This window comes from Bos indicus, chromosome 5 (assembly GCF_029378745.1).
Source record: "Bos indicus isolate NIAB-ARS_2022 breed Sahiwal x Tharparkar chromosome 5, NIAB-ARS_B.indTharparkar_mat_pri_1.0, whole genome shotgun sequence".
Taxonomy (NCBI): Eukaryota; Metazoa; Chordata; class Mammalia; order Artiodactyla; family Bovidae; genus Bos; species Bos indicus.
In genome coordinates this window covers 58,622,980-58,695,068 of record NC_091764.1, presented here as the reverse complement: position 1 = coordinate 58,695,068, position 72,089 = coordinate 58,622,980, and the positions used below count along the sequence as shown (strand labels likewise).

At 34.8% G+C, this 72,089-nt stretch overlaps 4 protein-coding genes and 2 pseudogenes across 4 annotated transcripts; 5 read left to right on the top strand and 1 right to left on the bottom strand.

Annotated features, from left to right (window-relative positions):
• The first annotated feature begins 6,394 nt into the window (after positions 1-6,394).
• On the top strand, positions 6,395-7,330 carry LOC109558751 (olfactory receptor 6C68-like). The gene has a single exon (XM_019960083.2). It carries the CDS (start codon positions 6,395-6,397, stop codon positions 7,328-7,330), a length of 936 nt encoding a protein of 311 aa, XP_019815642.2.
• A 14,115-nt stretch (positions 7,331-21,445) lies between these two features.
• Positions 21,446-22,381, top strand: LOC109558750 (olfactory receptor 6C2-like). Its single transcript, XM_019960082.2, has one exon. It carries the CDS (start codon positions 21,446-21,448, stop codon positions 22,379-22,381), a length of 936 nt encoding a protein of 311 aa, XP_019815641.2.
• Positions 22,382-33,270: 10,889 nt separating this feature from the next.
• On the top strand, positions 33,271-35,479 carry LOC109558437 (olfactory receptor 6C2-like; annotated as a pseudogene).
• A 5,160-nt stretch (positions 35,480-40,639) lies between these two features.
• LOC109558436 (olfactory receptor 6C68-like) lies at positions 40,640-47,815 on the top strand. Its single transcript, XM_070788760.1, has 3 exons — positions 40,640-40,648; positions 45,267-46,213; positions 47,731-47,815. Exons 1-3 carry the CDS (start codon positions 40,640-40,642, stop codon positions 47,813-47,815), a joined length of 1,041 nt encoding a protein of 346 aa, XP_070644861.1.
• A 3,997-nt stretch (positions 47,816-51,812) lies between these two features.
• On the bottom strand, positions 51,813-52,751 carry LOC109558749 (olfactory receptor 6C1-like). Its single transcript, XM_019960080.2, has one exon. It carries the CDS (start codon positions 52,749-52,751, stop codon positions 51,813-51,815), a length of 939 nt encoding a protein of 312 aa, XP_019815639.2.
• Positions 52,752-67,463: 14,712 nt separating this feature from the next.
• On the top strand, positions 67,464-68,463 carry LOC109558434 (olfactory receptor 6C2-like; annotated as a pseudogene).
• The last annotated feature ends 3,626 nt before the right edge of the window (positions 68,464-72,089 follow it).

Below are 72,089 nucleotides of genomic sequence, written 5' to 3'. Positions count from 1 at the left end.
CTTCAATCCCAAGGTTGCTTTGTTTCCATTTCCTTGAGGCTAATTCTTAGAATGTAGTGGCTTATGTCATGGCTACATGGCTGGTCATGATATAGTTACTTCTCCACCTGGTGGGGATTCAGTATTTGTAAGACAGCTCATGGGACGTGGCTCAGAATATTATCCGCAGCCCCAGAGAAGGAACTAAATGCCCTTCACAATGCTTAATGACTGAACTATTATTATTTGGTCTCCTTTACCTGTTTTCCTTTGTTTCTTCATTTTCTCACTTCTCTGATTAAACTTATTCACTGGCTAATGTTTTTCCACAGACAAAAAGCAGGTCGAGGACATGAGGGTGAAGGACCATACAGTCCTGCTCTGTTTCACAGTTGAAACTAATATAAAGATAAATATTGACTATATATATATATATATATATATATATATTATTATTATTATTTCTTTGGTTCTGTAGGGGATTCTAGGGAAACAACAAACTGTTTTGAAAATTATCATATAAAACAAAAAGAATCAAAAATGCTCTGGTAGTACATGTCTCAAGGCTTTTTGAAAGGAATATTCTAAAAACACAAGAAAGTGCATTACTCACAGAAGATACATCTTGCATTCAGTAAAATAAGAAAACTTGGAGCACTAAAGACATTACTTGCAAGTTCAGTTCAGTTCAGTTCAGTCGATCCATCTTGTCTGACTCTTTGCGACCTCATGAATCACAGCACGCCAGGCCTCTCTGTCCATCACCAACTCCCGGAGTTCACTCAAACTCATGTCCATCGGGTCGATGATGATGCCATCCAGCCATCTCATCCTCTGTCGTCCCCTTCTCCTTCTGCCCCCAATCCCGCCCAGCATCAGGGACTTTTCCAATCAGCCAACTCTTCTCATCAGGTGGCCAAAGTATTGGAGTTTCAGCTTTAGCATCAGTCCTTCCCATGAATATCCAGGACTGATCTCCTTTAGCATGGACTCATTGGATCTCCTTGCAGTCCAAGGGACTCTCAAGAGTCTTCAACACCACAGTTCAAAAGCATCAATTCTTCGGCCCTCAGCTTTCTTCACAGTCCAACTTTCATGTCCATACATGACTACTGGAAAAACCATAACCTTGACTAGAAGGGCCTTTGTTGGCAAAGTAATGTCTCTGCTTTTGAATATGCTATCTAGGTTGGTCATAACTTTCCTTCCAAGGAGTAAGCATCTTTTAATTTCATGGTGAAAATCACCATCTTTAGCGGCTTTGGAGCCCAATAAAATAAAGTCTGGCACTGTTTCCCCATCTATTTGCCATGAAGTGATGGGACCAGATGCCATGATCTTCCTTTTCTGAATGTTGAGCTTTAAGCCAACTTTTTCACTCTCCTTTTTCACTTTCATCAAGAGGCTTTTTGCTTCCTCTTCACTTTCTGCCATAAGGGTGGTGTCATGTGCATATCTGAGGTTACTGATATTTCTCCCGGCAATCTTGATTCCTGCTTGTGCTTCCTTCAGCCCAGCGTTTCTCACGATGTACTCTGCATATAAGTTAAATAAGCAGGTGATAATATACAGCCTTGACGTACAACTTTTCCTATTTGGAACCAGTCTGTTGTTCCATGTCAAGTTCTAACTGTTGCTTCCTGACCTGCATATAGGTTTCTCAAGAGGCAGGTCAGGTGGTCTGGTATTCCCATCTCTTTCAGAATTTTCCACAGTTTATTGTGATCCACACAATCAAAGGCTTTGGCATGGTCAATAAAGCAGAAATAGATGTTTTTTTCTGGAACTGTCTTGCTTTTTCCATGATCCCACGGATGTTGGCAATTTGATCTCTAGTTCCTCTGCCTTTTCTAAAACCAGCTTGAATATCTGGAAGTTCATGGTTCACATACTGCTGAAGCCTGGCTTGGAGAATTTTGAACATTACTTTACTAGCGTGTGAGTGAGTGCACTTGTGTGGTAGTTTGAGTATTCTTTGGCATTGCCTTTCTTTGGGATTGGAATGAAAACTGACCTTTTCCTGTCCCTTGGCCACTGCTGAGTTTTCCAAATTTGCTGGCATATTGAGTGCAGCACTTTCACAGCATCATCTTTCAGGATTTGAAATAGCTTCACTGGAATTCTATCACCTCCACTAGCTTTGTTCGTAGTGATGCTTTCTAAGGCCCACTTGACTTCACATTCCAGGATGTCTGGCTCTAGGTCAGTGATCACACCATCATGATTATCTGGGTTGTGAAGGTCTTTTTTGTATAGTTCTTTTGTGTCTTCTTGCCATCTCTTCTTAATATCTTCTGCTTCTGTTAGGTCCATACCATTTCTGTCCTTAGAAACTTATATAATCTATCAAATGGAAGACATATGAAAAATAACTCTCACCTAGATTGATCTTAACCCAGAATAATACAATCCTTAGTCTTCAGCCTTAGTATTTCTGGAGACAAATATTGAGCAAACATGGAAGTATCAACATACTAACAGGAAAAAGAATAAAATGGAAAATTAGCCAGTTGAACTTTGTAATATCCATCAGTTCTGATATTATAGATGAACTCACTGGTTGCATATAAACTGAGTGGCATACATTTAGTTTTTGTTCTAAATAGCCCATTTATACCAGTTGTAGCAACACAGTTATTATAACCGCCCCTCTTTTTTTCTCAAGTTACCTTTGTTTGACAATAAATATTATAGTAACACTATCTTTTTTTTAAAAATAGCAATACAAGTACTGTTCATGAAAAGATATTCAGGTAAACGTGCATCAATAATCAGAATGCAATGATTCAAGCCTGGGACTCTGGAGTTGCTCTGTGTGGCTACTTAATATTAGAAAATCTTGAAAATAAACTTTATCTCTCTCTGTCTCAGTTCTCCCACTTTTAACGTGGAGCTAATATACCCATGGATAAGGAAATGGCAACCCATTCCAGTATTCTTGCTTGGAGAATCCCATGGACAGTGGTGCCTGGTGGGTTACAGTCGATGGGGTTTCAAACAGTCGGACATGACTGAATGACTAACACCTTAATATATCTCCTACCACATAAGATGTTCTAACTATTATATAGCTAACATATGTAATAGACAATTGCATGGAGCATAGAAAGAAACATAAGTATATAGTATTATCAATTCAGTTCAATTCAGTTGCTCAGTCATGTCCAACTTTTTATGACCCCTTGGACTGCCGCACACTTACTCCTTGGAAGAAAAGTTGTGACCAAGCTAGGCAGCATATTAAAAATCAGAGCCATTATTTGCCAACAAATATCCATCTAGTCAAGGTTATGGTTTTTCCAGTAGTCATGTATGGATGTGAGAGTTGGCCTGTAAAGAAAGCTGAGTGCCATAGATTAATGCTTTTAAACTGTGGTGTTGGAGAAGACACTTGAGAGTCCCTTGGACTGCATGGAGATCCAACCAGTCTATCCTAAAGGAAATCAATCCTGAATATTCATTGGAAGGACTGATGTTGAAGCTGAAACTCCAATCTTTGGCTACCTGATGCAAAGAACTGACTCATTGTAAAAGCACCCTGATGCTAGGAAAGATTGAAGGCAGGAGGAGAAGGGAACAACAGAGGATGAGATGGTTGGATGGCATCACGACTCAATGAACATGAGTTTGAGTAAACTCCAGGAATTGGTGACGGACAGGGAAACCTGGTGTGTTGCAGTCCATGGGGTCGCAAAGAGTCAGACATGACTGAGCAACTAAACAGAACTGGACTTCTCCACGCCAGGCAACAGTGTCCATTACCAACTCCTGGACCTTACTCAAACTCATGTCCATCAAGATGGTGATAACATCCAACCATTTCATCCTCTGGGGTCCCCTTCTCCTTCTGCCTTCAATCTTTTCTAGCAACAGGATCATTTCCAGTGAGTCAGTTCTTTGTATCAGGTGGCCAAAGTATTGGAGTTTCAGCTTCAGCATCAGTCCTTCCAATAAATATTCAGGACTGATTTCCTTTAGGATTAACCGGTTGGATCTCCTTGCAGTCCAAGGAACTCTCAAGAGTCTTCTCCAACACCACAGTTCAAAAGCATCAGTTCTTTGGCACTCAGCTTTCTTTTTGGTCCAACACTCACATTCATACATAATACTGGAAAAACCTTAAATTTGATTATATGGACCTTTGTCGGCAATGTAATGTCTCTGATTTTTAATATGCTGTCTAGATTGGTCAAAAACTTTCTTACAAGGAGCAAGTGTCTTTTAATTTCATGACTGCGGTCACCGTCTGCATTAATTTTGAAGCCCAAGAAAATAAAGTCTATCACTGTTTCCATTGTTTCTCCATCTATTTGCCATGGAATGAGGGGACCAGAAACCATGATCTTTGTCTTTTGAATGTTGAGGTTTAAGCCAGCCTTATCACTCTCCTCTTTCACTTTCATCAAGAGGCTCTCTAGTTCCTCTTCTCTTTCTGCCATAAATGTGATGTCATCTGCATATCTAAGGTTATTGATACTTCTCTGGCAATCTTGTTTGTGGCTTGTGCTTCATCCAGCCTGGCATTTCGCATGATGTACACTGCATATAAGTTAAATAAGCAGTGCAACAATATACAGCCTTGACACACTCTTTCCCAATATGGAACCAGTCTGTCATTCCATGTCTGGTTCTAACTGTTGCTTCCTGACCTGCATACAGACTTCTCAGGAGGCAGGTAAGGTAGTCTAGTATTCCCATCTCTTGAAGAATTTTCTCCAGTTTGTCATGATCTAAACAGTCAAAGGCTTTGGCATAATCAATAAAGCAGAAATAGATGTTTTTTTCTGGAACTCTCTTGCTTTTTATATGACCTAACGGATGTTGGCAATTTGATATCTGGTTCCTCTGCCTTTTCTAAATACAGCTTGAACATCTGGAATCTCATGGTTCACGTACTGCTGAAGCCTGGCTTGGAAAATTTGGAGCTTTACTTTGTTAGCATGTGAGATGAGAGCAATTGTGCAGTAGTTTAAGCATTCTTTGACATTGCTTTTCTTTGGGATTGGAATGAAAACTGAACTTTTTCCAGTGCTGTGGCCACTGATCAGTTTCCCAAATTTGCTGTCATATTGAGTGCAGTGCTTTAACAGCATCATCATTTAGGATTTGAAATAGCTCAACTGGAATTCCATCACCTCCATTAGCTTTGTTCATAGTGATGCTTCATAAGGCATGTAGTATTATGATTATATTTAATTATATGAATATATGACTTAGATTGAAGTAAGTCCCAGGAAGATACATGATGGAGTGCTTTATAATGTCTATTGAGGTTCAAATCTAGACAGTAAATGTCTGAGAAAAAATGCAACATGAAAAAGTAAAGGCAAAAATGTGGACTTGAAAGAAATGAAAATGGAGTAAAGAGAGTTTCTTGGTGAGGATATTCATCAACTTTTGTATTGACTTTTTAACCATAATAGAGCATGTAAATGTGCTTCAATCTGAGTGTTAAATGAAAGCATCAAAGTACACCTTTTACATCCTTCAGCAGTTCATTCATTGCACTCAGCATTACCTCACAATGTGATGAACCGTGTAACAAAATAGGCAGATTGTACTACACAGTGTTATCCAATGAGAAGATTCAAGATACAGGTAGTTTATCTTACACTTTAAACTTAAGATTACAAATGCAAATGCTTTAGAATAAAGATATGTTTTGCCATTATAATGAATTCTCAATCTTTAGAAAGCAAAATTTATGTTTTAGATAAAACTGAAAGTTTAAAATCCCAGGTGGCACAGTGGTAAAGAACCTGCCTGCCAAGGCAGGAGACACAGAGATGGAGGTTCAATCCCTGGGCCAGGAATATCTCCTTGAGGAGGAAATGAAAAGGCATTCCAGTATTCTTGCCTGGAAAATTCCATGGACAGAGAATCCTGGTGGGCTACAGTCCATAGGGTCACAAAGAATCAGACACGACTAAGTGAGCACACAAAATTTTATTTTAGGATTTTAACATTTCCCAAATTATAAAGCAAAGGAATGAAATTGAAGTTAATATTTTTTTAATTTATCTCATGAGTTAAAGGAAACATTTCACCATATAAAAATATCTATAATATACAAAATGAAAAATTAATGTAATTAATATACCACCCAGGCTAAAAGTTAAATGCTTAATTAATTATAAATTAATTTGGGAGTTTACTAAAAGAAAAGTTAGGCTGTAAATCAGCAATTAAAACATATTTAAAAGCTTCATTTGATCATTAGGTACAAGTAGATGGGGAAATTCAGCTCACGTAAAACAAGAAATGTATTCCTTAGATCAACAAGTAAAGCCCATGGATGTTGGATGAGTCAAATAAGCAAGAGAGTTCTCATCATTGGTTGTTTTCATCATTGAATTCCGCAGTTCAAATCTCTCTGACATTTACAGGTAGGTTTGGCAAAATCCAGGAGTCAATAATGAGAAATCACACCACAGTGACATTATTCATCCTTCTGGGACTGACAGATGATCCTCAGTTGCAGATTTTACTCTTTATTTTTCTATTTATCACCTACATTTTGAGTATAACTGGAAATCTGACCATCATTACCCTAACCCTGATGGATCCCCACCTTAAAACACCCATGTATTTTTTTCTCCAAAATTTCTCTTTCTTAGAAATCTTGTTTACAACCACCTGTATTCCAAGATTCCTCTACAATCTATCAACTGGGGATAGAGTGATTACCTATAAGGCATGTTTCATACAACTATTTTTAACCGATCTCTTTGGGGTAACTGAATTTTTTCTCTTGGCGACCATGTCATATGATCGTTACGTGGCCATCTGCAAACCCTTGCATTATATGACAATCATGAGCAACAAACTGTGCAAAACAATGGTCATCTGCTGCTGGATGGCGGCACTTATGACTATCCTCCCACCACTCAGCTTAGATTTTCATCTGGAATTCTGTGATTCAAACATCATTGACCATTTTGCCTGTGATGTGTCACCTCTCCTGAAGATCTCATGCTCAGACACATGGTTAATTGAGCAGATGGTTATAGCCTGTTCCGTACTCATCCTCATCATCACTCTTCTTTGTGTAGTTCTCTCCTACATTTACATCATAAGGACAATTCTAAAATTCCCTTCTCTTCAACAAAGAAAAAAAGCTTTTTCTACATGTTCTTCCCACATGATTGTACTTTCCATCTCTTATGGCAGTTGCATCTTCATCTATATCAAACCATCTGCAAAAGAAGAGGTAAATATTAACAAAGGTGTATCACTGCTTATTTCTTCCATATCACCAATGTTGAATCCTTTTATATATACTCTGAGGAATAAGCAAGTTAAACAAGCCTTTGATGGCTCACTCAAAAAAATTGCATTTCTCTTAAGATAGTAAAAAGTATCTGTCAATAGGCCAGCTCAAAAAGTGCATATCTATCTCATTTTCACAAATTTAAGATAGAACTTCATATTTTTTTTAGCTTGTAGACCAATCAGGTTGACTTCAGAGCCACTTAATCATTAATTTTCCCTTCCATTCACATACTGAATAACTAATTATTGAACACTGCTCTATGAAGAACAAAATATATCACTTTTAATTCTTTAACCGACCTACCATGTTTAAGTCATTCCTTTTGCTTCTTTAAAATCATATTCCCAGGTATTTTATATTATTGGCATAGAGAAGTCTTTCCTGTTTTAGAATTATAATTGATATACTCTATTTATTTCCTTCAAATGCACAGTGACTCCATATTTTTATACATGATAAAATCATCACCACAATATGTCTAGTTATTGTCAGTCTGTTGAGCTTCCACATATTAACATATCAATAAGAGATGATTATTGGCAATGTTAAACCAATATTTTTAACATCTTAGATGAAATATAAAAGTTACTTGAAAGATAAATATTACAAACCTAACTCAAAAATAAATAGAGAATCTTTCTTTTATTACCTTTCTTTCTGTTTCAGAAATTAAATTAATATTTAGAAATCTTTTCACAAAGAAAACTCCAAAATCATGTTGACTCAAAATCATGTAGATGAATACTATCAAAAGACAAATAACACATTCTATGCAAATTGTTACAGAACACACAAAAGATAACACCTTTCAATCTTTATGACATCCATATAAACTTGATACAAATACCAGGCCAAGAAATTACAAGAATAAAATTGTAGATCAACACTCCTTATGATGACACATGCAAATATCTTTAACAATTTGTTATCAAACCTCAGTGATAATTGTTGTTGTTGTTGTTCAGTCACTCAGTTGTGTCCAGCTCTGTGACCCCACGGACTGTACCATGCTAGGCTTCCCTGTCCTTCACCATCTCCTGGAGTTGACTCAAACCCTTGTCCATTGAGTCATTGATGCCATTCAACCACCTCATCCTCCATAGCCCCCTTCTCTTCCTGCCTTCAATCCTTCCCAGCATCAGGGCCTTTTCAAATGAGTCAACTCTTTGCATCAGGTGGTCAAAGTGTTGGAGCTTCAGCTTCAGCATCAATACTTCCAGTGAATTCTCAGGGTTTATTTCCTTTAGGACTGACTGGTTTGACTTCCATGCAGTCCAAGGGACTCTCAAGAGTCTCCTCTAGAACCACAGTTCAAGAGCATCAATTCTTCAACTTTCTTTATGATGCAACTCTCATGTCACATAACTACTAGAAAAACCACAGCTTTGACTATCCAGATATTTGTTGACAAAGTGATGTCTCTGCTTTTTAGCACATTGTCTAGATTTGTCATACCTTTTCTTCCAAGAGCAAGCATCTTTGCATTTCATGGCTATAGATTTTAATTTCATGGCACAGTGATTTTGGAGCCCAAGAAAATGAATCTGTCACCGTTTCCACTGTTTCCCCATCTATATGCACGAAGTGATGGGACCAGATGCCATGCTCTTAGTTTTTTGAATGGTGAGTTTAAGCCAGCACTATAGTTACCAGATAAATTATAATTACCAGGTAAATGATAATTACCAAATAAAAATGACAAAAAAACTTAGTAGACACTTCATAAAGGAATCACATGAATAGTCAATCAGATCAGATCAGATCAGTTGCTCGGTCGTGTCCAACTCTTTGCAACCCCATGAATCGCAGCATGCCGGGCCTCCCTGTCCATCACCAACTCCCAGAGTTCACTAAGACTCACATCCATAGAGTCAGTGATGCCATCCAGCCATCTCATCCTCTGTCGTCCCCTTCTCCTCCTGCCCCCAATTCCTCCCAGCATCAGAGTCTTCCAGTGAGTCAACTCTTCACATGAGGTGGCCAAAGTACTGGAGTTTCAGCTTTAGCATCATTCCTTCCAAAGAAATCCCAGGGCTGATCTCCTTCAGAATGGACTGGTTGGATCTCCTTGCAGTCCAAGGGACTCTCAAGAGTCTTCTCCAACATCACAGTTCAAAAGCATCCATCCTTCGGCACTCAGCCTTCTTCACAGTCCAACTCTCACATCCATACATGACCACAGGAAAAACCATAGCCTTGACTAGACGAACTTTGTTGGCAAAGTAATGTCTCTGCTTTTCAACATGCTATCTAGGTTGGTCATAACTTTCCTTCCAAGGAGTAGGCGTCTTTTAATTTCATGGCTGCAGTCACCATCTACAGTGATTTTGGAGCCCAGAAAAATAAAGTCTGACACTGTTTCCACTGTTTCCCCATCTATTTCCCATGAAGTGATGGGACCAGATGCCATGATCTTCGTTTTCTGAATGTGGAGCTTTAAGCCAAGTTTTTCACGCTCCACTTTCACTTTCATCAAGAGGCTTTTTAGTTCCTCTTCACTTTCTGCCATAAGGGTGGTGTCATCTGCATATCTGAGGTTATTGAGATTTCTCCCGGCAATCTTGATTCCAGCTGTGTTTCTTCCAGTCCAGCATTTCTCATGATGTACTCTGCATATAAGTTAAATAAACAGGGTGACAATATAGAGCCTTGACGTACTCCTTTTCCTATTTGGAACCAGTCTGTTGTTCCATGTCCAGTTCTAACTGTTGCTTCCTGACCTGCATACAAATTTCTCAAGAGGCAGATCAGGTGGTCTGGTGTTCCCATCTCTTTCAGAATTTTCCATAGTTTATTGTGATCCACACAGTCAAAGGCTTTGGCATAGTCAATAAAGCAGAAATAGATGTTTTTCTGGAACTCTCTTGCTTTTTCAATGATCCAGCGGATGTTGTCAATTTGATCTCTTGTTCCTCTGCCTTTTCTAAAACCAGCTTGAACATCAGGAAGTTCACGGTGCACATATTGCTGAAGCCTATCTTGGAGAATTTTGAGCATTACTTTACTCGCGTGTAAGATGAGTGCAATTGTGCGGTAGTTTGAGCATTCTTTGGCATATAAGAATAGTCAATAGGAACTTGGAAAGAAGCTCAAAATCATTATCATTAGAATATTCAAATTGAAATGAATCAAATATTCACTCTAATGGCCACAATTGTCACAATATACACTGACAATGTAAGTCACAAGCACAGAGAGCAACTGGAACTATCATTCAGTGCTGGTGGGCATATGTGAAGTGAAACAACTGCTTGGGAAAACATTCTGGCAAGTTCTTAAAAAGTTAAACATAGTCACCGTATGTCTCAGCTATTACTCTCCTATTTACCTAAGAAAAATGGCAATTGACATCCCCCAAAATGATATACATGATTTTTTGTAGCCATTTAACTCATAAAGCTCAGAGTTGCAAATATGTCAAATACTTGTTTAAAAATAAACACAGAAACATATTTTAGTTTATTCATACAATTAAAAAAGGGGGGTTCAGGATGGGGAATGTGTGCACACTCGTGGTGGATTCATGTTGATGTATGGCAAAACCAGTACAGTATTGTAAAGTAATTAGCCTTCAATTAAAATAAATAAATTTATATTAAAAAAAAAAAACAAAAAATAAATAAATAAAAATAGTAAAAAAAAAAACAAAAAAAAACACTCAACTGTGCAAAGGTATAAACTGCTAAGACAAATAAGATAGAAAATTTCAGAAAGATTATGCTGAGTGAAAGTTATCAGACACAAAACAGTACATGCTGTGTTTCCTAAATTTAACACTCCAGAAAGGGAAAAACAAACCAGTAGGGGCAAAAAGCAGGTCAATTATTAAATGAGATCAAAGTGAGCTATATACTGATGAGGGAATGCTTTGGGGATTTGGGAGATATTATATATCTTGTGGTGTGGTAATTACTTGGATGGCTATATTTTTCAAAATTTCTCAAAATTTAGTTAAAATGGATGCATTTCATTGTATATAATTTATATCTAAATAAAACTGATTTGAAAAGCAAAGAAAATGAGCAAAATATCTAAAACATGTACCTCACATAAATAGATATTTTGGGACTTCCCTGGTGGTCAAGTGATTAAGACTCTGTGATTTCATTGCTGAGGGCCCAGGGTTCAATCCCTAGTCAGGGAACTAAGATCCTGCATGCCTCATGCATGGTCTGGCCAAATAAATATATATTTGGGAAGTAAGTATATGAAAATAACATGACTACAAACACACATGTAGGTATCCACAAAGAGTCCAAATGAGATGGTGAAAAACTGGAATTCTTATACACTCTCCACAGGAATGTAATTGGTACATGCACTTTGTAAAATACACTGCATCATCAGCAATTAAAATCTTAGGTATATTATCACAAATAACATATTTATACATTAAAAAAAAAACTGTATACAAGAGACTCTTATCAGTGCTATGGGAAACAGGAAGACCTGGTGATGTGCCCTCATTGTAATGTGTTATATACCAAACTTTTAAAAAGTAAAACAGAATTTTCCAGAAAAAAATCAAAGTGAATTTATCACCAGTATATCAAACCTAAAATAAAAAATAATAAAATGTTCTTTATAGCTAAGAAACATAATGAGGCATATTCTTGAAGATGCCTTAAGTAACAAAGAATATATATTAATATAAGGAGGGAATTAGAAGGTTGAATATGCAGTGTCTGAAACAGTGAAAACAGCTTACAGGATTTAAATATATAGAGAATTTTTTTTAGAAAAACAAATATTTCTGAAAATTAACATTTTCTGGCATAACTGTTAAAAAGATTGAGGGTTTTTAGTAAATTTGTTTTAGCTTAGAATGAAGAATAAATAGATAAATAAATAAATAAAATTCCCTGCTTTATTATTACTTCAGAATCTTTAAAAGTAGGCAAGTTAGACTCGTATTTTTAAAATTCTGAAGGAATCCAATATAGAGGATACTGCATCAGGTTTTCAGTTCAGTTCAGTCACTCAGTCATGTCCGACTCTTTGCAACCCCATGGACTGCAGCACGCCAGGGCTCCCTATCCATTACCAACTCCTGGAGTTTACCCAAACTCATCATGTCCATTGAGTTGGTGACGCCATCCAACCATTTTATCCTCTATCATACCCTTCTCCTCCTGCCCTCAATCTTTCCCAGCATCAGGATCTTTTCAAATAAGTCAGCTCTTTGCATCAGGTGGCCAAAGTATTGAAGTTTCAGTTTCAACATCAGTCCTTCCAATGAACACCCAGAACTGATCTCCTTTAGGAAGGACTGGTTGGACCTCCTTGCAGTCCAAGGGACTCTCAAGAGTCTTCTCCAACACCACAGTTCAAAAGCATCAATTCTTAGGCACTCAGCTTTCTTTATAGTCCAATTCTCACATCGATATATGACTACTGGAGAAACCATAGCCTTGAGTAGACGGACCTTTGTTAGCAAAGTAATGTCTCTGCTTTTCAATATGCTGTCTAGGTTGGTCATAACATTCCTTCCAAGGAGTGAGAATCTTTTAATTTCATGGCTGCAGTCTCCATCTGCAGTGATTTTGGAGCCCCCCCAAAATAAATTCAGCCACTGTTTCCACTGTTTTCCCATTTATTTGCCATGAAATGTTTGGACTGGATGGCATGATCTTAGTTTTTTGAATGTTAAGCTTTAGATTTTGGGGAAAAAAATCCAAATTCTACACAAACATTAACTATCCTTACTTGAAAATAAAGTTCTGATGGATTGTCCTCTACCTTGACTGTGGTGATGGTTTCACTGATGCAGCATAAGTACAAACTCATCAAATTGTATACATTAAACACGTACATTATTGTATATCAACCACATCTTCCAATAAGAGATGCTGACAAAATTATAAACTGGGGAGGAAGAATTTGTAATCATCTTTATACTTTTAACACATTTAGGATTAGAGAAATTAGAACTTCCCTAGAAATGCAGATGGAAAACAATTTGCCTGCAATGCAGCAGACCAGGATTCAATCCCTGGACCTAGAAGATCCCCTGGAAGAGGGCATGGCAACCCATCCGGTATTCTTGCCTGGAGAGTCCTATGGGCAGAGGAGCCTGGTGGGCTACAGTCAATGGGGTTCAAAGACTCATACATGACTTAGTAACTAACACTTTAACACTAGAGAAGTTTGTTTCACAAAATAGCATGTTAGGACTACAATCTAAGAACTCTGTACCTATACAGTGTAAGAACCTATACCCTGTTAGAGTTTTTAAACATCGAAATTTGACTTATCTTTAAGTTATGGTCTTTTATTACTAGTGTATCTATACCATCATTTGATCTTTGCTGTTGTTCAGTCAGTCAGTCAGTCATGTCCAACTGTTTGCAACACCATGGACTGCAGCATGTCAGGCTTTCCTGTCCTTCACTATTTCTCGGAGTTTGCTCAAACTCATGTCCATTGTGTTGGTGACGCTGTTGAACCATCTCATACTCTGTTGTCCCCTTCTCCTCCTACCTTCAATCTTTCCCATCATCAGGGTCATTTCCAATGAATCAGCTCTTTGCATCAGGTGGCCAAAGTACTGGAACCTAAGCTTCAGTATCACTTCTTCCAATAAATATTCAGGTTTGATTTCCTTTAGGATTGACTGGCGGAGAAGGCAATGGCACCCCACTCCAGTACTCTTGCCTGGAAAATCCTATGGATGGAGGAGCCTGGTAGGCTGCAGTGCATGGGGTTGCTAAGAGTCGGACACGACTGAGCGACTTCACTTTGATTTTTCACTTTCCTGCATTGGAGAAGGAAATGGCAACGCACTCCAGTGTTCTTGCCTGGAGAATCCCAGGGACAGGGGAGCCTGGTGGGCTGCCGTCTATGGGGTCGCACAGAGTCGGACACGACTGAAGCGACTTAGCAGCAGCAGCAGCAGGATTGACTGGCTTGATCTTGCAGTCCAAGGGACTCTTCAGAGTTTTCTCTAGCACCACAGTTCAAAGGCATCAATTCTTTGGCACTCAGCCTTTTTTATTGTCCAGTTCTCACATCCATACACAACTACTGGAAAAACAATAGCTTTGACTATACAGACCTTTGTCGGCAAAGTAATGATCTTACTTGATCTTAGATGACTTGCATTAGATAACATATCTAAACATGGTATTGGAAAATATTAGGAAGTACTAATAAAGTTTTAACTACAGGTTTAGAGTAACCTTGGTAATTTATTTAGTAACCTGATTTTGACTAAATTCTAAGATGTTTACCATAAGCCCAGAAAAATATTCAAAAGAACTGACAATGGGAAAATATAAAACTGGAAAGATAGAATTTGTTCTATTTTAAAAAGAACTGATTTTCTCACTTGAGGGATATAATGATAGGTGTTGTTAACCAAAGGCTTAAGAGTAAGTGGATCTGATTAAGAGAAGATACTAGGATAGGAATGTGGCAAATATTAGGAAGAAATACATAGTCCCTACTCATTATATTTTTTCCAAATGAATGTTTATTCTATTATGAAATAATTTTCCTAGAATTAAAAAAATATGAGGCATACAATTATTTAATAAACACATGCAAAATATTTTCTTCTATTTTAAATAGTAGGACAAGTAAGATGGTAAGTCTGCTGTTCCAGAGGAGAAATCAAGGAATAAATATATAATCAAAAGACTACTGCTCAATATATATTAGAAACTGAAAATACCTAATATATATTGGACTGGTTAACATCATATGATAAAATTGTAACCTTTAGGGTATCATTAGTTAATTTGCCACTTCACAGAGTCTGGAATATATAGTACAGTCAAATATCTACATATTTTACTGTATATTAAATAATTTTTGGATGAACCTATTTACAATCAGATTGCAAAGACAGGCAATCACTTTCATTCTTTATTTCTAAGATTTGGACATTTTTCTCAGTCTTTTAGTTCTGCCAACCCCTGACTTGCCTCCTACCTATTGGCATAATGGGTGGATTTTGAACAAGGATATGCTGTATTAGATCCATCCTATTCCATTTCCTGTCATGTACTGTCTACAGACAGATTTCATACTCTTTGAAGTCATTTAGCAAAAGGATCTATCCCAGGTGGTGGGGCAGATGTGGATTTCTAGCACTGCCTACCTAGAGATATAACTCAAGATTTTTTTACGGGATATTCAAAGCTAAGTTTTCAATACCTCTATATAAAACTGGTATTTTCATCTCCATTTACTTACCTTCATTCTAGTTGATTCAGAACTCAAGCAAAAAAATAAGGATGGAATTCCTTCAGAACCCATAATCCCAACAATGTGAAAGACAGACCCAGACACTTTTGTATTATGTAAGTAATATTACAAATTGGAAGCCAAATTTGACAATACACTTCAAAATTCTAAAATGTAAGGCCTTTGCCTCAGAAATTCCTTTTCTGATAAAATAAACTAAGGAAATAAAAGACATTTATATAGAACATAATATGTACTTTTATAATAGCTAAATATGAGAAGCTTTATTAAATAACTATTTATCCATAAGAGGTACAATACAGAAAAATTATAATAAAAAAATATATTTTGCATGTAAATATTTACAGTTTTTGGCTTAGAAATTGACCATAAGTATACAACTTTCATATATATATATATAATGTACTTGTGTAAATATTTTTCCATTGAAAACATAGACATAAAGCCACTTTGTTGTGTTTTCTTAATACTTTGTTGTCTATGGGTTGAAGAGTATCCAGAAATACGTTTACATCAGGACATTATTATTTTACTCTTGGAATGTGTCTAATAAAATGGCAGCATCCTATTTTCTCCAAGGACCTGATTCCCACTGCTGCCTCTGTCAGGTATTTCGCCAAAATTCAGTGCACATTAGATTCATTAGTCATGTTTCAGTTTAAGTCAGGAATGACTCTCTATTTATCCAAACAGCGGGTTCCTGAACATACATCAGAGTCTGAGACAATAAAAAATTCATTTTATTCACTGTGTAAAAATCTATCCTTGCTGAGAGACATCAGCAATTACCATTTTCAAAATCTTCTATGAATAAAGTTATATTTCTCACGTATTTTAAATAAATGATTTTGTTACTTCAACTTTAAGACACAAGACTTTTATTCGAAGGTCTAAATGGAATAGAACCTTAATGAGAGTCAGTTGGCAACTCAGAGAGCACTATCCACTTCAAAAACTGCCTGTGAATATGTATGTCCTCAAGAGAGGGGCATTTGTGCATGTGTTTGAGACCATTTATACTTTCAATTTCATCTTGGAGATGATTATGATTACACAGCTAATTAAAGTCATGATTACCTTCCATTGGAGTAAGTTCTTTGGTAATTTAAGTTTTTTTCTTCATTCACCATTCTAGTCCCTTGGTGTCTGCAAACTATCAGACTTATCCATTTAAAACTCAGAGACGGCAATACATTAATCTGGATATATCTAAAAAAAAAAAAAACAGTATTTCTAACAGATTTTCACTTTCAGTTCAGTTCAGTTCAGTACAGTCGCTCAGTCATGGCCGACTCTTTGCGACCCCATGAATCGCAGCACGCCAGGCCTCCCTGTCCATCACCAACTCCCGGAGTTCACTCAGATTCACGTCCATCGAGTCAGTGATGCCATCCAGCCATCTCATCCTCTGTCGTCCCCTTCTCCTCCTACCCCCAATCCCTCCCAGCATCAGAGTCTTCTCCAATGAGTCAACTCTTCGCATGAGGTGGCCAAAGTACTGGAGTTTCAGCTGTAGCATCATTCCTTCCAAAGAAATCCCAGGGCTGATCTCCTTCAGAATGGACTGGTTGGATCTCCTTGCAGTCCAAGGGACTCTCAAGAGTCTTCTCCAACACCACAGTTCAAAAGCATCAATTCTTCAGCCCTCAGCCTTCTTCACAGTCCAACACTCACATACATACATGACCACAGGAAAAACCATAGTCTTGACTAGATGGACCTTTGTTGGCAAAGTATTGTCTCTGCTTTACAATATGCTATCTAGGTTGGTCATAACTTTTCTTCCAAGGAGTAAGCAATTAAAAGTAATTGCTTTTAGAAAGAAATTAAAAGTAATTTCATGGCTGCAGTCACCATCTGCAGTGATTTTGGAGCCCAAATAATTAAAGTCTGACACTGTTTCCACTGTTTCCCCATCTATTTCCCATGAAGTGGTGGGACCGGATGCCATGATATTCATTTTCTGAATGTTGAGTTTTCAACCAACTTTTTCACTCTCCTCTTTCACCTTCATCAAGAGGCTTTTTAGTTCCTTTTCACTTTCTGCCATAAGGGTGGTGTCATCTGCATATCTGACATTATTGATATTTCTCCTGGCAACCTTGATTCCAGCTTGTGCTTCTTCCAGCCCAGCATTTCTCATGATGTACTCTACATAGAAGTTAAATAAGCAGGGTGACAATATACAGCCTTGACGTACAACTTTTCCTATTTGGAACCAGTCTGTTGTTCCATGTCCAGTTCTAATCGTTGCTTCCTGACCTGCATACAGATTTTAGCTTTAAATTTGAACGGATTTCACTCATTGGAAATATTCATTGCATATATCATTATAGATGGGTCAGTTATCTGCTCACTCTTTTGCTTCTCAGTAGCTACAGTAGAACCAGACATATCATAGGTTCTCAATATGTTTTGAAAGAATTCATGGGTACTCACTAGAACAGTAGAAACAAAGAAAAGTGACCTTCTTATGATATCACTCTTATGAATCAATACAGATTTATACCAACATGTACCTATAATACACTTAGAGTGCCAAATTTCCAACAATATTGCCATCAGTGATCAACTTATAGTGAGCTAATGATAAATACAAATATTTTTGAAATATACCAAACAGAAAATACACCTGAACAAAAGTGGTTTATCAGAACATTCACTTAACATCTGGGATCACAGAAGGTAAGAATCAGTGACTAGGAAGGGAGGACAGTTTGGGGATCTGGAACTATGGTCTGAGTGAGGATGCCACAGTGAAACACTGAGAGCTTCAGAATTTTCTCAGCTTAGTTCAGAGGGCCAATTCCTTTATCACACTATCCAACAGGGTACCTAATTATGAGCTAGTTATTTCTCCGTTTGATTCTAGATACGTGCCCCTGTTCTATAGAGATGACTATTAATCATAAGTAATTTATTATCTATCTATCATAGTGTGATGCTGATGTTTCTTACTGTCTTCATAGAAATGACACACATTGCTTCACCAGAACTTTGGAGAACACATCTGTAGGTTTCTTGTGGGGTAGATTGTAAACCAATACGATATTGTAAAGTAATTAGCCTACAATTAAAATTTAAAAAATAATAAAAAATAAAAGTTTCTAACCAAAAAAAAAAAAGTGAAACAATTCATATAACAGACAAGTTAATTTTCAATTGAAAATTCTTTACTCCTTGGAATGGATGAAAAATAAATGACATATGAATCAGTTCTAATGAGGTGGATGAAACTGGAGCCTATTGTACAGAGTGAAGTAAGCCAGAAAGAAAAACATCAATACAGTATACTAATACATATATATATGGAATTTAGAAAGATGGTAACAATAACCCTGTATACAAGACAGCAAAAGAGACACTGATGTACAGAACTCTTTGCAACCCCATGGACCACAGCATGGCAGGCCTCCCTGTCAATCACCAACTCCCGGAGTTTACCCAAAATCATGTCCATTGAGTCGATGATACCATCCAGCCATCTCATCCTCTGTTGTCCCCTTCTCCTCCTGCCCCCAATCCCTCCCAGCATCAGAGTCTTTTCCAATGAGTAAACTCTTCTCATGAGGTGGCCAAAGTACTGGAGTTCCAGATTTAGCATCATCCCTTCCAAAGAACACCCAGGACTGATCTCTTTTAAAATGGACTGGTTGGGTCTCCTTGTAGTCTAAGGGACTCTAAAGAGTCTCCTCCAATGCCACAGTTCAAAAGCATCAATTCTTCAGCACTCAGCTTTCTTTACAGTCCAAGTCTCACATCCATACATGACTACTGGAAAAACCATAGCCTTGATGAGATGGACCTTTGTTGGCAAAGTAATGTCTCTCCTTTTTAATATGCTGTTTAGGTTGGTCATAACTTTCCTTCCAAGGAGTAAGCATCTTTTAATTTCATGGCTGCAGTCACCATCTATTAGGATATGATATACATTTTATGGGTTAATTTCTGAAATATTTATTTATGAAATAAATAAACACAAGAGAAAAGCAGGGCTCTTTGATTTTCAAAATGATTTAGATAATATAAATATAAACATAAAATATTTAGAGCAGTGCATCATCTCATTTTTGTTCCCTGTGCACCAATCTCTAAACTGTTTCATCTTCTCTCCTCTGAGGATACTACTGACAGCTGCATGTTGTAGGCTTTTTGCCAACATTATGACACTAAAGAGTCTATAGTGATTTTATTGAATCTGGGCCTCTAAGGACCCTTTTGTTTATTCATTATGTTATAAATATGCTAAATAAAGCAAATGCCAACTTTGTTAATGTGCAAAACTCTCTTTGCCCTGAGAAGTCAGAATATAAATATCTCCAAAGGCTAAGAAAATTCTTAGTAATTTTTAACTCTTGGAACTGCTTTTTATTTCAGGTACAGGCAGAAAAAGAAATTATCTCCTAGGATTATAATAGCCAGAGTGATTTGTGAGGAAATTGTTTTAATTTTTGGTGATGAATAATAGAAAGACTTATGCAATACCAAACAGCATATAGAGTGAAGTTATGAGCAAGAGAGAACAGAAAGGCACAAATTAATTTTAGCCTTAAGTACCAATGTTGCTAAACAATCACCTGAAGTTATGACTGACTAGCAAAAAGTAAGTATGATAAAGTTTTTATTTTCAGTATTCTTAGTAAGAAATGGTCATAGATTACTATGTAAGAAATACATTATATTTGTGTTTATCAAGTCAGAACTCTTAGTGTATATTTTGATATTTCTTAATGAAACAAAAATTATTTATTGTATGTCAGTTTTAAAATTTATTATCCTTCCAAAGTTAAATTAAGGACAAATTATTTTTAAGCATTAATTGTAAAGTACAATTTGAGCTATATCAAGACAATAAGCACCTACCTTATCCTTGATCACAACATAAACAAAAATATATACACATTAACACATACAAATAAGATCATCTCTCCCATAAAAAGGTCATACAGTCTGATAATTTATCATCTATTTTGACATCCCTCTCTTTCTTTAAAAATACTGATTTATTAGAATGTTTTAAAAAATGAGAAATTAATCAGTTACATCCTAGGTCAATTACTTTCTCAAACTCTGATTTATAACATCTAGGAAAAACTGAGTTTCATGTAATGAACTGTATTAATGATCGAAAAAGACACAATTTTATTTTTTAGAACACTGATAAACTGACTGGAATGTGAAAGGCTGAGTTCAGTATCACAGTTATGTCTTAAGTGCTCACAGCTAGGAGAAGGGAAGGTAGTTAAGCTGTCAAACTGTTCACAGCATCTCAAATTTATCTGCCATGGTTGTACCTGGGTAGCCCCTCACTTGGAAAAGCTTTCAGCCTTCGAGCAAAGAATAAACCAAAACTATTTCCTTGTGTATGATAGTAGCTGTAAACCCTGGAGTTTAGTTGGAAACACTATAAATCTGGGCAAAGAGTTGAGCCTTACTCCTTGCATCATTAGCAAGGAGTATATTTACTCTATTTTTTAAGAGCACATTTAAAATGTTTGCTCTAAGACAGGAAAAAAAGTTAAATCACATAAAATAATTCCATTCTGCAGGGGAAATTTCTTAATTGTTGATTGACAAAGGGAAATCCCAAGCCCTGGAGGCATGAATGAACCCTGAAAACAATTGAAGTTGGTATTTTTATAATTAATTAGTAAAAGTTAAAGAATAACCTTAGAAAAAAAGTCCTAGTATTACAAAGTATTTTACCACTAGCTTTCATAACTTATGGATAGACAGACTAAGCCAAAAATATTAGGAACAAAGATAAAATTATCTGATTGAAAGATGAGGCAAGAATGAAAATACAATAGCTATTAACATATATAAAATAAAATACTACTCATAGACAAGATATTCATTTCAAGACAGTCAAGTCAGTTTGCCTGTCATCTATAGCCAGTATTGAGCACTCATTTTGGCTTCATTACACTCTTTTCAAGTGTCTCTGAATTTTTCCAGACGACTGGGCAAAAGCAGAAATCCTTGATGAGAAACCACACAGTAACAACATTCATCCTGCTGGGACTGACTGATGACCCACGAATGAAAGTTCTAGCTTTCATCTTTCTTTTTTTCACCTACATGTTGAGTGTAGCTGGGAACCTGACCATTATCTTCCTCACCCTCACAGATGGCCATCTCAGGACAGCCATGTACTTGTTTCTCCAAAATTTCTCTTTCTTGGAAATCTCATTCACAACTGCCTGTATTCCCAGATTTCTGTACAATATATCAACTGGTAACAAGGCCATTACCTACACTGCTTGCGCTATTCAAGTATTTTTTACTTACCTTTTTGGGATAACGGAATTTTTTCTTCTGGCCACTATGTCCTTTGACCGCTATGTGGCTATCTGCAAACCCCTGCATTATGTAACCATCATGAATAACAGAGTCTGCCACAGGCTTATTATCAGCTGCTGGATGGCTGGTTTGTTAATCATCATTCCGCCACTTAGCCTGGGCCTCAATCTGGAATTCTGTGACTCTAATGTCATTGATCATTTTTTCTGTGATGCCGCTCCCCTTCTAAAGATATCATGCTCAGACACATGGTTCATAGAGAGAATTATTCTAGTGTGTGCTGTCTTGACTTTCATCATGACCCTCGTGTGTGTTATTCTGTCCTACATGTATATCATCATGACAATTCTAAGATTATCTTCTTCTCAGCAAAGGAAAAAAGCCTTTTCAACCTGTTCTTCCCACATAGTTGTAGTTTCCATCAGTTATGGCAGCTGCATCTTCATCTATATCAAACCTTCAGCCAAGAAAGACATGGCTCTTAATAAAGGAGTCTCTCTTCTCATTTCTTCTATTTCACCAATGTTGAACCCATTTATTTATACTCTAAGAAATAAGCAAGTAAAGGAAGCTTTGCAGAAATTCATCAAAAAGATTGAATTCTTTTTAAAGAAGTAATAAAAAAAAGTAGTTGACTGGTCATAATGAAAGAATAAATATTTTCTCAACTTTACTAGTAACATTTTAATCATAATCAAGCCTTCCCTTAATCCAAGTCTATGCCCCAACCACCAATGCTTAAGAAGCTAAGTTGACTGATTTTATGAAGACCTACAAGATCTTCTAGAACTAACAACAACAACAACAAAAACATGTCTTTTTCATCATAGGGGATTAGAATGCAAAAGTACAAAGTCAAGAGATACCTGCCTTGGAGGACAAAATTTCCTATGACAAAGGCTAACAGAGTTTCATAGAGAGAACACATTGGTTAGCACACACCCTCTTCCAACAACACAAGAGATGATTCTACACATGGATGTCACAAAATCATCAAAACTTAAATCAGATTGATTATATTCTTTGCAACTGAAGATTGAAAAGCTCTATACAGTCAGAAAAACAGACATGGATCTGACTACGGCTCAGATCATCAGCTCCTTATTGCAAAATACAGGCTTACATTGAAGAAAATAGGGGAAACCACTAGATCATTCAAGTTTGACGTAAATCAAATCCCTTATGACTGTACAGTGGAGGTGATGAATAGATTCAGGGGATTAGATCTGGTACACAAAATGCTTGAAGAACTACGGATAGAGGTTCATAACATTGTACAGGAGGTGGTGATCAAAACTATTCCAAGGAAAAGAAATGCAAAATGGCAAAGTGGTTGTCTGAAGAGGTATTACAAATAGGTGAGAAAAGAAGAGAAGTGAAAGGCAAAGGAGAAATGGAAAAATATACCCAACTGAATGCAACGTTCCAGAGAAGAGGGAGGAGAGATAAGAGAGCCCCCTTAATTGAAAAAGGCAAAGAAGTAGAGGAAAACAACAGAATGGGAAACTCTAGAGATTTCTTCAAGAAAATTGGAGATGTCAAGGGCATATTTCATGAAAAGTTGAGCACAATAAAGGACAGAAATGGTAAGGACCTAACAAAAGTGTAAAAGATTAAGGAGTGGCAAAAATCCACAGAAGAACTCTGTGGATTTATGAGAAGAAAAGGCCTTAATGACTCAGATAATCACGATGGTGTGGTCACTCACCTAGAGCCAAACATCCTGGACTGTGAAGTCAAGTGTTCCTTAGGAAACGTTACTACAAATAAAGCTAGTGGAGTTGATGGAATTTCAGCCGAGCTTATTAAAATCCTAAAAGATGAGGGTGTTAAAGTGCTGCATTCAATATACCAGTAAATTTGGAAAACTCAGCAGTGACCACAGGACTGGAAAAGGTCAGCTTTCATTCCAATCCCAAAGAAAGGCAATATCAAAGAATGTTCAAACTACCATACAGTCACACTCATTTCACAGGCTAGCTAGGTAATGCTCAAAATCCTTCAAGCTAGGTTTCAGCAGTTTGTGAACTGAGAACCTGCAGATGTACAATCTGGATTTAGAAAAGGCGAGGAACCAGAGATCAAACTGCCAAAGTCCATTAGATCATAGAAAAAGCAAGGGATTCCAGAAGAGCATCTACTTCTGCTTCACTGACTACACTAAAGACTTTGACTCTGTGGATCACTACAAACTGGAAAATTCTGAAAGAGATAGGAATACCAGACAAGCTTACCTACCTCCTGAGAAACCTGTATGCACATCAAGAAGTAACAGTTAGAACCAGACATACAACAGACTGATTCAAAACTGGGAAAGGAGTATGTCCAAGCTATATATTATCACCCTGCTTATTTAACTTTTATACAGAACACAATATGTGTAATGCTGGCCTGGACGAATCACAAGCTGGAATTAAGATTGCCAGGAGAAATATAAACAACTACCAATATGCAAATGATACCACTCTAATGACAGAAAGCAAAGAGGAACTAAAGAACTTTGATGAGAGGAGAGTGAAAAAGATGGCTTAAAACTTAAAGGCATCCAGTTCCATCACATTATGGCAAATAGATAGTGAAAAAGTAGAAATAGTGACAGTGAATTTTATTTTCCTGGGCTCCCAAATCACTGAAGACAGTAACTGCAGCAATGAAATGAAAATACACTTCCTCCTTTGAAGAAAAGCTATGACAGACATAGTGTATTAAAAAAATAGAGACATCACTTTGCTGACAAAGGTTCATATAGTAATACCTACAGTTTTTTCTGGTAGTCATGTGGATATGAGACTTGGACCCTGAAGAAGGGTCCAAGAATTGGACCAAGGGTCCAAAGAATTGATGCTTTCGAATTGTGGTGCTAGAGAAGACTCTTGAGAGTACCTTGGACACCAAGGAGGTCACACCAGTCAATCCTAAAGGAAATCAACCCTTAATATTTGTTGGAAGGACTGATGCTGATGCCAAAGCTCCAATACTTTAGCCAGCTGATGCAAAAATCTGATTCATTGGAAAAAACCCTGCTGCTGGGAAAGATTGAGGGCAAGAGAAAAAAGGGATGACAGAGGATGAGATGGATGTATGATATCACTGACTCGATGGACATGACTTTGAGAAAGCTCCAGGAGTTCGTGAAGGACAGGATAGCCTGGATTGCTGCAGTCTATAGGGTTGCAAAGAGTCAGACATGGCTTAGCAACTGAACAACAATAATCTTATTTCAAGTTTTTTGTTTGTTTTTTAACATTTTGCAACTTCTTTAACTTTACTGATTGGGTACTATTTCAATTTGATTTCTCTGTTTCAAATTTGTTTAATAATTCCATCCATATGGATATGTTTATAACAATATTTGGGTTAAAAGTTGTGAGTGATGTCTAATTCAGTAATTAAAAGCAAAAGTTTCAGTTGTTCAGTTGCTGAGTCATGTCCAACTCTTGGTGACCCAGTGGACTGCATCATGCTAGGCTTCCCTGTATTTCACTATCTCCCAGAGTTTGCTCAAACTCCTGTCCATTGAGTCAGTGATGCCATCCAACCATGTCATCCTTTGTCACCCTCTTCTCCTCCAGCCCTCGGTCTTTCCCATCATTAGGGTCTTTTGCAGAGAGTCAGGTCTTTGCAACAGATAGCCAAAGTATTGGAGTTTCAGCATCAGCATCAGCCCTTCCAATGAATATTCAGGGTTGATTTCCTTTAGGATTGACTGGCTTGCTCTCCTTGCTGTGCAAAGGACTCTCAAGAGTCTTCTAGCACCACAGTCTGAAAGCATCAATTCTGTGGTGCTCAGTCTCCTTTATGGTCCAACTCTCACATCTGTACATGACTACTGGAAAAAACCATAGCTTTGACTCTATGGATTTTTGTCAGTGTGAATAAAGACACTTCAAAATGTATCCAAACAAAATAAATTTAAATACAACTCAGAGACGGAATATAAGATCTCAATAGTTGCATGGTCAAAACATTTAGAAATGATGCAATAACATGAAACTAAGATTACCAAACTGATATACAGTCAATGGAATGCAGAATTATAAATCAATCTGCTGCTGCTGCTGCTAAGTCGCTTTAGTCTACCCAACCACAAATCCACAAATTCAGATCAGTTTAAAAAAAAAAAGAAGAAGAGAAACAGATTCTCTAGTGTATTGAAAATTTGAACCTTGATTGTAAAGCACTGAAGTGGCATTTTAAAGTCTATAAATCAGACATAAAATTTTAAATGTAAATATTTAAAATAAACAGTTTAAACTTAAGTACCCAACTTCAATAAAATTAAAAATTTGAGACAAGTTAGAGCATACCTAGCGAACAATAGGGATTCCCAGATGGCTCAGTGGTAAAGAATATGCCTGCCACTGAAGGAGACCCAGGACGTGTGGTTTAGGTCTCTGGGTCGGGAAGATCCCCTGGAGTAGGAAATGGCAACCAGCTCAAGTATTTTTTGCCTGGAAGTTCCACGGACAGAGGAACCTGGTGGGCTCATCTATGGGATGGCAAAGAGTCAGCTAGAACTGAGCGACCGAACACAGCAAGCAATAACATGGGAAATATCTATAGAAAGCACACAGTTATAAAGTTTGTATGTCTAAGACATTTGTATGTATAAATTTGTACTTGACAGTAATTTATGTACTTACTAATCTTTGATAATAACATTTTTCAAAGTAGATTAAAAATAAAGTGGCATACTCATTTTAAGCAATTAGAAAAACTACACAATGAAACAAAGTGGAGTGAACAATGAAAGATTAAGATAAAAAGCAAAAGCAATTAAGTGTTAAATTTAAGGCAAATAATTCAGAGACTGATTCTCTGTAAAACTTAAGGAAAAATAATCTTACATACCTAAATACAGAGAAAAAAGAAATTAATATATTTGAGGTTAAGAATTAGAAATAAGATATAAATATCAATACACAGGAGATTCAAATATATATAAACACATACTTCATTCAATTTTACAATAAATTTTACAGAAAAACTGAAAGATAAAAACTTCTTGGTAAAATATGAAAAAAGGAATTATGTATTTAAATACAGCAAAACCCATATAATTTATTGGATAAGTGAAAATTTCAGACTGTAAAGTGGAAAGAGAATAATTTTAAAAAAATTCTCACTAACTTAATAAATGTTCTAAATAATTTCAGCCTAAATGAATCCATTCCAATCCATAAAAAATTATAACTTCATTTAAGTGTATAAATAAAGATTTCTCTATAAATATCTGTAAATACATGTTAGGAACATATTAAAAGAAAAAAGAAGAAGACCAACTAGAGTTTAATCTAAAAAAAAAAGCTATGCCTCAGTAAAATCTATCCACATACTTTATCATATCAATTTTTAATGATACACATCAGAAGAGTAGATAGATGGTGAAAATCTTTCATAAAATTTAATAATTAAAAATTCACAATTAAATGAGAACATGGTAAAATAATTAATAAAACTATTTATAAAAAATAAAATTTGTTTTAAAGAATAAATTGCTGATAGACTATGAATAGACTTGGGCTTCCCTAGTGGCTCAGTTGTTAAAGAAACTGCCTGCAACGCAGGAGACCCAGGTTCAATCCCTGCGTTGGGAAGGTCCCCTGGAAAAGGAATTGGCAACTCACTCCAGTACTCTTGCCTGGAGAATTCCATGGATAGAGGAGCGGGAGAGTTTACATTCCATGGGATCGCAAAGTGTCAGACACAACTGTGTGACTTTCTTTTTTTTCTTTCAGACTATGAATATAAATCAAGGACCAAATTTCATCACACAATGAGGACCGGCAGTGGGACAGCCAGGGCACCCGGCATGTCATCTGGCTACACTGAGCGGCTGAAGGTCATGTCCCTGATAGTTAGGGCCTGGCAAAATGTGGTCCACTGGAGACGGGAATGGCAAACCACTTCAGTATTCTTACCTTGAGAATCTCATGAACAGTATGAAAAGGCAAAAAGATATAACACTGAAAGTTGAACCCCCCAGGTAGGTAGGTGTCCAATATACTACTGGGGAAGAGCAGAGAAATGACTACAGAAAGAATGAAGAGGCTGAGCCAAAGTGGGAAAGAAGCCCAGTCATAACAAACACTCTCTTCCAACAACACAAGAGATGACAACAATAATTTCATCCTTGTTATTCAACATTGTTTTATGGTCTTGAAACATCATAAGAAAATAGACGAACTATAAGTAGAATTTGTTATAAATGCTATGCAGAAGATATAAAATATAGCTTTTAACAATTTAAATATGCATATTTTATGCATCATTAACCTGAATATAAAATTTTATAATGTATGATAGCTAATCATTTACATCATAATATATTTAATAGGCAGCATTTTTTTCTGTATAGCAGTAAAATAAACCATGTCTGTGAATTAATGTTGTTTTAAGTTCATATAAAGAGGTACATAGTAAAAGAAAAAATATCATATATTACACATATATGTGAAATCTAGAAAAATGGTACTGATGAACATATTTGTAACTCAAGACATAGATAATGGACTTGTGGACACAATGAGGGAAAGAGAGGATAGGATGAATTGAGAGAGTAGCACTGACAAATACACTACCAGATGTAAAATATTAGCTAGATAAAATAGATAGCTAGTGGGAAACTGTTGTGCAGCACAGGGTGCTCAAATCTGCTTTGTGATGACCTGGACGAGTGGGAATGCGGTATGGGAGGGAGGCTCAAGTGGGAGGGGATATATGTATGTTTATAGCTGATTCATATTGTTCTTCAGCAGAAACTAACACAACATTGCAAAGCAACTATTCTCCAATTTAAAAAAAAATTAAAAAAGAAGTACACACTCTTCCACTAAAGTTATTGAAAGAGGTATGAATTCAAGAAACTTATAGAGAAATGATAGGATTTAGACAAGAATTTAAGATGGGTAAGGATATTTTTTTAAAAAATCAGTGGTATATTTTGTATAAGAATAAATATTTAAAAAGCATAATAAGAAACCAATTTCAATCTAAACAATAAAGAAAGGATGCCATTAAGGAATAAAGCAGTTTTCTAAATGAGGAAAGAGACACAATCAATTTAAAGATATACAATCATGGAAACACATAATTTTTAAAGTTATGTTATTCTTGGCTACAAAGCAACACACCAAAAGTGTAATAATTCACCTAAAACTAACATATAAAATTTAATATAATTATCATTAAAATTCCAACAATTATGCTATTCATCACACAAAATTATTTGTAGATGCACCTGGAAGACTAAAACTCACAAACTTCCCACGAATGTATAAGTAAGAGCCATTGAAATAAATTTAAAATGTGTATTGGCCTAGAAATAATTAATGCATAGAACAAAAATATAGAAATGTTTTGTGTAAATAAACTAATGTATTCAATTACAAAAATGGAATTTGCGTTCAGTATGAAAAGAATTAATGAATGAATGTTGTGACTAAAACTTATTCTTCTGCAAGTAAATATGTTAGACCTATTTTTCACAACATAAACAATGGATTCAATGACTTAGATATTACTTATTGATCTGTTAGTAGATTGGTAGGTTGATTGATGAATGATTATACACACATGTTCAGTGTGCATATGAATTTCTCATAAAAAAAAAAAACATTTAATGCTGTGGTTAAGACATCACAATGAAAAAAGAAAAAAAAGAACATTAAAATAAAGGAAAGAGATGTCATACTTTTAAAAATACTGAACTTAAAACATTATAATACACAATGGACTACGTCAATTTATCTCAATCAAATTGGGGATAAAAAAAATCGCTTTTCTAACCTAGAGGTAATACAGCAAACAAATACATAGAAAAAATTGTTTATCTTTCAGAGTAATCAAGGAACTGCAAGAGAAAAAGTTTTAAAATAGCTTTTTATATCTACTGCAACAGCAAAATTATAGCTTTTTATTACAGTAACTGTCAATGTTGAAATGAAACTATGTATTCATCAGTTCAGTTCAGTTCAGCCGCTCAGTCGTGTCTGACTCTTTGCGACCCCATGAATCGCAGCACGCCAGGCCTCCCTGTCCATCACCAACTCCCGGAGTTCACTCAAACTCACGTCCCTCGAGTCAGTGATGCCATCCAGCCATCTCATCCTCTGTCGTCCCCTTCTCCTCCTGCCCCCAATCCCTCCCAGCCTCAGAGTCTTCTCCAATGAGTCAACTCTTCGCGTGAGGTGGCCAAAGTACTGGAGTTTCAGCTTCAGCATCATTGCCTCCAAAGAAATCCCAGGGCTGATCTCCTTCAGAATGGACTGGTTGGATCTCCTTGCAGTTGATCACAATTATTAATGCAATACTTTTAGAAAAGAATATGGCAATAAAGAACAGTAGCCATAAATATATTTTAAGTAAAAATAAAATATTTTATAAGTAAAATTATACCATAAACTAAGTTTAAAAAAAAGCATATGCTAGATTAATATCTAAATTATAAGAGAGCTCTTACATATACAAACAGAAAGTATAAGTAATTAAATAAAGAATAGGAATACATAATTGCCTATGGGTAAATCAAATTTAGAGGCAAATAGTAAAGTAAAAAAAAAATCATAATAATGAAAAAAATAAAAAATAAATATATGGAAATTTGCTTAAACTCATTCATAGTCTAATACAAAATTAAGCGACATTGAGATACTGGGGATGTTGAAAACAGTTTTTATCCTCTTTCTTTTTTTTTAATATTTTTTATTTTTTTTTAACTTTACAATATTGTATTGGTTTTACCTCTTTCTTATTACAACCATTGGGAAATGACTACTCTCACAGTGTCTATCGAAATGTAAATTGCTATGTAAATGTAATTTATTGATAATTGTAAAATAAATGTAATTTTAAATGAAATATAAATTACAATATTGCATTACTATATTTACTTAAGCTGCTAAAGGAAACAAACTAGTCCATAGTGACAATTTATCAATGGTTGCCTGAGGAATAGGGAGGTACAGAAAGACTAGGGCACAGGAGATAATAAAAATCCATCAACACTTAAGGATGATGGACATGTTCACTTTTTTTATTATGTAAATGTTTTCACTGGAGTGTACATATGTCAAAACTTTAAAAATGTGCAGTTTATTGTATTATGATTTTCCTTTGATAAAGCTCTTAAGAGAAATAAGAAAATGAACAGAATAACCTGATACTTGTCATCCTCTTTTCTCCAAGGACACTAGAGCCAAAACACTTTTTTGTATTTTGCTTTTGCCAAACAGAATTACTCCAAAGATTCATTAGTGACTTTTCAGCACAAGTCATCAAGGACCTTTTTTAAAGGCATTTATTTGCAAGGAGAACAAATTTAAAAAGAAGAAAAAAAAGGCAAAGCTGATATTCAAACCTTTGCCTCTGTTCAAAGATTCTGAAATACCAGCTCTTGCAAAAGAGGAGGGAGTCTAAGGCATTTCACTGCCATTAGGATCATTTTTTCCCCACCTTTTAAAAGTTAATCTATATACAAAACAATTTCTTAGGCTTTTCCTGGGAAAGTCAAACCAATTTTTAGAGACAGCAATTTCAGAGAGCTTTCTATATGTTCAAACACCCTGTGAGAGTGATAAACAATGCATGAGTCAAGCAGAAGTTTCTATGAAAATCATCATCGAACTTTCCATTTTCAATTAAATGCCTTTAGGAATTTTAATCAACTTAAGGAAGTTATGATTGACTGACACAAAAGTAAGTGTGATGTTTTGCACCATTAGTAATATTTCTGTTTGTTTAATTTCAGCTGTAATTTTCTCAGACAAAAAGGAAATTCATGTGCTTGCATTAACCTAAGATCTATGAGATATAATTTCTGTATTTTACAAAGTCTTCAAAAATATGTATTAAATAACTTAATAGAAATAGGTGGATATATAAATGAAAATCCAAATGTAGTATATATGCAGAAATAGCATCAGCTATACCATCAATCTCAAGTTGGAAAATATATGTACGTGGGTGTGGTGTGTCTGTGTACTTCTTCCTTCATCACTCTAAGAGATTAGTTGCAGTAACATCACTCACTGGAAATCCCTCCTTGTGAATATTTATTGAAAGATAAATGAACCAAAATGTTTGTTGTATGTCAGTGTCAATTAGCTTATGGAATTATCTTTTTTTATTTTTATTTTTTTACAGTCGGCCTTTCTTGATTATCCATTTTAAATAATCAGTGTGTATATGTCAACCCTAAAATCCCAGTCATTCCCTCCCCCTGCCATCATTTCCGTCTGGGATGGTAAATTTATTCTCTAAGTCTATGAGGTATGTCTTATAAGACTATTTCAAAAAAATATAGTTTTTGAACATTGAGTAACGTCCATAATACATTGAATAAGGTTACATAGTGATACATATGCAGTTTGAGAGATTAAAAAAAAAATTACAAGAAGTAGATAGATGGCAATAATCATTCCCTACTACTTCTGAATTAAATCTAATATATATATTGTATACAACCCAAATTCTATGGGAGGGTCCTAGTTTTCAAAACTATAAGCCTAGGTCAGCACTTAATCCCCATACTGGTGGCTGCCAACACATGGATTTAATGTTATTAATTGGTCAAACCATCAGATACAGCTCTTCTCCTACCTCAGTACGAATAAAATGCAATTTAAAAACAATGAAGAGAAACTCTTCAAAGACACATAAACTATGATTTCAAAGGGAAATTTTTTCACTCATTGATGTAGTATTACAATCTTTGAGACACTTATTCTATATTGAAAATGATCAATTACCCCACTTCAGTAATTAAATCGGGATGCCTGAAAAAATAACGATGCAGTAGATTTTAGTATAAACTCAGCATCAATAAAACCCTTGATTTCTGGAATCAACATTGCATTTCTAGATAACTGAGCATAGAAACACAGAATCAATGAAAATACAATTACTTATTTGAAAAACCAGGGTTAGAGGAGAATGACCCTATAGCTTTTCCCACAGTTGCAAATATCACAGTACATCTAAATTATTTTTTTTAAATAGCTCTTCTTTAAAAAGGAAAAGCAAAATAACCAGAAAATGTCTAGCTATCAACTGTTATACAAAAAATTGAATAAAAATACTGAGTATCAGAATTTTAGCCCAAATATGAAGAAACACTTTTGTTGTTTTGTTGTTGTGCTTGTTAAATATAGACACATAAATTTATTAAGAAAATAGTCTTAGGCATTGACAATACATGTAAGACTACATTAGTTGTTGTTGCTATAAGGGTGAGGAAGTTATGATCTCAGCAAACATTCTCTAGCTAAGTACTAACATAGTGGCAAGTTTTGCTGTTTGTGGGAACACAGAAGTAGGTATGTAGGATAAGGCATCTAGTACAATTGCACAAAACTTTTCAGAGGAAATTTTACTTCAACTGAAAATCAATTATTAGATCTACTCAGTTAAGTTGCTGAATATAGGACAGAGTATATAAGCACGTACAATAATACCATGCACAGATTGGGTGGTTAATAAATGGAATCTGTGAGTACACAGGAAGGGTGATGAAAGTGACAAACCATGTGGATGATCATGACCTGCGATTTAGTCACACTGAAATTGACATGAATGGTTTGGTTGTAGGTTCAATACAGATGTAGATATGCTTGGTGTTCAAGCCAATATATTAAGTCATAAAAAATCCATTAGTAGAAGTAGAAACATGTGTTTATTAACTGAAAAGTGCTATATAAAATTATAGCAATTGTGGAGAAAAAAGGGAGAGGTATGCAATCAGAAGTGAAGCGGATTTAAATATGCCCAAGCAATCAAAACAAACAGATAATACAGGAAAATCACGTGTAATTTTAAAGTTCCTTTATCAAAGCACTTCTTTTAAAAATATAATAAAATTGTGTTTAAAATCCTGTATGTTGCACAGCAGTTTTTACAATGATACTATTGTTCATGGGAGAAAACACACTTATCCACAACAGGAAAAACAAATGAACAAAAAAAAAAAAAAAAAAAGAGAGAGAAAACTCAGAGATTCCACATTCTGGTCAAGACTCTAGAGGGAGTCCAAATTGCAAATCATGTGTTAGTATTTTGGGGGCTTCCCAGGTGGTTCAGTGGGTAAAGAATACCCCTACAATGCAGAAGACTCAGGAGGGGCAAGTTCGATCCCTGGGTAAGGAAGATCCCCTGGAGGAGAGCCTGGCAACCCACTCTAGTATTCTTTTTTTTTTTTTTTAATTTTATTTTATTTTTAAACTTTACATAATTGTATTAGTTTTGCCAAACATCAAAATGAGTCCGCCACAGGTATACATATGTTCCCCATCCTGAACCCTCCTCCCTCCTCCCTCCCCATACCATCCTGGGCAGAGAAGTCTGGTGGGCAACAGTCCATAGGGTCGCAAAGAGTTGGAAACAACTGAAGAGACAGCGTTCACGTTTTAGCATTTTGACAAGAATGGAATTGTTAAGCAAATGCACACTTTGATGATGTGTTTTTTCTTTCACTTAACTCTGAATATGGAAGATTTAGGGGAGTCAAATGACATTTTCCTACTCATGAAATTACACTATTTTAGCAATGTATTCAATCATATGCCTATTGTTATTGTTTTTTAGTAGCAAAGTCTGCCCAACTCTTTTGCAACCCCGTAGATTGTAGCCCACCAGGTTCCTCAGTTCGTGGGATTTCCCAGGCAAGAATCTTGAAGGGTGCTGCCATTTCCTTCTATAGGGGATCTTCCCCACTCAGGCATTAAACCCCTGTCTCTTGCATCTCGTGCATTAGTAGGTGGATATTTTTATCACTGAGCCACCAGGTAAGCCAATCATATGCATATTATGATTTAAAATATAATATGAAAATGTAATGAAGATAGAGCTGCTTAAATTAGTATTTATACAGGGAATATGTTCTACATAATAATCTCTGAATAACTGTGAATACTGTTTGGAAAAAAGTCATCGGTGATGAAAAACTACCATAGCAACCTTTATTCTGCTGGGGTTGACAGATGACCCTGCGCTGAAGGTTTTGATTTTTATCTTTCTATCTCTCACATACATGCTGGGTGTCACTGGGAATCTGACCATCATCACATTCATCTTTGTGGATTCTTACCTGTGCCAGCCAAGTGTTTTTTACTGACCTCTTTGCAATAACAGATTTCTTTCTCCTGGCTACCATGTCTTATGACTGCTATGTGGCCATCTGCAAACCTCTGCATTATGTGACCATTATGAGCAGCAAAATCTGCCAGAGACTTGTTTTTTTGCTCTTGATTGGCTGGACTATTGGTCATAATATCCCCACTTAGTCTGGGGCTAAATCTGAAATTCTGTGACTCCAATGGCATTGATAATTTTCTCTGCAATGTCTCTCCCCTCCTGTAGTTATCCTGTTCAGACACATGGTTCATGGAACAAAGTGTTTTAATCTGTGTGGTGCTGACCCTCATTTTGACTCTTAAATATGTAGTTTTATCCTATACTTAAATTGTGAAGACAATTTTAGGATTCCCTTCAGCCCAGCAAAGAAAAAAGACTTCTTCCACCTGTTCTTCTCACATGATTGTGGTTTCCACCACATATGGCACATGCATTTTCATCTATATGAATCCTAGAGCCAAGGAAGAAGTGCCTATTAATAGAGTGATTTCATTACTCATGTCTTCCATTTCACCTATGTTAAATCCATTTATTTATGCACTGAGAAATAAGCAAGTGAAAAAATCCTTCAATAACTTGATCAAATGAATTGCATCATTATTAAAGAAGTAAAATAAAATAGCAGTCATTAAATAAAGTTAACATAGAATATGAGTGGCTACCAAACCTTTCTATTGAAGCTTATAATTTTCTTTACCTTTTAATAATCTATATTTCAGTTTCATTTCTCTGTTTCTCTTAGATTTACTTATATTACACCTTAATCGAGTTAATTATTTGCTTTATTTTTTCTCAACTTCATGACAATTTGTCTTGGTAAAGAAAATGAAAATATATTTCTCATCAATTTATCTGTAGATAAATATGTTGTTGTGTTAAGTTTCTTCAGTTGTAGCCAACTATTTGCTACCCTGTGGACTCTCACCCACTAGGCTCCTCTGTCCATGGGATTCTCCGGGCAGGAATACTGGAGGGGGTTGCCATTTTCTTCTCCATGGAATCTTCTGACCCAGGAATCAAACCTGCATCTCTTTTGTCTCCTGCATTGCCAGGCTGGTTCTTTACCACTAGTGCTACCTGGGAGGCCCAGGTAATATAATCCCATATAATTAAGTTTTATGGTATAATAAAAACAATTCATGAATATTCCATAAAACTGGTAGCATAATACCACTGATTGCTGTACTCAAATATGGATAAAATTCTACAAAAATTCCAGTGAGAACTGAAATTGTGTGATAAGATATTGAATAGAATGAATGAGGGCATGATGTAAAAGTACAATGAACCACTGAGAAAGATAGTTGTAACATTTCTAATGTTCTAGGAAAACACATTAAAAACAAAAATGTGTTGGATAAAATCTCTCAAATACTTTTTTTAATATTGGTAAAAGAGAAAGTTAAATGTGAACAATTATAATGCATCAAAGGCACAAAATAATCACAAAGGAAGATAAATAATCCCATTTATGACCCAGGAAAGGAAAATCCCATTTATGACCCAGGAAAGGAAAAAATGAAGAATGGAAAGGACAAGCTATTGGATTATGAATTAGAGGCTGGAGTTTAAAAGCCCATTTGGTGGCAGGAGTTGAAGAGTCAGAATCCAAATGGTGAAAATACTTACAGTGACAGAGCAGCATAAAGTCAAGACTTCAAAATTGTGATTTAAGAGGAAAACATTGGCCTCCCACGTAAAAAGACAGCAATTTTCTCTAAGAAATTTTTCTGTCTCTTCTTGAGTTATGAGCTACAAATGAAGACATGGAGACCATTATTATGTTTCTCTTTCTATCTGAGAAAGACCTTACAGCCCAAATTTTATATATATATATATAGCTACTAATACTATATATAAAAAATGCAGTAGTGAATTCAATGCATGCAGTGAGATAGAGACACTTCATAAGAATTCATAGAAATCATATAAAAGCTACCCTCAGAAGAAATCAAATAATTCTTCCAACATAAATTATTCATTATTAAAAAAACAAATGGAACAAAATAACATTTTACTGCTCATTATAAAATTTAGATTAGAATACTTAGCTATTCTAATTGCAAATTAGAATAACTTCACAGATGTACTATAGCAACACCACAACAAAAAAAAATACGTGAAGATATAGTGCTAATGAACAAAGTTTTAGCAAGCCAGAATTTTAAAAATTAATTCAAGATGTGGAAGACCAATCTATCAGTCTCCATAAAACATTTAAGAAGGCAAATAAAATGCATGTTTAAAGAGATAAAAGGATCAGATTACTTTAAAACCACAGTAAATCACTAGATAAACTTGTTATGATTGCAATTATACAAACAATATCTCTCCATATTGAATTTTATTAAAATGTCTTAATATTTGACAAAAATATGATTATGAAGTTATAAGATAAGCTATAAAATTCACTGATGAATATAGGTAGGCTATTTCAAATAGCACCAAAAAATAGTCCAAATTATGCTATGATCAAGGTGTATTTCCATAATACAAGAGTAGAGATAGATAATAGAGATATAAAGAAATGTATACAGAAATAGGAATATATATCAATACATACACACATATATATGAAATATAGACCAATTTTGCTATAACAACAAAATAAAGAAAGAACATTATATTTAGGTTTTGATTAATTGATCAAATGATCACTGGATACAAATCACTAATCTCTCCTAATACACTTAAAGTAAAATGAGAATATAATAAACTACCAAAATAAAATAATTTCTAAAGAAATAAAAGTTACATACTTTTACTGTGCTGTGTACTCATCTTAATTAAAATCAAGAACAAATGAGAAAAAAGAAACAAGTGAGGGATGCTCACCTTCATCCCTGATAATCAGAATTTCATTGCCAGCTTGAAAATGCCATAAGATAAATAGTATAATAGTTGGAATTATTAGAATATAAGTTATGAAACTACTGTAGTTAGAAATTATGAAAACCATGTTTTTTCAAGTGTTTACCTGTTTGAGAAGTGAATGGACCTTACCGTAATTGCCATTTTAATATTTTACATGTTTTATTCATTACTTTGTCATTAAAGTACATAAAATAATGACATATTTAATTAGAATTGATGAAATCTAATAGAAAACTTACAAACATAATAAGAACATTTAGTTATTTGGATGAAGAAAGGATGAATGCAATCAAAAAGTTAGTTTTGACAACATTTATAGCGGCAATGAGCTCCTCCATCAAAGCAATCAATCTGACTGCTAAAGAATAGATTCTATCAGGGATTCAACGTGTTACAAAATAAAATACTAATTTTCCCACTCAATAGACAAATTTAACACAACTCCAGTTGGAATCAACTTTTTAAAAATTTTGAATTGCACAAATTACCTCAGTATGAAACAGTTAAATCTCATGAATGTGGAGCACATAAATGAAAAATGATTATTAGTGAATAGAAACTTACTTTAAATAGTATCAAACATATTATAGATCAGTAAAACCAAATTAATATGTACTTGCATTAAAAAAGATAAAGCATTCAGTAGAACCTTTGAGAGCATGAAAGTATACACTAAAAAATAGCCTTTATTTTTATATAAAGTTTTACTTTACTTGTTAAATAAAAGTGGGATATTTTCAGTTCGTTAAGAAAATCATTGTTTATATAATAATTGCTTCAGTCACAAGAAAAGCTCAAATGAAAAATTTATTTTTTATTCACACAAACGGGTTGCATTCTAAATGATTTAAAATTTTAAGTGTGAAAATAAGCCATGAAAACAAGACAAAACAAAGCAGCAGTAACTGTTTCAGGTAATGAATGCTAATGAGCTTCATTGTGGTGGTTATTTCTCAATGTATATTTATAAGAAACTATCAGATTTTATACCTTACACATCCATGTATATTCTCATTCGTACCTCAGTAAAGGTGAAAAAAATATGTTTTAGAGAAATAAAAAAATGAATAAGACTATATGATTCCATTTATATAATAGTTTAGAAAATGCAAACTAAACTATAATTATAGAGACGGATAGGTATTTGAGAGCAGCAGCAGGGATGAGTGGGATAGAGAGAGTAAACAGGAGCACATGGAAACTGGAAAATGAAGGATTAGCATGATGGGCTGATACTTGGGAGTACACATATGTCAGAATATCAAATTGTACACTTTAAATAGTGAAGTTTATTGTATGTCAATTATATCTCAATAATGTAGTTAAAAATTAAAGAGCAAAAAACACTTGATAGTCTTGACTGTATAAAACTATACCAGAGGGATGGTATGGGGAGGGAGGCGGGAGGGGGGTTCAGGCCTGGGAACATGTGTACACCCGTGGCGGATTCATGTTGATGTATGGCAGAACCAATACAATATTGTAAAGTAACTAGCCTCCAGTTAAAATAAATAAATTTAAATTAAAAAAAAACCTATGAACTATAAGGCAAAACTCAATATCAACACTTAAAGACTCAAAATCTTGAAATACATATATAATAACTATAAAAGAACAAGACATGAATCAATATAAAAATTAATTTACCAAATCTAATTATAGTGGCAAATATTTGCTATAAACTAATCTCATGATTTCTATAATATTATATAAATTTTCTAAAAGAAAAATATTTTTATTGAGAAATTTCACTTCTATAAATTATTCTCACACATTAAAATACATTTGTATGAGCATCATTTTGATAGAATAATTAGCAGCTTTGGACAATAAAAATAATTTTACACTTAGTTCAGGTATTGTTTTAAAACTGGCCAAAATTGCCATTGAGGTGACATTACTAAGCAAAAAAAAAAAAAAAATTGATACTCTGAGGTAAACAAGTTATGTTTAAATATATAAAAATGTGTTATTGTTTTCATGAAATACACATAACAAAATTTATCATTTTGACCATTTTTAAGTGTAAAATTCAGTGGCATTAAATCCATTCATATTGCTGTGCATACATGCGTGATTCTCAGTTGCTCAGTCTAGTTCGACTCTTGGCGACCCCATGGACTGCAACCCATCAGGCTTCTTTGTCCATGGGGTTTCCCAGGCAAGAATACTGTGTTGGGTTGCCATTACTTTCTCCAGAGGATCTTCCTAAACCAGGGATCAAATCCATGTCTCCTGCATCTCCTGCACTGCAGGCAGAGTCTTTACCACTGAGCCACCTGGGGAGCCCATATTGTTGTACAATCATAAAAAAATATTTTGCATCCAATTACAAGATATGGTGGCAAATTTTTAAGTATTCACAGGTAGTCTGTGCCAAGACAGAAATATCTAAGTATAAGTTCTGTAATGTAAACATTAAACTAGTATAATTTTATAAACTTTTCCTTTCTCTTATCTGATTGGAATTGTCCAAAAATAAAACATTCATATAATTAAGGATTTCATTCATATAATTAAACAGTTAATTTTTTCAAGATTTTTGTAATGATTTATGTAAGTGAAATGATACCGCTTTCCTGCTGACTTGGGTCAAACGCTGCTGTAACATCCTCCTGTCTCCAAAGACACAGTGTTATGTGTTTTTTTGCCAAACTTCATTACTCAGAAGATTAAGTAATGACTCTTGATTGTAGATCAGCAAGGACCATTTGTTTGTATCACTTAGTTGTATTTTCTGCAAATTAAAAAGAAAAGTGACATTTGACATTGACTGTAATAGCATTTCTCTCTGTCCTGTTGATTTAACATATATCCCCTCTAGCAGAGGGGAGAGTTCCTCAGCTCTTACTGTCATTTATTTTTGTTTCAATAATGGAGATAGTAAGAAAATATTTGGAGGTTTGACTGGAAGATGTAGAAGGGAAGGGAAGGTGATTATCATATGTATCAGCAGTAGAGGTTACATACATATTCAGTAAAGGTAATGCAGGAACAAAAATGTGGACTATGTAGCAGGAGATGGTGGGCAAGCAGCAGGGCTTAGTTTGTTTGTAATAATTAAGCACACTTAACCTAAAAAATGAGTTTGAGCAAGCTCCGGGAGTTGGTGATGGACAGGGAAGCCTGGCGTGCTGCAGTCCATGGGTTAGCAAAGAGTCAGACACGACCAAGCAACTGAAGTGAACAGAACTAAGCTTAAGAAGAAACTAGCACACAAAATTTTCTTTTGGAGCAAAGACCTTACATTTTGCTCTAGAGTCTATAAAGTAAACCCCAGTTATCATAGCACTGGTTTAAAAAGATTCAAGGTGTCAAGAAAAGATATGAATTCAAGCCAAAAGATATCATTGCAACCCATAAAACTTCTCAGCATCTACTTAGTTACAGTGGAAAATCTTAAATACAAGATAGACATATGTGTGTGGATTTATCTCTGGGCTTTCTATTTTGTTCCATTGATCTATATTTCTGTCTTTGTGCCAGTACCACACTGTCTTGATAACTGTGGCTTTATAGTAGAGCCTGAAGTCATGCAGGTTGATTCCTCCAGTTCCATTCTTCTTTCTCAAGATCGCTTGGCTATTCAAGGTTTTTTGTATTTCCATACAAATTGTGAAATTATTTGTTCTAGCTCTGTGAAGAATACTGTTGGTAGCTTGATAGGGATTGCATTGAATCTATAAATTGCTTTGGGTAGTATACTCATTTTCACTATATTGATTCTTCCAATCCATGAACATGGTATATTTCTCCATCCATTAGTGTCCTCTTTGATTTCTTTCACCAGTGTTTTATAGTTTTCTATATATAGTTCTTTAGTTTCTTTAGGTAGATATATTCCTAAGTATTTCTCCAAAGAAGACATACAGATGGCTAACAAACACATGAAAAGATGCTCAACATCACTCATTATCAGAGAAATGCAAATCCAAACCACTATGAGGTACCATTTCACACCAGTCAGAATGGCTGCGATCCAAAAGTCTACAAATAATAAATGCTGGAGAGGGTGTGGAGAAAAGGGAACCCTCTTACACTGTTGGTGGGAATGCAAACTAGTACAGCCACTATGGAGAACAGTGTGGAGATTCCTTAAAAAACTAGAAATAGAACTGCCTTATGATCCAGCAATCCCACTGCTGGGCATACACACTGAGGAAACCAGAAGGGAAAGAGACACGTGTACCCTAATGTTCATCTCAGCACTGTTTATAATAGCCAGGACATGGAAGCAACCTAGATGTCCATCAGCAGATGAATGGATAAGAAAGCTATGGTACATATATACAATGGAGTATTACTCAGCCATTAAAAAGAATACATTTGAATCAGTTCTAATGAGGTGGATGAAACTGGAGCCTATTATACAGACTGAAGTAAGCCAGAAGGAAAAACACCAATACAGTATACTAACACATATATATGGAATTTAGAAAGATGGTAACAATAACCCTGTGTACGAGACAGCAAAAGAGACACTGATGTATAGAACAGTCTTATGCACTCTGTGGGAGAAGAAGAGGGTGGGAATATTTGGGAGAATGGCATTGAAACATGTAAAATATCATGTATGAAACGAGTCACCAGTCCAGGTTCGATGCACGATACTGGATGCTTGGGGCTAGTGCACCGGGACGACCCAGAGGGATGGTATGGGGAGGGAGGAGGGAGGAGGGAGGAGGGTTCAGGAAGGGGAACACATGTATACCTGTGGCGGATTCATTTTGATATTTGGCAAAACTAATACAATTATGTAAAGTTTAAAAGTAAAATAAAATTTAAAAATAAACAGAGAGAACCATAAAAAAAAAAGATAGACATAAAACATGTTGGTGTATATACATATATATATATACATCAGATCAGATCAGATCAGATAAGTCGCTCAGTTGTGTCCGACTCTTTGCGACCCCATGAATCACAGCATGCCAGGCCTCCCTGTCCATCACCAACTCCCAGAGTTCACTCAGACTCACGTCCATCGAGTCAGTGATGCCATCCAGCCATCTCATCCTCTGTCGTCCTCTTCTCCTCCTGCCCCCAATCCCTCCCAGCATGAGTCTTTTCCAATGAGTCAACTCTTCACATGAGGTGGCCAAAGTACTGGAGTTTCAGCTTTAGCATCATTCCTTCCAAAGAAATCTCAGAGCTGATCTCCTTCAGAATGGATTGGTTGGATCTCCTTGCAGTCCAAGGGACTCTCAAGAGTCTTCTCCAACACCACAGTTCAAAAGCATCAATTCTTCAGCATTCAGCTTTCTTCGGAGTCCAACTCTCACATCCATACATGACCGCAGGAAAAACCATAGCCTTGATTAGACGACCCTTTGTTAGCAAAGTAATGTCTCTGCTTTTCAATATGCTATCTAGGTTGGTCATAACTTCCCTTCTTAAGAGTAAGCGTCTTTTAATTTCATGGCTGCAGTCAATATCTGTAGTAATTTGGGGGCCCAGAAAAATACAGTCTGACACTGTTTCCACTGTTTCCCCATCTATTTCCCATGAAGTGCTGGGACCGGATGCCATGATTTTCGTTTTCTGAATGTTGAGCTTTAAGCCAACTTTTTCAATCTCCACTTTCGCTTTCATCAAGAGGTTTTTTAGTTCCTCTTCACTTTCTGCCATAAGGGTGGTGTCATCTGCATATCTGAGGTTACTGATGTTTCTCCAGGCAATCTTGATTCCAACTTGTGTTTCTCCCAGCCCAGCATTTCTCATGATGTACACTGCATATAAGTTAAATAAACAGGGTGACAACATACAGCCTTGATTTACTCCTTTTCCTATTTGGAACCAGTCTGTTGTTCCATGTCCAGTTCCAACTGGTGCTTCCTGACCTGCATATACGTTTCTCAAGAGGCAGATCAGGTGGTCTGGTATTCCCATCTCTTTCAGAATTTTCTACAGTTTATTGTGATCCACATAGTCAAAGGCTTTGGCATAGTCAATAAAGCAGATATAGATGTTTTTCTGGAACTCTCTTGCTTTTTCAATGATCCAGCGGATGTTGGCAATTTGATCTCTGGTTCTTCTGCCTTTTCTAAAATCAGCTTGAACATCAGGAAGTTCACGGTTCACATATTGCTGAAGCCTATCTTGGAGAATTTTGAGCATTACTTTACTAGCGTGTGAGATGAGTGCAATTGTGTGGTAGTTTGAGCATTCTTTGGCATTGCCTTTCTTGGGATTGGAATGAAAACTGACCTTTTCCTGTCCTGTGGCCACTGCTGAATTTTCTAAATGTGCTGGCATGTTGAGTGCAGCACTTTCACAGCATCATCTTTCAGGATTTGGAATAGCTCAACTGGAATGCCATCACCTTCACTAGCTTTGTTTGTAGTGATGCTTTCTAAGGCCCACTTGACTTCACATTCCAGGATGTCTGGCTCCAGGTCAGTGATTACACCATTGTGATTATCTGGGTTGTGAAGATCTTTTTTGTACAGTTCTTCTGTGTATTCTTGCCATCTCTTCTTAATATCTTCTGCTTCTGTTAGGTCCATACCATTTCTGTCCTTTATTGAGCTCATCTTTGCATGAAATGTTCCTTTGGTATCTGTGATTTTCTTGAAGAGATCCCTAGTCTTTCCCATTCTGTTGTTTTCCTCTATTTCTTTGCATTGATCGCTGAAGAAGGCTTTCTTATCTCTTCTTGCTATTCTTTGGAACTCTGCATTCAGATGTTTATATCTTTCCTTTTCTCCTTTGCTGTTTGCTTCTCTTTTTTTCACAGCTATTTGTAAGGCCTCCCCAGGCAGCCATTTTGGTTTTTTTTTGCATTTCTTTTCTGTGTGAATAGTCTTGATCCCTGTCTCCTGTACAATGTCATGAAACTCATTCCATAGTTCATCAGGCACTCTATCTATCAGATCTAGGCCCTTAAATCTATTTCTCACTTCCACTGTATAATCATAAGGGATTTGATTTAGATCATACCTGAATGGTCTAGTGGTTTTCCCTACTTTCTTCAATTTAAGTCTGAATTTGGTAATAAGGTGTTCATGGTCTGAGCCATAGTCAGCTCCTGGTCTTGTTTTTGCTGACTGTATAGAGCTTCTTCATCTTTGGCTGCAAAGAATATAATCAATCTGATTTTGGTGTTGACCATCTGGTGATGTCCATGTATAGAGTCTTCTCTTGTGTTATTAGAAGAGGGTGTTTGTTATGACCAGTGCATTTTCTTTGCAAAACTCTATTCGTCTTTGCCCTGCTTCATTCTGTATTCTAAGGCCAAATTTGCCTGTTACTCCAGGTGTTTCTTGACTTCCTACTTTTGCATTCCAGTTCCCTATAATGGTAAGGACATCTTTTTTGTGTGTTAGTTCTAAAAGATCTTGTAGGTCTTCATAGAACCATTCTACTTCAGCTTCTTCAGCATTACACAGACATTATTAACACATAGAACACATTGTATATAATAAAATAAAAGATTAAATAAAAAATTATAAATCAGTTAAATAGTATATAACAAAAAGATTTCTCTAAATATCACATACAGATTGGAGAGAAGTCAGAAGTCTGTGATGAGAAACAGAGAACAACTCTCATTCTGCTGGGACTGACAGATGACCCAGAGCTGCAGGTTCAAATTATCTTTTTATTCCTCACCTACACACTGAGTTTAACTGGAAACATGACCATCATCACACTCACATTTGTGGATTCCCACCTGAAAACACCAATGTACTTTTTCTTTAAAAATGTGTCCTTGGAGATCTCCTTCACATCTTCTTGTATCCCCAGATACCTGTATAGCATAGCTACAGGTGACAGGGTCATTGCCTATAATGCTTCTGTCATTCAAGTATCTTTTACTGACCTCTGTGGATTAACAGAATTTTTTCTGCTGGCCACCATGTCCTATGACTGTTACGTGGCCATCTGCAAAAGCTTGCACTATGTGACCATCATGAGCAACAGAGTCTGCAGGATTCTCATCATCTTTTGTTGGATGGCTGGTTTGTGCATATTAATCCCACCACTTAGCCTTGGTTTAAATCTAAAATTATGTGACTCTAACAAGATTGATCATTTTGGCTGTGATGCATTTCCTTTATTGAAAATTTCATGCTCATATACATGGTTGAAGGAACAGATGGTTATAATCTGTGCTGTGCTGACCCTAAATATGACTCTTATTTGTGTAGTTCTGTCATATGCCTGCATCATCAAGACAATTTTGAGATTCCGTTCCGCTCAGCAAAGGAAAAAGCCCTTTTTGACCTGTTCTTCTCACATAAGAGTGGTTACCATCACCTATGGCACATGCATTTTCATCTACCTGAATCCTACAGCAAAGGGAGAAGTGATCATTAAAAAAGTGGTTTCACTCCTCATTTTTTCTGTTTCATCTACGTTGAACTCATTTATTTATACCTTCAGAAACAACCAAGTTAAGAAAGCCTTTAAGGACTCAATGAAAAAAATTGCCTTGCTCTCATCTAAGTATGAAAGAATATTTTTAAAATATCATCTCAAAAGGATAGGAAGGAGACTTTTTAGAAGCTTATAGTTTACTATTAGCAAAATACATATTATTACACTGAACACACATATATGTTAGATAAAAGTTAATATTCTTTTGAAACTATGGTAAAAGTTGTCAATAGAATGTATCAGAAATAATGATTTAACTGGTTAGAGCAATAATCTATAAAAATATGTGGATAATCAGGAGAATATAGGCAGGCATATGGGAGGAGACGTTGCACTATAGATCACAGAGACTTAAGGCTGAAGTCTCAGGATTGCTGCAGTAAGAGCACTTGTGACACAATAGATGCACATTTAATGAAAGTTTAAATTAGTAAATCATACTTATTTTCATGGAAAGATTACATTTTTTCCTGAGAAGTATTATCTGCAGCTTACACAGCTGTGAGTCAAGGGAAAAACATTCCCCAGTATATTTGAACCTATGCCAACATCTGACACCAATTAAGCTTTTATATTCCAGATTCTATCATAATAATCTAAATGATTAGCTACAACAAGTTGAAAAATCCACACAAACGTAATTCCTTGGAAATCATAGCTTTTACACCAAATCAACTAATTACTATTAGGAAAGCAATGAAATACAGATATAACATCACAAATTTGGAACACTGAAAAAGCTATGGTCAATAGGAATTCTGTTAACTTAAATTATTCATTATTTACAAAAATGTAAACTAGCCACAAAGAGGGGAATTTGTACTCATCTGAATAAAATGAAAAAAAAATGAAGAATTTACAAAAGTAAATGGAAAATGTAACTTACTATGGGTAGAGAATGAAGTCAGTTAAGTAAGCTAAAGAGATTAAAAACCACTTCTTTGAAAAGTCCAACAGCATAGCTAAATCCCACTCCAATGAACGTAATGAGTGAAAAACAAATAATCGATATGTTATTGGGAGATCTGGGACAAACAATAATATAAGAAAACAAAATAATTAGGAAAAATATGAGGGAGAATAAATAAATGATTGCATTTGATTGATATCAAAGTCTTATTCAAATTTTGCTTATCTGAAATGGAGGTATTATATGTCATACAAAGAATTGTATCAGTCATGGTTCAGTTTAATCAGCAACATTTTGTTTTCAATAATAATACACAATAAAATTGTATTCTTAAAGTGATGTCTTAAAATTGATGAAATTTGATATTTTTTAAAAAATCTCAAGTAAATTCTTACATATTCAGAAAACTCAAGAAACTCTAACAGGGAAATAGTGCAATTAATGAGGGAATTTGGTGTCTAGATGAAAAAATGGAAATTATTTAAAAATCAGTAGACAATCATAGCAATAAGCAATGGGAAATTTGTAATATGAGCATGTACATGTGTATTTATGTATTTTGGAATAAGCAACCATTAAGTAATTATAGATTATGTATTGTAGAATCACATATTACTTTATTTGTGTACAGCCATTAAGCAAGTAGAACATTGAAACAAGACAAATTTTAATACAGGATATCTGAAGCAGAAACTAAACTATGCAATCAGAAAGAAGAATGGGTAGAACAAGACGAATGGGTAGAACAAGACAAAAAATAAAAATGAAACATTGATCATAAAATCACATGAAATATGAGTTTCAGTAAATATATATACATATATATGTATACATATATTTGAGTATAAACAAACTTTTTTTCAAATACATTTTATTCTACAATTGAATGATAGATCATTAAATATCTGTTGCCAAGTGAAAGAAATGAAGTTGCAGTTTATTTTGTTAATATTAGTTCAATAAAAATATAAATGTGAAAAGATAAATTCTTTGAATGTGTAAATATTGTACATTATACAATAGAATGTTATTCATCCATAAACAGTGGGAAATCATATCACTTGCAACAGCATGACTGGACCTTGAGGGTATTATGTTAAGTGAAATAAGTCAGAAATAGAAAGACAAATACTGTATAATCTCATTTTTTTGTGGAATTAAGAAACAAAAATAAAACACAGAAGTCAACCTCATAGAGAAAGAGATTATATTTGTGGTTACCAGAAAAGGGAGGACAGAGGCAAATGAAGAACATGATGCTAACACTGCTGTAAGGTATATTTCAAAGTTGTTAAGAGAGTAGTCCTAAGAGTTTTCATCAAAAAGGAAAAAACATGTTTTGTATCTATATGAGATGGATGTTCACTATACTTATGTAGTAATCATTTTGCAATGTATGTAAGTCATTATACTGAATGTCATAAACTTGCCATCCAGTGTGGCATATCAACTGTATCTCAATAAAACTATAAAACATTAAATATAAAAATCCCATTAAAAGTAGAGCACTGTAAACTCAAACAAGTGGAGGGTATTTGAAAAAACTAAGGTGGAAATTAATAAAATAGAAAAATATTTGAGAAATCATCAAGATTAATGAAGGCATGCCAATAATGTGGCATTGGTATAAGAATAAACAAATACATCAGCAGAGAGAATAAACAGTGAAGGAATAATATATACAAGTATGGTAAAATGAGGCATGACAAAGCAGTACAGATAGAGTAACATTTTCAAAAATCCTGGGCTGTAAGAAATATTTCAGATTTTTATTTTGTTTTTTTTTGTTTGTTTGTTTATTCCTGGTAAACTTGTGAAAATCAATCTCAAAATTCAGGTAAGATAAGTAAACTTTTAATATGCATATCGGTCAGTTCAATTCAGTCACTCAGTCATGTCCGACTCTTTGCGACCCCATGAATCACAGCACGCCAGGCCTCCCTGTCCATCACCAACCCCCGAAGTTCACTCAGACTCCCATCCATCGAACAGTGATGCCATCCAGCCATCTCATCCTCTGTCGTCCCCTTCTCCTCCTGCCCCCAATTCCTCCCAGCATCAGAGTCTTTTCCAATGAGTCAACACTTTGCACGGGGTGGCCAAAGTACTGGAGTTTCAGCTTTAGCATCAGTCCTTCCAAGAAATCCCAGGGCTGATCTCTTTCAGAATGGACTGGTTGGATTTCCTTGCAGTCCAAGGGACTCTCAAGAGTCTTCTCCAACACCGCAGCTCAAAAGCATCAATTCTTAGGCACTCAGCCTTCTTCACAGTCCAACTCTCACATCCATACATGACCACTGAAAAACCATAGCCTTGACTAGACGGAACTTTGTTGGCAAAGTAATGTCTCTGCTTTTCAATATGCTATGTAGGTTGGTCATAACTTTTCTTCCAAGGACTAAGCGTCTTTTAATTTCATGGCTGCAGTCACCATCTGCAGTGATTTTGGAGCCCCCAAAAACAAAGTCTGACACCGTTTCCACTGTTTCCCCATCTATTTCCCATGAAGTGATGGGACCAGATACCATGATCTTCGTTTTCTGAATGCTGAGATCTAAGCCAACTTTTTCACTCTCCTCTTTCACTTTCATCAAGAGGCTTTTTAGTTCCTCTTCACTTTCTGCCATAAGGATGGTGTCATCTGCATATCTGAGGTTATTTATATTTCTCCCAGCAATCTTGATTCCAGCTTGTGCTTCTTCCAGCCCAGCGTTTCTCATGATGTACTCTGCATAGAAGTTAAATAAGCAGGGTGACAATATACAGCCTTGACATACTCCTTTTCCTATTTAGAACCAGTCTGTTTTTCCATGTCCAGTTCTAACTGTTGCTTCCTGACCTGCATATAGATTTCTCAAAAGGCTGATCAGGTGGGCTGGTATTCTGATCTCTTTCAGAATTTTCCACAGTTTATTGTGATCCACACAGTCAAAGGCTTTGGCATAGTCAATAAAGCAAAAATAGATGTTTTTTTAGAACTCTCTTGCTTTTTCCATGGTCCAGCGGATGTTGGCGATTTGATCTCTGGTTCCTCTGACTTTTCTAAAACCAGCTTGAACATCTGGAATTTCACTCAGGTATCAAAACCCACATTATCAATCAATTCTAAACCTCAGTATTTTCAAATATTTCCAGTTAACTATAGAAATTATTGTTTCAATAAAAAGGTAGGAAATAGTAACTTCATGACTCCCTCCAAACTGGAAAACTTCAGTATTTTTTAAAGTTGTCTTCTTTGTTTTTCAGCATAGTATGGATCTAAGTCTCTCAACTGAGTATAATACATGCATATCAAGAAGAGTTTAACTCAATGAATTACAATTACAGACTATCTAGAAAAATGATTAGAAAATGCAAGATGAGTTTGCATAAAATTCAATATTATTTGAAATTTTGACTTCATGGAAAAGTAAAAAAAAAAAAAAAAAAAAACAACTTTAGTGCCAGAGTTGCAAGATCTTGCATAATCATCTTTTAATTTCTAATCAATACATTTTAAATACATTGTACATTATAATGCTTAAAACAGAGTGAAAATACAAATTTTTAACAAAAGAAAATCTCAAATTCATACACAGTAAAAGTTTGCCATTTAGCATTTTATCCCTATTAATTGTTTGCCATTTAATTAGGTAATTGGATGCATTATGTGTGTACAATATTAACTCAAAATAACTACTAATATGAGAAAGTTGTAAAAACTGTCAGCTATTGATTATTTACCAAAAACAGCTTGACATCAAGCATTAAATATACAACTGACTATTGCAAATGCAGTCATATATGGTTTCCAATAATATTTAATTCTTCAGTCTTTTACTATAAATCATTGTTATATGTGTTAATTAAACAGTTCCCCCAGAGGGACAATTTCACAGTTTTCTTGAAAGTATATATTTATAATTGTTCTCAAATTGATAAATTATATGGCAGAGAGATTTTAAGTTGCATAATGAGAAAAGTTTTTGATTTCTCAAGAAACTATAATTCCATTACTTTTTTAGTTGTGCTATTTTTCCTGTAATTACTGAGTAAGCCATAGTATGGAGAGAATAATATGTGTAATACTCTAATAAGATGGTCATGTTATGCTCATGGTCTTATATAGTAAATTAAAAATAGTGTTTAACACGATTTATCATTTCCTGAATTTCTAGAAAGAATGAAATCATGAAACACAGGTCTCTCTTGAATATTCTTGCTCTGCCTCTTTCTGTCTGAATTTAATTTCCTAAGAAATATTGTGGAAGAAATGGAATTTTAAAAGTTTCAAAGAAGGAAATGACAGTTTCATAGTTACTGAGTGGAACACATGCATGCAATTGCACAGTCATGCCAGATCTTTGTGACATCATGGACCATAGCCCATCAGGATCCCCTGTTTATAGACTTTTCCAGGCAAGAATACTGGAGTGTGCCATTTCCTACTGTAGAGGATCTTATGCACCCAGGGATTCAACCTGTGTCTCTTGTGTATCCTGCATTAGCAGGTGGATTCTTTACCCCTAGTACCAACTGGAAAGTACAGAATGAAAAGCTGAGCCCAAAGGAAGGGAAGTGCATGAGAGAAGGATGGGAATTTGAATAGAAAAAAAATGTATACAATATGCTTGTGACATTGCTGTCAATGAAAGTATGAGTAATGAAAAAATAGCTCTATGGAGACAATGTGAAAATTAATAGATTTTGAAAAGTTCTGAGTTTTATTTAATTGCATTTAATTATGCCTCCAATTTATGAAATAGGACTTTTATTTTTTCATTTCCTTGAGAAAAGTACATTCTTCCTTGCCATGTCTATGAAGGCTCGCTTGACTTGCTGATTCCTCAAGGTATAGATAAATGGGTTTAGCATGGGGGCAACTGAGGTATTTAGCACAGCTACTCCCTTACTCAAAGAGACCCTGTCCTTTGCTGATGGATTCATGTACATGAAAATGCAGCTGCCATAAGAGATGGAGATGACAATCATGTGGGAAGAACACGTGGAAAAGGCCTTTGTCCTCTGAGTGGTAGAAGGGATCCTCAAAATTGTTCTGATGATATATGTGTAGGACAGAATTATTAATGCCAAAGTAAACATCAGAGTAAACACAGCACAAGAAAACACCATTATCTCTAGGAATTTGGTGTCTGAACAAGAAAGTTGTAAAAGGGGGGAAAAATCACAGGTGTAATGGTCGATAGCATTGGACTTGCAATAATCAAGCTGTAGGGAGAACATGAGTAATGGAAATGTGATTAAGAATGAAGCCAGCCAAGAAGCCAAGACAAGCAGTGTGCACACTCTATGATTCATGATGGTCATGTAATGCAGCGGTTTGCAGATAGCAATGTAGCGGTCATAGGACATGGCAGCCAGAAGATAAAACTCAGTGACTCCCAAGAGAATGAAAAAAAATAACTGAGCCATACAGTCATTATAAGAAATGGTTTTATCTCCTGTAATAATGGTGGCCAGAAACCTGGGTATAGTGACAGTTGTGAATGAAACTTCCAATATGGAGAAACTTCTGAGGAAGAAATACATGGGGGTCTGGAGGTGGACATCCAGCAGCGTCAGGATGATAATGGTCAGGTTCCCAGTGATGCTGAGCATGTAGGTGATGAGTAGAAAGACAAAGATCACAACCTGAAGTTGTGGGTCATCTGACAATCCCAGGAGGATAAAATCTGTTATTTCCGTGTAGTTTTTCATTTTCTTCTTCTTCTGAGTAACTTTCAAGAGAAAACCGAAACCGAAGAACTTAAAGAAAAGAGAATTATACATGGACTACACTGGAATTTATTTCTGAATGTGTTATGCCATACTGATTTAACTTGGGAGATCTTTGAAACAACTTAATGCAAATAGAGAACTCCCTTTAAAAGAATTTCTTACTATATGCCACTGTGTGTGTTTTCCATAGAATGGTTCTTTTAAAATCTCCATTTTACTGATTGGAACTATGCTAAAAATACTTCTAAAAATTTTATCCAAATCACACCCTCTAAATGGGAAGAGCAGGAATTTTAACCTAGGCTTTTCAAAGTGTTTGAAATAGTAGAAAAGAAATGCTACCTGTTGACTTTTTAAAAATCCTTCCCTAAAAGTTTTCTTTCCCATCAAGAATCTTGTCTTTTATTCAAACCTGGTAAAATTATATTATTTCTTTTTTTTCTTTTCATTTTTTATTATTTATTTTCCCTCTTTCCTTTGTATACTCATTTATTTTTTTGTAATTTTATTATTTTTTCCATCTTTTTTTTTACTTTACAATATTGTACAATACAGGCAAAACCAATACAATATTGTAAAGTATATTATTTCTTAATCTTTCACCTAGTTTTTTATTGTTATTTGCTAGTTAACATATAGAAAATTCAAAAATGTCAGGAAAAAGATCACTTAGCTGGATCTGTCTCCCAAATGAAAGTCATTGGACTTAAATCTTCAACAATGGAAACAATTGCTAAGATTTCACTCTGACTCACATTTACCTCCCAAGCTCCTACTCCTTATCTGAAGCCACATCTAATGGATGCATTGTCATGACCTCCTCAGATATTAAAGCAGTGGTCCCCAACCTCTGAGATCTAATGTCTGATGATCCAAGGTAGAGTTGATGTGATAATAAAAGAGATGAAGTACACAATACATGTAATGCACTTGAATCATCCTGAAACCACACCCTTGCCCTCAGTCCATGGAATAATTTTCTCCCATGTAAACTGTCTTTAGTGCTGAAATGTTTGAGGGCCACTGTAAAGAGTCCAGAGTTCAGAGAAGGCAGAGTACATGTTTAGTAGACTGGATCTGTGTCATGGGCTAAGAAGACCAAACTGTGTGAAAAATCTAAAATAAAGCATAAAAAAAACCCATCTTCCTGAAAAGATTTTTTTTGTTCAAAATGTCTCCTATCTAAATGATGCTATTGTTCTCTCTCCCTCTCTGTCACTTTAAATGTGTGTGTGTGTGTGTGTGTGTGTGTGTTTATCATTCTACTGCATGTTATACTTTTAGATTTTTCCTTTTATCTACATTAATATTCCTTAATAGAAGGTCTATTTTGCTAGTACTTTGGAGTAATCCAAGAAATAGTAAGGAAATGCCATTATTTTTGTCTTCCTTATTACGGTAATGATAACATACCTTCATTTTAAAAGGAAGCTAAGAGTTCTCTCAGTAAATAGAGTTTTTCCCCTAGGCCTGTGGAATTTAGGATAACAAGCTTCATATTCCTTTCAATCCTTTTGTCCTTTTTTAAAATGAATTTTAAAAATTCATTTTTTTAAATGAATATCTCATTGTCAAATCAGTCTTGTAGCTCACTGAATGTGAAAATCAACTTCTATAAACATATATCCTCAAGGCAATTTTCACCCTCAGCATTGCTAAACAGTGTTCCAATTCTCTATCTTTCCCTCTTACTTGACGATCATTTTCTGTGGTATGTTTATATGCTAGGTTATTTTGTCATAGAAGAGAACAGAATATTGGTGGTAATTTGATATCTTGGGTAAATTTTGAGTTTAAAACAACCTGAACTTTTTCTGGAATGATCCACTTCACTCTTAACTGTGCTTGCTGACATCTAAGATCATGTAAGAACTTTATCCTGACTGCAGTAAAAACAAAAACCCATAAGAAGAATTAATTTAGATTATTTTCAGATTATTGCTTTAAGACTGCCTTCAAATAGTACTACAGTTAGTTCAGAATTCTGTCTCTGAGTCCTTTGGGGGGAAAAAATGTCCTTGCTTTTTTCTTAATGGAAAAAGGGAGTCAGATCAAGTCAATCAGATCAAAGCACCAACCAGCATGAATAGGAACAATGAAGGAAAACTGTAATCACCTAAATTACTCTCAAAATCTATAGGTTTTCATAGAGATGCTCTAATTCTTCCCTGATTGACTCAGTTTGTTAACTAGTATCTATATTTGAAGATAATTTTAACTCAAAAAAGAAAAGAAGTTATAATAATATGGCATCAGGACTTAATATATAACATGTGAGATTATTTGAGGTTTGCATTTCAAGAGAAATATATGAAAAATACAGCTTTTTCTGAGTTTTAGCTTTGTTTTTTGTTTCTCCACTGGAAAGATGGGGATAATATTTCAGGGAATAATTGTGAGGGCTAATTTACGTTATAAGTAAAATTCAACTATACAAAGCTTTTAAAGCATGTACTCCACATAGAAAATATTGCTCTTTATTATTTCCTAAAAGTGAAATCAGTTATCATATTTGAGGAAAAGGGTCCCGCTTGGAAACAAGAATATTCATTTCAAGGAAACTCATTTGAGAGACAATGCTGATTTATGCATATATCTCATTGACTCATTGCGATTCTTATGTTACTTTTGAAGAAACTGAGCATGAAACTTTAAGTAACATAATGAAGATAATACTACTAGTTAATGCACAAATTGGAACTCTAAGCTCTTTTTTCTGAAACTGAAGCATGTGCTACTTATTAAATCTATATTCAACTAGGGGGACCAAATTCAGAAAGTGGTTTTCTGAAAACTAATAAAGAACTAAATTAGTAGGACAAACAGGGAGTGTAAACATGTTCACTTTTCATAATCCTGGACATATACTGAAAGAAATGCAACCCCAAAATATTCTACTCAACTGGATGATAGGTTAAGCCAAGAATGACTGAATCAACACTAATCAAAAGAATGCTTTATATGCCTTTAACATTGCAAACTTACTTCTTCTTGTCATACAAATGCATCACATGAGCCGGTTTCAATTATTAAAAATTTACTGGCAACCATTTCAGTTTTAGGTTAAGCAATCCAGTACTTCTAAGAGTCGTTCTTTCTCAACACATTGGAGTTATCTTATTTCTCTAGATAGTATTTTTAATACATCTTCCATTGTAGCCATGGGAGCAAAAATAGTGAAGAGAATCAAGATATGGAGTTACTGTGGTCCTTTCTGGTTAGGATTTTTATGTGGATTTTAACCTGCATGAGCCGCATGTTGTTTAATCCACCACATGGGCAAGGCTCTTGGGAAATACTCTAATGACTCAAATGTGCCAACAAGGGCCAAGAAGAAAATGTTCCAAGGATTATAAATATGCTATCAACATTTGTACCACTATTGAGACAGAAAACTTGGAAGACTATGTCCAAACTGCTAGAAAAGTATGAGAGATAGGATAGAAGTAATGGAATATTTTGCATTTTCTCTATATGAAAATATCTAAACCTGAAAATTTTTGGAAAATATTTCTTGAATTTTCTAAGGCAGGATTCCTCTGAAGAATAGGCTTTTTTACTTCTTGTTTGCTGAAATACTGGGAACGTATCTCATATCTAAATGTTATACTTTCTTTTCTCATATAATAAAATGTCTCCATAAAATAACTTTGAAAAGGGGCAATTCTCCAAGAAGACCTAAAAATTCCTAATGACTATTCTTAATTCTTAACAACGGATAAAATATGTCATGCATAAATTAACAGAATGACTAAAAGATAGATGAATGCACTATAACAGTCGGAGACATCAATACCTATCTATCAGAAAGAAACATATCCAGCAGGTAGAAAATCAGTAAGGACATAAAGGAACTCAAGAAGGTCATCAACCAACCAGTTAAAACTCACACCTATACAATACTTCATCCAGTAACAGGAAAATCTACGTTCTTCTCAAGCTTCATACAGAATTATTGTCAAGACATTTTGGACCATCAAATGCATAAGTGAATTTAAAAATGAGAAATAATAAAGCAGAAGTTTCTATGAAAATCTTCATCAAACTTTCCATTTTCAATTAAATGCCTTTAGGAATTACTATTTTAATCAACTTAAGGAAGTTATGATTGACTGACATAAAAATAAGTGTGATGTTTTGAACCATTAGTAATATTTCTCTTTGTTTAATTTCAGTTGTAATTTTCTCAGAGAAAAAGGAAATTCATGTGCTTGCATTAACCTAAGACCTATTAGCTATAATTTCTGTATTTTACAAATTCTTCAAAAATATGTATTAAATGTCTTAATAGAAATAGGTGGATATATAAATGAAAATCCAAATATAGTATATATGCAGAAATAGCATCAGCTATCCCATCAATCTCCAGTTGGAAGATATATGTACGTGTGTGTGGTGTGTTTGTGTACTTTTTCCTTCATCACTCTAAGAGGTTAGTTGCAGTAACATCACTCATTGGAAATCCCTCCTTTCGAATATTTATTGAAAGATAAATGAACCAAAATGTATATTGTATGTCAATGTCAATTAGTTTATAGAATTATCTTTTTTTATTTTTATTTTTTTTTACAGTCTGCCTTTCTTGATTATTCATTTTAAATAATCAGTGTGTATATGTCAATCCTAAAATCCCAGTCAATCCCTCCCACTGACATCATTTCCATCTGGGATGGTAAATTCATTCTCTATTTAGTATGTCTTATAAAACTATGCAGCATTTTGTAAGAAAAAATACAGTTTTTGAACATTGAGTAATGTCCATACCACATTGAATAAGGTTACATAGTGATACATATGTAACCTGAGAGATTAAGAAAAAAAAAAAGGATGACAAGAAGTAGATAGATGGCAATAATCATTCCCTACTACTTCTGAATTAAATCTAGTATATATGTTGTATACAACCCAAATTCTCTGGGAAGGTCCTAGTTTTCAAAACTATGAGCCTAGGTCAGCACTTCATCCTCATACTGCTGGCTGCCAACACATGGATTTAATGTTACGAATTGGAGAAACCATCTGATACAGTTCTTCTCCTATCTCAGTATGAATAAAATACAATTTAAAAACAATGAAGAGAAACTCTTCACAGACGCATAAACTATGATTTCAAGGGGAATTTTTTTTCACCCATTGATGTAGTATTACAATCTTTGAGACACTTATTCTAAATTGAAAATGATCAATTACCCCACTTCAGTAATTGTCCTGATGCCTGAAAAAGTAACAATGCAGTGGCTTTTAGTATAAACTCAGTATCAATAAAACGCTTGATTTCTGGAATTAACATTGCATTTCTAGATAACTGAGCATAGAAACACAGAATCAATGAAAATACAATTACTTATTTGAAAAACCAGGGTTAGAGGCGATGGACCATATAGCTTTTGCCACAGTTGCAAATATCACACTACATCTAAATTATTTTTTTTAAAACGATGCTGGATGCTTGGGGCTGGTGCACTGGGACGACCCAGAGGGATGGTATGGGGAGGGAGGAGGGAGGAGGGTTCAGGATGGGGAACACATGTATAATTTTTTTTTAATTAAAAAAAGAAAAAAAATGAAAAAAAAAAAGGAAAAGCAAAATAACCAGAAAATGTCTGGCTATAAACTGTTATACAAAAAATTGAATAAAAATACTGAGTATCAGAATTTTAGCCCAAATATGAAGAAACACTTTTGTTGTTTTGTTGTTGTGCTTGTTAAACCTAGACACATAAATTTATTAAGAAAATAGTCTTAGGCATTGACAATACATGTGAGACTACATTAGTTGTTGTTGTTATAAGGGTGAGGAAGTTATGATCTCAGCAAACATATTCTCTAGCTAAGTACTAACATAGTGGCAAGTTTTGCTGTTTGTGGGAACACAGAAGTAGGTATATAGGATCAGACACCTAGCAGAATTGCACAAAACTTTTCAGAGGACGTTTTACTTCAACTGAAAATCAATTATTAGATCTACTCAGTTAAATTGCTGAATATAGGACAGAGTATATAAGTACTTACAATAAAACCATGCACAAATTGGGTGGTTAATAAACGGAATCTGTGAGTACACAGGAAGGGTGATGAAAGTGACAAACCATGTGGATGATCATGACCTGTGATTTAGTCACACTGAAACCAACATGAATGGTTTGGTAGTAGGTTCAGTACAGATGTAGATATGCTTGGTGTTCAAGCCAATATATTAAGTCAGAAAAAATCCATTAGTAGAAGCAGAAACATGTGTTTATTAGCTGAAGAATGTTATATAAAATTGTAGCAATTGTGGAGAAAAAAGGGAGAGGTATGTAATCAGAAATGAAGAGGATTTAAATATGTCCAAGCAATCAAAACAAACAGATAATACAGAAAAATCACATGTGTAATTTTAAAGTTCCTTTATCAAAGCACTTCTTTTAAAAATATAATAAAATTGTGTTTAAAATCCTGTATGCTGCACAACAGTTTGCACAATGATACTATTGTTCATGGAAGAAAACACATTTATCCACAGCAGGAAAGAAGAATGAACAAAAAAAGAGAAAAAACTCGGAGATTCCACATTCTGGTCAAGACTCTAGAGGGAGTCCAAACTGCAAATCATGTGCTAGTATTTTTGGGGCTTCCCAGGTGGTTCAGTGGGTAAAGAATACCCCTACAATGCAGAAGACTCAGGAGGGGCAAGTTCGATCCCTGGGTCAGGAAGATCCCCTGGAGGAGGGCCTAGCAACCCACTCTAGTATTCTTGCCTGGAGAATCCCATGGGCAGAGAAGTCTGGTGGGCAAAAGTCCCTAGGGTCGCAAAGAGTTGGACACAACTGAAGAGACTGAGCATTCACGTTTTAGCATTTTGACAAGAATGGAATTGTTAACCAAATGCACACTTTAATGATGTGTTGTTTCTTTCACTTAACTCTGAATATGGAAAATTTAGGGGAGTCAAATGACATTTTCCTACTCATGAAATTACACTACTTTAGCAATGTATTCAATCATATGCATATTGTCATTGTTTTTTAGTAGCAAAGTTCTGTCCGACTCTTTTGTAATCCCATGGATTGTAGTCCACCAGGTTCCTCAGTCCATGGGATTTCCCAGGCAAGAATCTTGGAGGGTGCTGCCATTTCCTTCTATAGGGGATCTTCCCCACTCAGGCATTAAACCTCTGTCTCTTGTATCTCATGCATTGGTAGGTGGATATTTTTACCACTGAGACACCAGGTAAGCCAATCATATGCATATTATGATTTAAAATATAATATGAAATTGACTGCAAGGAGATCCAACCAGTCCATTCTGAAGGAGATCAGCCCTGGGATTTCTTTGGAAGGAATGATGCTAAAGCTGAAACTCCAGTACTTTGGCCACCTCATGCGAAGAGTTGACTCATTGGAAGAGACTCTGATGCTGGGAGGGATTGGGGTCAGGAGGAGAAGGGGACAACAGAGGATTAGATGGCTGGATGGCATCACCAACTCGATGGATGTGAGTCTGAGTGAACTCCGGGAGTTGGTGATGGACAGGGAGGCCTGGCATGCTGCGATTCATGGGGTCGCAAAGAGTCGGACATGACTGAGCGACTGATCTGATCTGATCTGATCTGATGAAATTGTAATGAAGATAGAGCTGATTAAATTAGTATTTATACAGACAATATGTTCTACATAATAATCTCTGAATAACTGTGAATACTGTTTGGAAAAAAGTCATCAATGATGAAAAACTACCATAGCAACCTTTATTCTGCTGGGATTGACAGATGACCCTCCACTGAAGGTTCTGATTTTTATCTTTTTATCTCTCTTATACATGCTGAGTGTCACTGGGAATCTGACCATCATCACATTCATCTTTGTGGATTCCCACAAAATTTTTTTTAACAAAATTTCTACTTCCTAGAGATCTCATTAACAACTGCCTGTATTCCCAGATATTTATATATCATTACAACTGGTGACAATGTCATTATCTACAATGCCTGTGCCAGCCAAGTGTTTTTACTGACCTCTTTGCAATAATAGATTTTTTTTCTCCTGGCTACCATGTCTTATGACTGCTATGTGGCCATCTGCAAACCCCTGCATTAAGTGACCATCATGAGCAGCAAAGTCTGCCAGAGACTTGTTTTTTCCTCTTGGTTGGTTGGACTGTTGGTCATAACCTCCCCACTTAGTCTGGGGCTAAATCTGAAATTCCATGATTCCAATGTCATTGATCATTTTCTCTGCAGTCCTTCTCCCCTCCTGTAGATATTCTGTTTAGACACATGGTTCATGGAACAAATTGTTTTAATCTGTGCGGTGCTGACCCTCATTTTGACTCTTAAATATGTAGTTTTATCCTATACTTATACTGTGAAGACAATTTTAGGATTCCCTTCAGCCCAGCAAAGAAGAAAGACTTCTTCCACCTGTTCTTCTCACATGATTGTGGTTTCCACCACATATGGCACATGCATTTTCATCTATATGAATCCTAGAGCCAAGGAAGAAGTGCCTATTAATAGAGTGGTTTCACTACTCATGTCTTCCATTTCACCTATGTTAAATCCATTTATTTATGCACTGAGAAATAAGCAAGTGAAAAAATCCTTCAATGACTTGATCAAATGAATTGCATCATTATTAAAGAAGTAAAATAAAAGAGCAGTCAATAAATAAAGTGATTTATTTATTAAATCAGTACCACTGATTGCTGTACTCAAATATGGATAAAATTCTACAAAAATTCCAGTGAGAACTGAAATTGTGTGATAAGATATTGAATAGAATGAATGAGGGCATGATGTAAAAGTACAATGAACCACTGAGAAAGATAGTTGTAACATTTCTAATGTCCTAGGATAACACAGTAAAAACAAAAATGTGTTGAATAATATCTCTCAAAATTTTTTTTTAATATTGATAAAAGAGAAGGTTAAAATGTGAACAAATATAATGCATCAAAGGCACAAAATAATCACTAAGGAAGATAAATAATCCCATTTATGACCCATGAAAGGAAAACCCCATTTATGACCCAGGAAAGGAAAAAATGAACAATGGAAAGGACAAGCTATTGGATTATGAATTAGAGGCTGGAGTTTAAAAGCCCATTTGGTGGCGGGAGTTGAAGAGTCAGAATCCAAATGGTGAAAATACTTAACAGTGACAGAGCAGCATAAAGTCAAGACTTCAAAATTGTGATTTAAGAGGAAAACATTGGCCTCCCACGTAAAAAGACAGCAATTTTCTCTAAGAAATTTTTCTGTCTCTTCTTGAGTTATGAGCTACAAATGAAGACATGGAGACCATTATTATGTTTCTCTTTCTATCTGAGAAAGACTTTACAGCCCAAATTTTATATATATATATATATATATATATATATATATATAAAGCTACTAATACTATATACAAAAAATGCAGTAGTGAATTCAATGCATGCAGTGAGATAGAGACACTTCATAAGAATTCATAGAAATCATATAAGAGCTACCCTAAGAAGAAATCAAATAATTCTTCAAACATAAATTATTCATTATTAAAAAAACAAATGAAACAAAAATAACTTTTTACTGCTCATTATAAAATTTAGATTAGAATACTTAGCTATTCTAATTGCAAATTAGAATAACTTCACAGATGTACTATAGCAACACCACAACAAAAAAAAATACGTGAAGATATAGTGCTAATGAACAAAGTTTTAGCAAGCCAGAATTTAAAAAATTAATTCAAGGTATGGAAGACCAATCTATCAGTCTCTATAAAACATTTAAGAAGGCAAATAAAATGCATGTTTAAGGAGATAAAAGGACCAGATTACTTTAAAACTAACCATGGTAAATCACTAGATAAACTTGTTATGATTTCAATTATACAAACAATATCTCTCCATATTTAATTTTATGAAAATGTCTTTATATTTGACAAAATATGATTATGAAGTTATAAGCTATAAAATTCACTGATGAACATAGGTAGGCTATTTCAGATAGAACCAAAAAATAGTCCAAATTATACTATGATCAAGGTGTATTTCCATAATACAAGAGTAGAGATAGATAAGAGATAATAGAGATATAAAGATATGTATACAGAAATAGAAATATATATCAATACATACACACATATATATGAAATATAGACCAATTTTGCTATAACAACAAAATAAAGAAAGAACATTATATTTAGATTTTGATTAATTGATCAAATGATCACTGGATACAAATCAATAATCTCTCCTGCTTCTGCTGCTGCTAAGTCACTTCAGTTGTGTCCAACTCCGTGCGACACTGTAGACTGTAGCGCACCAGGCACCCCCTTCCCTGGGATTCTCCACGCAAAACGCTGGAGTGGGTTGCCATTTCCTTCTCCAATGCATGAAAGTGAAAGGTGAAAGTGAAGTCACTCAGCCATGTCCGACTCTTAGCGACCCCACGGACTGCAGCCCACCTGGCTCCTCCGTCCATGAGATTTTCCAGGCAAGAGTACTGGAGTTGGGGTGACATTAATCTCTCCTATTACACTTAAAGTAAAATGAGAATATAATTAACTACCAAAATAAAATAATTTCTAAAGAAATAAAAGTTACATACTTTTACTGTGCACTCATCTTAATTAAAATCAAGAACAAATGAGAATAAAGAAACAAGTGAGGGATGCTCACCTTCATCCCTGATAATCAGAATTTCATTGCCAGCTTGAAAATGCCATAATATAAGTAATAAAATAGTTGGAATTATTAGAATATAAGTTATGAAACTACTGTAGTTAGAAATTATGAAAACCATGTTTTTTCAAGTGTTTACCTGTTTGAGAAGTGAATATACCTTAATGTAATTTCCATTTTTACATTTTACATGTTTTATTCACTACTTTTTCATTAAAGTACATAAAATAAAGACATATATTTAATTAGAATTGATGAAATCTAATTGAAAACTTACAAACATAGTAAGAACATTTAGTTATTTGGATGAAGAAAGGATGAATGCAATCAAAAAGTTAGTTTCGACAACATTTATAGCAGCAATAAGCTCCTCCATCAAAGCAATCAATCTGACTGCTAAAGAATAGATTCTATCAGGGATTCTATGTGTTACAAAATAAAATACTAATTTTCCCACTCAGTAGACAAATTTAACACAACTCTAGTTGGAATCAACTTTTTAAAAATTTTTCAATTGCAAAAATTATCTCAGTATGAAACAGTTAAATCTCATGAATGTGGAGCACATAAATGAAAAATGATTATTAGTGAATAGAAACTTACTTTAAATAGTATCAAACATATTATAGATCAGTAAAGCCAAATTAATATGGTACTTGCATTAAAAAAGATAAAACATTCAGTAGAACATTTGAGAGCATGAAAGTATACACTAAAAAGTAGCCTTTATTTTTATATAAAGTTTTACTTTACTTGTTAAATAAAAGTGGGATGTTTTCAGTTCATTAAGAAAATCATTGTTTATATAATAATTGCTTCAGTCACAAGAAAAGCTCAAATGAAAAATTTATTTTTTATCCATACAAACGGGTTGCATTCTAAATAATTTAAAATTTTAAGTGTGAAAATAATCCATGAAAACAAGACAAAACAAAGCAGCAGTAACTGTTTCAGGTAATGAATGCTAATGAGCTTCATTGTGGTGGCTATTTCTCAATGTATATTTATAAGAAACTATCAGATTTTATACCTTATACATACATGTATATTTTCATTCGTACCTCAGTAAAGGTGAAAAAATATGTTTTAGAGAAATGAAAGAATGAATACGTACTATATGATTCCATTTATACAATATTTTATAAAATGCAAACTAATCTATAATGATTATGATTTTTATATAATTTTATAAACTTTTACTTTATAATGATAGAGATGCATAGATATTTGAGAGCAGCAACAGGGATGGGTAGGATAGAGAGAGTAAACAGGAGCACAATGAAACTGGAAAATGAAGGATTAGCATGATGGGCTGATCTTGGGAGTACACATATGTCAGATATCAAATTGTACACTTTAAATAGTGAAGTTTATTGTATGTCAATTATATCTCAATAATGTAGTTAAAAGTTAAAGAGCAAAAAACACTTGATAGCCTTGACTGTATAAAACTATACCAGAGGGATGGTATGGGGAGGGAGGCGGGACGGGGGTTCAGGCCTGGGAACATGTGTACACCCGTGGCAGATTCATGTTGATGTATGTCGAAACCAATACAATATTGTAAAGTAATTAGCCTCCAATTAAAATAAATAAATTTAAATTAAAAAACTATGAACTATAAGGCAAAACTTAATATCAACATTTAAAGACTCAAAATTTGAAATACATATATAATAAATATAAAAGAATAAGACATGAATCAGTATAAAAATTAATTTACCAAATCTAATCATGGTGGCAAATATTTGCTATAAACTGATCTCATGATTTCTATAATATTATATAAATTTTCTAAAATCAAAATATTTTTATTGAGAAATTTCACTTCTATAAATTATTCTCACACATTAAAATACATTTGCAAGAGCATCCTTTTGATAGAATAATTAGCAACTTTGGACAATAAAAATAATTTTATGCTTAGTTCACGTATTGTTTTAAAACTGGCCAAAATTGCCATTGAGATGACATTACATTGCACCAAAAAAAAAAATTTGATACTCTGAGGTAAACAAGTTATGTTTAAATATATAAAATTGTGTTATTGTTTTCATGAAATACACATAACAAAATTTATCATTTTGACCGTTTTTAAGTGTAAAATTCAGTGGCATTAAATCCATTCATATTGCTGTGCATACATGCGTGATTCTCAGTTGCTCAGTCTAGTTCGACTCTTGGCGACCCCATGGACTGCAACCCATCAGGCTTCTTTGTCCATGGGGTTTCCCAGGCAAGAATACTGTGGTGGGTTGCCATTACTTTCTCCAGAGGATCTTCCTAAACCAGGGATCAAATCCATGTCTCCTGCATCTCCTGCACTGCAGGCAGAGTCTTTACCACTGAGCCACCTGGGGAGCCCATATTGTTGCACAATTATAAAAACATATTTTGCATCCAATTACAAGATATGGTGGCAAATTTTTAAGTATTCACAGGTAGTCTGTGCCAAGACAGAAATATCTAAGTATAAGTTCTATAATGTAAACATTAAACTAGTATAATTTTATAAACTTTTCCTTTCTCTTATCTGATTGGAATTGTCCAATAATAAAACATTCATATAATTAAGGTTTTCATTCATATAATTAAGCAGTTAATTTTTTCAAGATTTTTGTAATGATTTATGTAATTGAAATGATACCGCTTTCCTGCTGACTTGGGTCAAACGCTGCTGTAACATCCTCCTGTCTCCAAAGACACAGTGTTATGTGTTTTTTTGCCAAACTTCATTACTCAGAAGATTAAGTAATGACTCTTGATTGTAGATCAGCAAGGACCATTTGTTTGTATCACCTAGTTGTATTTTCTGCAAATTAAAAAGAAAAGTGACATTTGACACTGACTGTAATAGCATTTCCTCTGTCCTGCTGATTTAACATATATCTCCTCTAGCAGTCGAGAGAGCTCCTCAGCTCTTACTATAATTTATTTTTGTTTCAATAATGGAGATAGTAAGAAAATATTTGGAGGTTTGGCTGGAAGATGTAGAAGGGAAGGGAAGGTGATTATCATATGTATCAGCAGTAGAGGTTACATACATGTTCAGTAAAGGTAATGCAGGAACAAAAATGTGGACTATGTAGCAGGAGATGGTGGGCAAGCAGCAGGGCTTAGTTTGTTTGTAATAATTAAGCACACTTAACCTGAAAAGTGTGTTTGAGCAAGCTCCAGGAGTTGGTGATGGACAGGGAAGCCTGGTGTGCTGCAGTCCATGGGTTAGCAGAGTCGGACACAACCAAGCGACTGAAGTGAACAGAACTGAACCTAAGAAGAAACTAGCACACAAAATTTTCTTTTGGAGCAAAGACCTTAAATTTTGCTCTAGAGTCTATAGAGTAAACCCCAGTTATCATAGCACTGTTTTAAAAAGATTCAAGGTGTCAAGAAAGGATATGAATTCAAGGACGCAATTTTCTGATTTCATTTCTAGATAAGGAAAAATCTTGAAAGCCAAAAGATATCACTGAAACCCATAAAACTTCTCAGCATCTACTTAGTCACAGTGGAAAATCTTAAACACAAAATAGATATAAAACATGTTGGTGTGTGTATATATAGATATATAGATATATATATGAGAAGGCAATGGCACCCCACTCCGGTACTCTTGCCTGGAAAATCCCATGGATGGAAAAGCTTGGTGGGCTGCAGTCCATGGGGTCGCTAAGAGTCAGACACTACTGAGCGACTTCACTTTCACTTTTCATTTTCATGCATTGGAGAAAGAAATGGCAACCCACTCCGGTGTTCTTGCCTGGAGAATCAGAGGGACGGGGAGCCTGGTGGGCTGCCGTCTATGAGGTCGCACAGAGTCAGACACGACTGAGGCGATTAGCAGCATGTATGTATATGTATATGTATATATATATATATATATGTATATATATATACACACACACATACACATTAACAAATATAACACATTATATATAATAAAATAAAAGATTAAATAAAAAATTTAAATCAGTTAAAATAGTATATAACAAAAAGAAAATTTCTCTAAATTTCACATACAGATTGAAGAGAAGTCAGATGTCTGTGATGAGAAACAGAAAAACACTCATTCTGCTGGGACTGACAGATGAGTCAGAGCTGCATGTTCTAATTTTTATCTTTTGATTCCTCACCAACACACTGATTTTAACCAGAAACCTGACCATAATCACACTCACATTTGTGGATTCCCACCTGAAAACACCAATGTACTTTTTCTTAAAAAATGTCTCCCTGGAGATCTCCTTCACATTTTCCTCTATACCCAGATACCTGTATAACATAGCTACAGGTGACAGGGTCATTATCTATAATGCTTGTGTCATTCAAGTATCTTTTACTGACCTCTGTGGAGTAACAGAATTTTTTCTGCTGGCCACCATGTCCTATGACCATTGCGTGCCCATCTGCAAACGCTTGCACTATGTGACCATCATGAGCAACAGAGTCTGCAGGATTCTCATCATCTTTTGTTGGATGGCTGGTTTGTGTGTATTAATCCCACCACTTAGCCTTGGTTTAAATCTAAAATTTTGTGACTCTAACAAGATTGATCATTTTGACTGTGATGCATTTCCTTTATTGAAAATCTCATGCTCAGACACATGGTTGATGGAACAGATGGTTATAATCTGTGCAGTGCTGACCCTAAATATGACTTTTATTTGTGTAGTTCTGTCATATGCTTGCACAGTCAAGACAATTTTGAGATTCCTTTCTGCTCAGCAAAGGAAAAAGCCCTTTTTGACCTGTTCTTCTCACATGAGAGTGGTTACCATCACCTATGGCACATGCATTTTCATCTACCTGAATCCTACAGCAAAGGAAGGAGTGAACATTAAAAAAGTGGTTTCACTCCTCATTTTTTCTGTTTCATCTACGTTGAACTCATTTATTTATACCTTCAGAAACAACCAAGTTAAGAAAGCCTAAGGACTCAATGAAAAGAATTGCCTTGCTCTCATCTAAGTATGAAAAAAATATTTTTAAAATATCATCTCAAAAGGATAGGAAAGAGACATTTTTGAAGCTTATAATTTACTATTAGCAAAATACATACTATTACACTGAACACACATATATATTAGATAAAATTTAATATTCTTTTGAAACTATGGTAAAAGTTGTCAATAGAATGTATCAGAAATAATGATTTAACTGGTTAGAGCAATAATCTATAAAAACATGTGGATAATCAGGAGAATATAGGCAGGCATATGGGAGCAGAGGTTGCACCATAGATCACAGAGACTTAAGGCTGAAGTCTCAGGATTACTGCAGTAAGAGCACTTGTGACAAAATAGATGCACATGTAATGAAAGTTTGAATTAGTAAATCATACTTATTTTCATGGAAAAATTACATTTTTTCCTGAGAAGTATTATCTGCAGCTTACACAGCTGTGAGTCAAGGGAAAAACATTCCCCAGTATATTTGAACCTGTGCCAACATCTAACATCAATTAAGCTTTTATATTCCAGATTCTATCATAATAATCTAAATTATTAGATACAACAAGTTGAAAAATCCACGCAAATGTAATTCTTTGGAAATTATAGCTTTTACACCAAATCAACTAATTACTATCAGGAAAGCAATGAAATACAGATATAACATCACAAATTTGGGACACTGAAAAAGCTATGGTCAATAGGAATTCTGTTAACTTAAATTATTCATTATTTACAAAAATGTAAACTAGTCCCATGGAGAAGGCAATGGCACCCCACTCCAGTACTCTTGCCTGGAAAATCCCATGGATGGAGGAGCCTGGTAGGCTGCAGTCCATGGGGTCGCTAAGAGTTGGACACGACTGAGCGACTTCACTTTCACTTTTCACTTTCATGCATTGGAATAGGAAATGACAACCCACTCCAGTGTTCTTGCCCGGAGAATTCCAGGGAAGGGGGAGCCTGGTGGGCTGCCGTCTCTGGGGTCGCACAGAGTCGGACACGACTGAAGCGACTTAGCAGCAGCAGCAGCAGCAAACTAGTCCCAAAGAGGGGAATTTGTACTCATCTGAAAAAAATGAAAAAAATGAAGAATTTACAAAAGTAAATGGAAAATGTAACTTACTATGGGTAGAAAATGAAGTCAGTTAAGTAAGCTAAAGAGATTAAAAACCACTTATTTGAAAATTCCAACAGCATAGCTAAATCCCACTCCAATGAATGTAATGAGTGAAAAACAAATACTCGATATGTTATTGGGAGATCTGGGACAAACAATAACATAAAGAAACAAAATAATTAGAAAAAATATGAGGGAGAATAAATAAATGATTGCATTTGATTGATATCAAAGTCTTATTCAAATTTTGCTTTTCTGAAATGGAGTTATTATATGTCATACAATGAATGATATCAATCACCGTTTAATCAGCAACATTTTGTTTTCAATAGTAATACACAATAAAATTGTATGTCTTAAAGTGATGTCTTAAAATTAATGAAATTTGATATTTTTAAGAAAATCTTGAGGAAATTCTTACATATTCAGAAAATGCAAGAAACTCTAATAGGGAAATAGTGCAATTAATGAGGGAATTTGGTTTCTAGATGAAAAAATGGAAAATATTTAAAAATCAGTAGACAATCATAGCAATAAGCAATGGGAAATTTGTAATATGAGCATGTACACATGTATTTATGTATTTTGGAATAAGCAGTCTATAAGTAATTATAGATTATGTATTGTAGAATTAAATATTACTTTATTTGTGTACACCCATTAATCGAAGTAGAACATTGAAACAAGACAAATTTTAATACAGGATATCTGAGGCAGAAACTAAATGATGCAATCAGAAAGAAGAATGGGTAGAACAAGACAAAAAAATAAAAATGAAACATTGATCATAAAATCACATGAAATATGCGTTTCAGTAAATATATATACATATATATGTATACATATATTTGAGTATAAACAAACTTTTTTTTCAAATACATTTAATCCTACATTTGAATGATAGATGATTAAATATCTGTTGGCAAGTGAAAGAAATGAAGTTGCAGTTTATTTTCTTAATATTAGTTCAATAAAAATACAAATGTGAAAAGATAAGCTCTTTGAATGTGTAAATATTATACAATGGAGTGTTATTCATCCATAAACAGTGGGAAATCATATCACTTGTGACAGCATGACTGGACCTTGAGGGTATTATGTTAAGTGAAATAAGTCAGAAATAGAAAGACAAATACTGTATAATCTCATTTTTTTTGTGGAATTAAGAAACAAAAACAAAACAAAGAAGCCAGCCTCATAGAGAAAGAGATCATATTTGTGGTTACCAGAAGAGGGAGGGCAGAGGCAAATGAAGAACATAATGCTAACACTGCTGTAAGGTATATTTGAAAGTTAAGAGAGTAATCCTAAGAGTTTTCATCAAAAAGGAGAAAACATGTTTTGTATCTATATGAGATGGATGTTCACTATACTTTTGTAGTAATCATTTCACAATGTATGTAAGTTATTATGCTGAATGTCATAAACTTGCCATCCAGTGTGGCATATCAACTGTATCTCAATAAAACTATAAAACATTAAACATAAAAATCCCATTAAAAAGAAGAGCACTGTAAACTCAAACAAGTGGAGGCTATCTGAAAAGACCAAGGTGGAAGTTAGTAAAATAGAAAAATATTTGAGAAATCATCAAGATTAATGAAGGCATGCCAATAATGTGACATTGGTATAAGAATAAACAAATATATAAATATTTGAGAGAATAAAGAGTGAAGGAATAATCTATACAAGTATGGTAAAATGAGGTATGACAAAGCAGTACAGATAGAGTAACATTTTCAAAAATCCTGGGCTGTCAGAAATATTTTAAACTTTATCCTGGTTATTTTGCTTGTTTATTCCTGGTAAACTTATGAAAATCAATCTTGAAATTCAGGCAATATATGTTAACTTTTAATATGCATATATTTCAGTACAAATATTTAAATAAAAAATAGCGTAGAATGAAGAGCATACAGCTAATATCACAATTAATAGCAAAAACATTAAAAAGGGCAATGTTTTCTACCTAAGATCAGGAATAAGAAAAAGAGAGCCATAGCAAAATTTCATAAAAATAAAAATTAAACACATGGAGATTTTTTTAATAAGTGGAACTATTATTAAATAACATGCTTGTTTATGTAGACAAGAATACCAAAAAAAAAAAAAACTGCTAGAACTAAGAAAACATAGCAAGGGCACAGAATAAAATGTCAGTGCACAAAAATTAACTGTATTTCTACATACTAGCAACAAACAATTGGAAAACAAAATTCTGAAAATTCAAAATAACCTAAAATGCCTTTAGGATGAATTTAACAAAAAGCATCTAAGCAATGACATCACTTTGCTGACAAAGGTCCATAGAGTCAAAGCTATGGTTTTTCCAGTAGTCATGTACGGATGTGAGAGTTGGATCATAAAGAAGGCTGAGCACCAAAGAATTGATGCTTTCAAATTGTGGTGCTAGAGAAGAGTCCCTTGGACAGCAAGGAGATCAAACCAGTTAATCCTAAAGGAATCAATTCTGAATATTTATTGGAGGGACTGATGCTGGAGCTGAGCTCCAATACTTTAGCCACCTGATGCAAAGTGCTAATTCATTGGAAAAGACCCTGATTCCGGGAAAGAGTGAAGTCAAAAGGAGAAGAGGGAGGCAGA

What these genes read in the sequence shown, in the direction of transcription:
- LOC109558749 (XM_019960080.2), bottom strand. Translation starts at nt 52,751, where the DNA reads ATGAAAAACTACACGGAAATAACAGATTTTATCCTCCTGGGATTGTCA.
- LOC109558436 (XM_070788760.1), top strand. An exon ending in ATTGCCTTGCTCTCATCTAA is followed by an intron (nt 46,214 to 47,730) that starts GTATGAAAGAAT and finishes ATTTTAATACAG; the next exon opens with GATATCTGAAGCAGAAACTA.
- LOC109558750 (XM_019960082.2), top strand. Translation starts at nt 21,446, where the DNA reads ATGAGAAACCACACAGTAACAACATTCATCCTGCTGGGACTGACTGAT.
- LOC109558751 (XM_019960083.2), top strand. Translation starts at nt 6,395, where the DNA reads ATGAGAAATCACACCACAGTGACATTATTCATCCTTCTGGGACTGACA.